General features: G+C 35.3%; 4 protein-coding genes and 1 long non-coding RNA gene across 6 annotated transcripts in view; 4 read left to right on the plus strand and 1 right to left on the minus strand.

Annotated features, from left to right (window-relative positions):
• LOC136813398 (thioredoxin domain-containing protein 5-like) overlaps positions 1-3265 on the plus strand; it is an 11469-nt gene extending 8204 nt beyond the window's left edge. The window contains exons 9-12 of the mRNA XM_067069920.1: positions 303-379; positions 1408-1495; positions 2003-2044; positions 2959-3265. Coding sequence (XP_066926021.1) covers positions 303-379; positions 1408-1495; positions 2003-2044; positions 2959-3090 — 339 coding nt within the window. The 3' untranslated portion in view covers positions 3091-3265. The remainder of the gene's footprint in view (positions 1-302; positions 380-1407; positions 1496-2002; positions 2045-2958) is intronic.
• The window catches only part of LOC136813403 (uncharacterized), a 96156-nt gene extending 92354 nt beyond the window's left edge, over positions 1-3802 (plus strand). Inside the window, exon 2 of the long non-coding RNA XR_010847467.1 lies at positions 3750-3802. This is a non-coding gene — a long non-coding RNA (uncharacterized lncRNA). The remainder of the gene's footprint in view (positions 1-3749) is intronic.
• Positions 3803-7126: 3324 nt separating this feature from the next.
• Positions 7127-12992, plus strand: LOC136813404 (zinc finger protein 704-like). Its single transcript, XM_067069923.1, has 5 exons — positions 7127-7573; positions 8013-8140; positions 9094-9545; positions 11264-11370; positions 12299-12992. The coding sequence occupies exons 1-5, from the start codon at positions 7359-7361 to the stop codon at positions 12795-12797; spliced, it is 1401 nt and encodes a 466-aa protein (XP_066926024.1). The 5' UTR covers positions 7127-7358; the 3' UTR covers positions 12798-12992.
• Positions 12993-23043: 10051 nt separating this feature from the next.
• On the plus strand, positions 23044-32215 carry LOC136813405 (RING finger protein DG17-like). The gene is made up of 9 exons (XM_067069924.1): positions 23044-23346; positions 24302-24359; positions 25172-25273; positions 26558-26725; positions 27646-27726; positions 28723-28800; positions 30511-31467; positions 31664-31822; positions 32095-32215. Exons 1-7 carry the CDS (start codon positions 23063-23065, stop codon positions 31333-31335), a joined length of 1596 nt encoding a protein of 531 aa, XP_066926025.1. The 5' UTR covers positions 23044-23062; the 3' UTR covers positions 31336-31467; positions 31664-31822; positions 32095-32215.
• Positions 32216-38201: 5986 nt separating this feature from the next.
• On the minus strand, positions 38202-59340 carry LOC136813392 (regulating synaptic membrane exocytosis protein 1-like). 2 transcript variants are annotated; one of them, XM_067069912.1, is made up of 21 exons: positions 58889-59106; positions 57737-57929; positions 56145-56645; positions 55622-55724; positions 54686-54811; positions 53195-53315; positions 52599-52729; positions 51718-51797; positions 50846-51018; positions 49442-49532; positions 48586-48723; positions 47589-47811; positions 46700-46819; positions 45690-46320; positions 43898-44256; positions 43263-43382; positions 42467-42797; positions 41748-41851; positions 40823-40939; positions 40099-40238; positions 38702-39010 (listed from the first exon to the last, which is right to left on the minus strand). In XM_067069912.1, the coding sequence occupies exons 1-21, from the start codon at positions 59029-59031 to the stop codon at positions 38789-38791; spliced, it is 4167 nt and encodes a 1388-aa protein (XP_066926013.1). In that variant the 5' UTR covers positions 59032-59106; the 3' UTR covers positions 38702-38788. The 2 variants fall into 2 exon arrangements, with proteins under 2 accessions (XP_066926014.1, XP_066926013.1); XM_067069913.1 differs by lacking the exon at positions 48586-48723 and having other exon boundaries at positions 38202-39010; positions 58889-59340.
• Between the last annotated feature and the right edge of the window lie 12149 nt (positions 59341-71489).

Consider the following 71489-nt stretch of genomic DNA (forward strand, 5'->3'; position numbering starts at 1 on the left):
TCTACCCAAAGGTAAAGGAGGGCGCCATTCTTTCTCCCTGGATTGCTCCACTTACCCTTGATCCTTCTCTTAATTGCTGAGTATCAAGCAGAGAGGCATCAAGTACAATTTTGAGATTCTTTGGTATGACCTGGCCGGGGGTTGAACCCACAACCTTGCAAACCGTAGCCAGATGCTCTACCGCTGCACTACGGTCGCTAAAAGACAGAGTAGGATAAGTTTTGATTAGTGTATATTAGTGTAAGAAGTTTGCTACATTATAACGTCAATGATTCTTTATGCCTATGGATATTTTTTCATAGGTGAAATGGTTGGATCGCTTTCAAATAGATGAAGAATTGACACAAAAACCATTGGTGGTTTACCTTCATGATCCATGGTACCTTTTTATAACTGTTTTTTTTTTTTACCGTTGGGATTTATGTAAAGGTTTACATTAGGTCAGTTGAAAAATGAATGACATTGCAAAAGGCCAATTCAGATAAATTATTTGCAGTAAAAGCATGGAAATCGTACATTAAAAAAAATAATGAATTATTAAAATCTGAGTCGTCCCGAAGACTACTCTTTCTATAGCTATCTACTCGGTGAAGAGAGGGGAGATCGCAATTCTTTCTCCTGGATTGCTCAACTTACACTTGACCATTCTCTTAATTGCTGAGCATCAAGCAGAGAGGCGTCAAGTATAATCTTTTTGTACTAAATACAAATTCTTTGGTAGGTTACGACCCCTGGAGTACGGAGGGGGGGTAACACCTAAAAAAAGGTGGTTGCTTGAGGTGTTTGAAATATTTAGGGGACCTTCTATATTAACAAAAAAGGCAGAAAGCTTTTTTCTCTTGAATATCACAATGATAAAATTATTCAGCAATTTACCGGGACGGGGAGCTGCCCTTGAATCCTCAAATATTTTGGGGGACCTAAAGGCTCTTTTTTACCCGGGGTCTGAACCAGGACTCACGCTATGACCCGACCGGGGATTGAACCTAAGACCTTGCGCACCGTAACCAGATGCTTTGCCTTTGCACTACGATCGCTAGAAAAGTCATTATCATCGTCCTGTCATTTAATATCAAAATAAAATACTCTGATAAAAACTTCAATTTTCAAGAGCAGTTCATTTGGATTATACATATCCTGTACCCTCTCTTGAACCATTTAAAGGTTTTATTTTTACATAAGTGTTCCCGTTTCATATCAGACACATATTTCGTATCAGGACAGTGTCTGCCTATTGTTACATTATGCTGGTATAAGCAAATAGTTTTGTTTTCTTCCTCATTCTGGCCAATCTTGCTCCACACGCGTGTCAATCCAATGTGAAAAGGTTGTGAATTAAAATTGATGATTAAGCAAACTCTTATTTAAAAACAAAATCTTTAAAACTTTTCGTCCTTTCAATTTTAGGCAACCAGAATCAGTAAAAGGTCTAGCAGAGTTTGAAGAATTGGGTCGTATCATGGATAAAGTGGATATGAAAATCACCCCAGTATTTGTGAGTCATAATTTTTCAAGTATTCAAGAGGTGAATATAGTAGAGAGTCTCTATCCCTTAACCCTTAACACAGCCATGAATTGGTCCCTTCCAGAAAGTTTTTGTACATGGAGGGTGGAGGATATATTGGATATTTTGTCCGGGGGGTAGTGAAAAATCTGCAAAATTAGCCTTGTTTTTTGGGCAAACTTGCTCTGTTTAGGGGTAATTTGGAATATCCGGGGGGAGGTCAAGGGCCGGGGGGACATCTGTTGTCTGGGGGGGTCAAAATTCACAATGTTTGAGGGTAAATTTCCAAAAAATGTTATATCATCCAACCCCCCTCATGTACAAAACTTTTCTGGAAGAGCCCATTGCTTAGAATTCGAACACAGTCCATTGCGGTGCGTCGTGATAGAGACCATCGCATTACCAATAGACAGAGTATTTATGTATAAGGTCCTTAGAGAACTTGGAAAATTATACGGGAATGGATTTATTGAAGATATTTTCTCTTTCTTGTTTTAGTTTTCATGCACCACAGATAAAGCGTACTGTCAAAAATTCACGGTATAATAGTTTTTGTATTTACCCATAGCAAAACGAAATTGAATACAGTAGGTTCTCAGTTTCACCAGAGAGATGCAATTAGGTAGAGTGATTTCTTTCCTTAAAGCTGTGTCTTTATCCAATCGAATTTCCCTTGTGGAAAGTGATTATAGTTCGTAAAAAAAGTTTAAGTTGTGTGTCTAAAAAATCTCATGAAACGGATATGTTTACATTGATATTTTCTTAATAGAAACAGTTTTTTTCTGAAAACTATTGATATTTTACTATGTATTTTAGCTTCTTTTTTAGAAACTTTGGGAGTTTTTTAATATATAATTAAAAACGATTAAGACAAAATGATAAAAATGGTTAAATTAAGAACATGTTAAGAACATTTTTAGGCTTAAAACTCAAGAAATTAAGAGCACCCGAAGGCTAAATTGGGTCGAAGGTCGAAATTGACGTAACGGATGGAAAAAGTAGAACTTCCTTCAACTTTTTTTTTGTTCGCGCGAAACTTTTTTATGACATAATCTTTTCTTCAGACAAAAAAAGGTTGAGAAAAAAATGTCGCACACTTCGTGCGAAAGTGGAGTCCGGCCTTAAGGAATGGACCCATCACAGATACGCATCTTTTTGAGGAGAGACATTTGAACTTATTCCATCTGATAACTAACAGTGCACTAATTTCCAAAAATGTTACGAGTCCGAGTTACGGAAAAACACAGAAACATACCCCTGAATTACTTAATTATTCCCGCTCATTCCAAGTTCAATTCAGCTCATAGATAAGTATGCCTGCTGAAGATTGCCTCCGTGAAAACAATCAAATGACGTCATGTGTGTCCACGTTGAATATCTACTCTATTTATAATCTGTGATTTGAATTATTGGGGTCAGGTGCTATAATTTGTTTTCTTTTTATGTTATTTTAGGATAAAAGTCCAACCGTTGTGTTTTTCCATTCTTCCGATGACTACATTTTATATACAAGGAAAATGGTCCCGTCAGCACTTCTTGCTTTCATTAAGGAAGCGTCAACGGTACATACCAAACAAGAGCTGTAAGGCGTACCATTTCAATTTCTTTTTCACTAAAATTTCAATTAGAATGACTATGCACACCATTTCTTATGTGCTTGTTCAGTTTATAGATATTTTAATTGGGACAAAGCTTTTTTTGACCCCTTTATTATGTACAATAGACTCTCGCTAATTCGAATCTTTCTATAATTTTTTCCCCTAGAAATAAAATTGCGAGACAATAAGTCAAAATATTTTTGGTTTTGGAAATGCGAAATCTTTAGTTATTGCAATTTAAATGGCTCTTTGCACCGTGATAACGAGAGACCTGGATTTTGTAAAAAAATAAGCATATCATAAAGTATATCACTGATCATGGTCATTAAGTCATGGGTTGTGTGCTTGGGAAGATTCAGTTTTCTTTTCAATTTTAAATGAACCTTGGAAAAATTTAGTGAATGAAGAGCTCAATCTCATTTTTTTCCTCCGAAAAATAAGCACTTTACAAGTAAAATTTGAGCTTGATTCCAAAATAATAGCTAAGCATAACTGAGCCTGTTTTTCAATAAAAACATGCTTACAAAAAAAACATCTGTCCTGAGTTGTACTTGTAAGTTTTGTAGCCTTATTTTTAATCCAAAACCTACAAAACCGAACATTTTTATTTATTTATGTATGTATTTAAAAACAAATGAATTTTTTAGGTAGAATTTTTACAAGGTGATTGGGGAAAATATCAAATGTTGTTATTGAGAAATTATCTCGTGATAGTAATTGAATTGCAATTTTTAAGAACATAAGGCATCGTTGGTCAAAATATTAAGAACAAGTTAGGAACATTTTGAGGCTTTATTGACTCTGAAAGATTTAATTTCTTAGGAAATTGCACAACATTATTTACAAAACGGCGAAATTAAGAACATTTTTAGGCTTTGAACTCGAAAAATCCCAAGATGTTCTTAACTTGTTCTTCCATCGAAGCCTTTAAATGTTCTTATACAATTTGCTCTTAGAAAACATTATTTGATTGGTAAGAATTTTTACCGGTACTGAAAAACACCGATCATAGTTTTTCATGTTTATTGATTTTGAACCTCGTGGAACATTAATTACATCCTTCATCAAGGGTGGTATTTTCAAATAAACAAGATATATGTTCAATAGAATTCGATGGCCTTAGTAAATTTACATTTCAGTCACCAAGGAGCTTATTTAGCCTACTGATAGACGTTTTTTCATTTTATAAGAAAGGAATTTAAGAACATAAGGCTTTGGGTCAAAAAAATTAGGAACATTCTAAGAACATTCATGGCTTATTAGCTGGCTCAGGAACATGCATTTCTTTGAGAACAAATTTCATGCAAAATGCTGAAAATGAGAACCTTCAAGAACATCTGAAAAACTTTCAAAGCATCTCAAATGATTTAAAAACCTTGATATTCTTATGAGATAAAAAACGTTTAAACACTACAGCACCTTTTGATTATTTTATATGTGCTTTATTCTTTTATGTTATGTCCTTATATAAGGTACTAGTAGTGATTAAACGGTTTTCTACGCATAACCTTTGTAAAAATTTGTTTTAGAAATTATTTATCACTGATTCTGCATTCATTCATTCATTCATTCATTCATTCATTCATTCTTTCATTCTTTCTTTCTTTCATTCATTCGTTCATTCAAACATTCAAACATTCAAGGAGAAATAAAAAAAAAGGTAAGGAAATGAGAATTGTCCTTTTTACAACTAAGGTTCATTCATTTTTTGCATTCATTCGCTCATTCATTCATTCATTCATTCATTCATTCGTTCATTCATACATTCGTTCATTCATTCATTCATTCATTCATTCATTCATTCATTCATTCATTCATTCATTCATTCATTCATTCATTCATTCATTCATTCATTCATTCATTCATTCATTCATTCATTCATTCATTCATTCATTCATTCATTCATTCATTCATTCATTCATTCATTCATTCATTCAAGGAGAAATGAAGAGCAAAGGTAAGGAAACGAAAGTTAAATATTTTTTTTTTGAAACTGGTAAAAAATATACCTTATTAACCTCTAAAGTATGAGGGAACTGGGCTCGAGCGAGGGTTCGAGTTTACCAGGAAGAATGACGTCAAAATAGCTGAAGCCAAATTGCGTTAACATTCTCATAAAACAATGCATTTTGACGTCGATATTCCGCTTGCGGATTAGCGGTTGCCCACACTAAAGCTTTAAAGAAGCTGGTCAATTTTTCATCGGAGAGGAATGGGCTTTTCCAGAAAAAAAAATGTATACCCCCTGTTGAGGAGGTCTATCCCTCTGTGGCTTGAAATGCTATAACCCCCTGGAATTCCAGGCATTTTCAGGTTTAAACCCCTCTGGAATTCTGAATTTTAGTATGATTTAAAAAGCTAACCCCATGGAATTCCAGTTATTTTTGACAGATTTTTGTATGTCCCTATGGAATTCCGCCACACATCAAACCTTGCCCCCTGGAACGGAAATGGATCTCCTCAACAGGGGTATACGTTTTTTTTTGAAAATGTCCAATGATAGTCGGTCTATGATGTGCCGCATCCCCCTTGCGCGTAAACCTTGAAATAATTCGGTTGCACCCCCCCCCCAAAACAAGGGCTGGGTTACCAGGCATTGCCGCTGCAAAATCCTTGACGCGGTCTCCCAAAATTCCGTAACCTAAACCTTCCAGATGTTGAGAATTTCCCGACTTTCAGAGCTTTAGTGTGTCGGTTAAAAATTTCTGCATCTGGGTGTTAGATATTGCTGGACCCCTCAAAAGCCGACCGCGCCGTTAAGGGTTCATTAGACTAGTATAGTCGTTGAATGAAAAACATCACACCGGAAAATCTTACTAGAGTGGTAAAATCGGGAAACCGTATCTAGAACGATATTCTCAAATTTCAATGTTATTTTCCTTCTCTCTCGCGCGCTAATTCCCGTGTGAACGTTTTACCGATTATACCTAGCCAGTACCCGACTCCTAAATTTTGTTGCGCGAGGTAAATAACAGACTGTTTACAAGTCTAAGGGTTCATAAGTGTATTTGGAGGCAAGTCAGCGACTGCCTTTTACTTTCTACCGAATTATTTTCTGATCAATGAAATAAATGCGCCATTTTGAGAAAAGTTATACAGAAAGTGATGCGTTTAAGAAAATCTCTTTTTAATTTCGAACGTTCTTTGTCTTTCAAAACAAAACAAATAAAACCTTATTCGAATGTTATGTAATTAAAAAATCTAAATTAAAAAAAAATCTGATCAAATATACATACTTTCAAAAAAGGAGTTAAATTTTCAGTTGGAAACTAGGGCCAAAAATTTTCTCAAAATAAAGAAATTCTTTGCCTTCGCATATTCTTTAGAAACTTAAGCCGGTAAATTTTCTTGCTGCAAAAAGCAAAAAAGAAAAAGTCGAAAAACATGTAAACTTTGATTTAGCCGGTTTATTTACGTTTTTTACGTCTGGTTAACATCCATTCAACATACATATACTGTACGCTTCACTTGATTGACGTCATTATAGCGTTTCAAAAGCGTTCGAAAAAGAATGGTTGATCAAAAATATGAGAGAATGTGCAGCAAATATAAACATTATAGTAAAACGAGATAATATGCCGTTGTAGTTATAGTAGTATGGAAGAACTTTATCATTTTTCTCGAAACTCTTTATCGTAAACTCGTAAATTTATTTGCGAAACTATTTCTGATAATTAGACTATACATAGCGGTGAGGAATTATTCTTTTTGCGGCATTTTACATATGTTTTGTTGTTGCGCTTTTTTTCGAATCGTCGAATGTTAGTTACTTTTTAATTTTTGGCGGGAACTCCATGTAACTACTATGGGTACATTTTTATTCAAATTTTACAGCTTTTAAATCTTGATTTTAAGGTTACTCTTCCGAGCTTGGAAATCTATTTTGGAAATATCGTTAACACTCCCTAATTCGAAGTCCTAATATTCGGTACGCCACATCCAATTCCCCTTGCCTTATAGATATCAAATTTCAACTGTATTTAAATCTTTCCTTTTTATATAGGATCCATTAAAAGCTTCATTTAGCACTTGTATTAACACTGGTTAGATTTAGAAACTCTCACTGAATGAATGGATTTTGCTAAATTCACTGCGATATTGGACTTGATTTATATTTGAATTGAGAATCTTATTGGTTGGTTAGACTTGAGCTGATTTTTGGATTGCATTTTTGCTTCAAAGGCTATTGCATCGTGGTCTTAAATTGGAAATTAATGGAATGATCGAAAATTTTTAAAATAACTCAAACTTCGAAGATGTATACAAAACCTCACAACGAACTAGACTGGACTCAAACTGGAAAATCATCATTACTAAAAGATCCAGTCTACAAAGATGAACTTTCTTTGCGCTTAGAATCTTACAATTCAAAGATGCGAAATAGTTTAATACAACATCCAGTTATATCACCGACCTCAACTTTCCGCACTGACATCTCTGGACCGGTTGGACATACAGAAACAATACCGAGGTAAAATCTTTAAGATGTATTTATTAAACAAGTCTTAAAGGGATAATCAGATGGTTAGAGGTATTTGGCCTGTAGAAACCTTCTATGGTCCTGGGTAAAACCTCCAAATTTTTTTGTCCAACTATTTTTCTAAAGTATAGATATATTACAAAGTGAAATTTCTAAAAATGGTCTCTCACACAACAAGTCAGAAAATTCTAAATCTCAACTTTTGAAAAATAGTTAGGTAGAAATTTTTTGAGATTTTGCTCAGGGTAATAGAATGATTCCACGTGCTAAATATCTCAAACCATCTGATTATCCCTTTGATTGCCTGACCAGATAGATACGACCTTTTCTCTTGCCAATATTATCTAGATTTATAATCTAGTCTGCCAACAAGTGATATGAGTACCCCTCGTATAGTATAGAATAATTTTAACCAATGTGTATTTTACAGACTGGTCATTACGTCACCAACAAAACCCATTCCGGTTCAAAGTCCAATTGATGACGTCAGGAGTGCAGCCATAGCGTTAACTTCACTGTCTCTATCACCGGCAAGTCTTCCATCAACTTATGAAGAAGGTTGGTTCATATTTACTGTAAGAACACCCTCTTCTCACAGACCCGGTAGGATTTGTTCGGCCAGTGGGGATAAAAATAATGGAGTGAAACTCGATGGGGATTGAATTTCCCATATTTTTATGGCTAGGGATTTCAATTTTTTTGTTTTCAAGTCGGAAAATTCAGTGGGGACTGGTGGGGATGGGAAAAATATCATAATATTTTGCAATGAGGATTGGTTTATTTGATTAGCTACAGTGGGGACAAACATTAGAGTATAATTTTCCATCGGGGACGATGTTTTGGCCAATTTTTCCAGTGGGAAGGGCTCCCAGTGGGTCTGTGAGAAGAGGATGTGTAAAAGTACAAAATTTCAAGGTTAGGACATTATCAGTGGCCTAAAATGACCAAAATGACCAGAAACAGCAAAAAAGCAAAAAAGTCTGATGTCGTGATTTTTTACACTGAAGAAGAAATCTTCATTCTGTTCGTCTCCATTTTTCTTCCTCATCTTTCAAGTTTTCAAAAGTCTTTAATCTATTAAATTATTCTCCTTGGAAATATCTTTCCAACCGTGCAAGGATTTTTAGTATAGCATTAATAGATATTGATAAAATTCAAAATTAAAATGTCCACATAATTTTAAGAAAGCCTTTAGGAAACTATATCACCAAATTTTACCTTTTTCACACTTTCACCTAGCTTTATCTTTCTTCTGGCATGTTGACAAGACTAAATAAGAAAGGATACGGCAAAGAAAATCAAACTTGTAGTTACAATGAACGTCTCACTGTGCAAATTTAATATTATTGAATCAACGTTGGGCTCAATCTCAGGAAAATTTCATTTTCAATGTAATAATCTGCATTTTGTGCAATTCATGTATCGAACGTAACTTCTAAATCCTTTGTTGTGAGCTTTACATTTGTGATTTGTGACGTAAACTACAAGTTCATCACACGTTTATTTTCAAGTTTCAGCACGTCATAAATTTGCTTTCCCACCTCAAAACACGCCCACAGAAGAACCCATCATCCCGTTCTACGCCACGCAAGAAAGGGGCGGAAATTCACCTCGCCCTACTCCACCATCAACTACGCCCCGATATCGAAATCGTGCTTACAGTCATATCTCAACTAATGAAAGGCTCTTAGAAATCTTACCACCCAAACCTAGAAGCTACTCAACAACTCGTGATTGCTTCAAAGAAATCGGTTACCCACCCTATGAGCGGCTCACCAAACAGCGGAGTCACTCTTTCGATGCGGTTGGCCGATCACATAATTACTACAAAGGAGAAGAACACCCAACGTATTATTCACCTCCATCGCAGAGGAAAATCTCCATCGATGAGGGAATAGGGACGTCCGATGGAGGGAGTATCGAATCACTTGAAATACCGGTCAGCTCGACTACCAAACGAAAGGTATGATCTACTTTTTGAACCAACTTTGTCCCTGTGTGTCCCAGGTTTTATTTATACTACTAATGGACGCCAGAGAATTATCTGGCGCTATCAGTAAGCATCGCAAAGTTTAACTACCGGGTGCGCCACAAAAAAGTTTCTCTCTTTGAAACTAATTTTCTCGAAATCTAAAAATTTTAAAAGAACCATTCCTATTTCATTGGAAAGAAGAAAGATAAACTTAAATTTTGTTGGGTCATTTATTAGATTCGATTCATTAGAACAAAAGTTATACTCGATTGAATGAAAAAGTTACTTTCAGAAAGTGCTCGAAATCGTTAAAAATCGACCTATCAAATTTTTATTTTAAAATTGGCAATCACAATAGCCTTTTCATGATTAAGAGCATTTTTCAGTAACTAAACACATAAATTTTGAAACTGAAGGGTTGAAAGGGTTTAAAATCTTCATCAAAATCACTTTAATTTACTTTTACCAAAATTGTCCTCAGATTTTTGGTTCTAGACTGATAAAGTCTATGTAAGACTGGATCTACCTCGAAACCCGTATTTGATGTACTTTTATGAATTTTACCAGATTTTTTTGTCTTTTTCGACGAATTTTTCTTCATTTTATTGAAATTCAACCTTCCTTTATACAAAAAAGGTCATTTAGACAGCTAATTATCATTTTTAATGACTGAAACGAAAATACTGATGTATAATGTAATTATGCTTCTGTTTGATTTGATAGGTCGATTTTTAACGTTTTTCAGCACTTTCTGAAAGTAACTTTTCTATTCAATTGAGCATAACTTTTGATCTAATGAATCAAATTTAATAAATGACCCATCAAAATTTAAGTCTATCTTTCTTCTTTCCAATGAAATAGGAATCGTTCTTTTAATATTTTTAGATTTCGAGAAAATTAGTTTCAAAGAGAGAAACTTTTTTGTGGCGCACCCGGTACAAAACAAAAGGTAAGAAGCGATGATGGCCGAACGGTCTAAGGCCTAAAAACTAGGGGTTTCCAGCTCACGGTTAGCTGAGACGGCTGGCCGTGGACCCCGCGAAAGAAAATCGAAGGACTGTTTTCAGTCCTATATGTCCTACATTTCTGGGCATCCACATTAAATATCGACTCTATCCATCTATAAATGCTACTACTTTTTGGACCATATGCCTGGAGCTCTTCTGAATCAGCTGAATGATGTTGATCAAAATGATCAAAAATACTCACAAAATAGTCAAATAAGAACATGTTTAGAACATTTTTAGGTTTAAAACTCAAAAAGTTAAGAACATCCGAAGGCTGAAAAAAATTTGGATGTTCTTATGAAAAAGATGTATATCATAAATAAAATGTTCAACTTAAAGGTACTTTAGTTCGAATTGTAGAGAATAAGAAAGCCTTGGACTACTTTTCACAGTTCCTCTATTTCAGACGGGTTTCCGTCTCAGTGAGGTATGAAAAGAACTCCCCCCTTAAATTTGCAAAAAGTTAAGCTAAAATATTGAAAGATCTGATCTGGGCTTGTTTGTCATGTTGATTATATTTTCTGTCTGAAATGAAAAATTTCGCTTAGACCACGGACTGTAATACGGGGCACTACTACTTTTCTAGAAAGGGTTTAAGGTTTAGGGTTCTTCCGTCAAGAAGATATAATAGCGCCCCCCACCTTCGGGCCGCCCTCCGACTGTGGTCGCAAACTTACTTTATTACTTTTACTTTACCATCAGATTAAACAACACCAAAGAAATGGTTTTCGTTGTATGTGGCGTGGTTGTGATAAAGAATTTACGACATTAAACGGTATCATTCTACACGTTCGGCATTCTCATATTGGGTAAGTTCGATATCGTTTGACGGCTAAACTTTGTCATTCCCGGGGCAAACTGGCTGCTACTGCTGGCGTAGTTTACATCCAGACAAGGCCCACGCCACCACAAAATAAAAATCTTTGGTGGCGCCTCATTAGACTCTATATCTATTGCTCCCTTACGATTTCATGGCGTGGCCCCTACCAGAGACTTGTTTTTTTTTCCGTTGCGAAGTGGCAATAGAAAAGTTTTCCCGAAATGAGAAAGTTTAGACGTTTTACAGTATTATATAAGATTGACACGCAATAGACAGCTTTAGGATTTCCAGTCTTACTCTTTGTATATAGGGAGTCCTTAAGGTATGTCTCAAAAGTATGTGACCACTTTACTTTTTTCTCAGCATGTATTAATGCTCTGTCAAAAAGCTATATACCATTGGAAAGAAATTTACAAGAAGAATAATCTAAAGATTAAAAGATTTTCGTAAAATTGAAAATTGAAAAAATAAAAGATATTTTCTTCCATTTTAAAAGTCATGAAATGAGATTTTTTAGAATATTTGATGATTTCAAATCTGTGTTCATATTTCTGTATCTTTCTTAGTAGAAATTTCAGTGCTGTGAAGTTAGCCGCATTTGCTGTTTTTGGTCATGTCATTATTTTTAAAACAAAAAAAAATTTCTCTCTTTACTCTTAGGTTCCAAATAACCCCCCCCCCCCCCCGTTTATTAATTCTTAAGAATATTTTCAGCTTCAAAAAGAAAAATCCCTTATTCTGCTCTAAGTAGCCTGATTTTAGCCTATATTTATTTTAAGAAGAATTTCCAACCCCCTGGCAATTAGGTCCCCCGTTTGTTCTGCCCCCCCCCCCCCCCCCCTCCCAGCCGTATGTTTGGAATCTAAGAGTAATAACCGTAAGTAGATCCGAATCAAAAATCATCATTAACATTTCAGGGTTGAACGGGCTGGAGAAGAAGAGTTCTATTTTGACGACATCGAAACTCAAAATGTCATTATGACGTCACCGCCTAAAGAAAGTGGACACCAGTCCCATCACGCCCCTATAATCGTATCAGCCAATCAAACCAAAGCATTCAAATTCTCAGAAGCAATTTCAATCCCGAGGAATCCGGAACCGATCAATATTCCGTATCGGGACCAAGTCAGGATACCTGAGACATCCATAAGTGGCAATACTGGGGAAACTTCTAAGCCTGTATCTGTCATCCAGCCGGTGATTGCGGCTTTGAAACCTATGGAGTTCCAATTTAATGATGAAGTCAAATTTCCATACATGCAGAATTCTATGCAAGGGCTTAGTCCGGAGACTAAACATAGACGCCGGAAACATGCAGTCGGTAAAAAGAAATGTCGGAAAGTATACGGAATGAGTAATAAAGACTTGTGGTGTACTCAATGTCGTTGGAAGAAAGCTTGTGCAAGATTCTCATGAATTGCGCTTTAGTAAAATGCCATGGTTCAGGTCAATGAAATATAAGCCCGAAGGCTAGAATTGAATCTCATTGGTAGGATTTGAAGCCAACAAATCCTACCAAAGTTGCGCGGCCTTGAGCGATCTGCCTGGTTTTTACACAAATGACAGATTGAAACTAATAATTACCGCTTAATTTCAAAAAAAATATCTCACAAAAACAAAGGAATTGCTAGATTCAATCCGTCATCGAAAATACGGCATATATTTCAAGGCTTCACTTTTTCTTGCCTCAGAAAGGTTAAAGATTCTCCTCTAGCCCTTCGGGCTTTAAACTCAATGATTACGCTTTAGTAAAATGCCATGGTTCAGGTAGACGATGCTATCGTCCGTTTAGAGGTCAGTAAACGCGGGAAAGAATTAGGGCGCCAGGGCGGTTTAAGGGAAAAAAGTGGCGGTTGAGTTTGGAACACTGTAAACATCTCCGCCACTGCTTACTCCACCCGAATTTATTACGCCTCTTCTAAACTATTCCCTTTTTTAGTGATCTTGTGTAGATGATAGGATCGTCTATGATTCAAGTTGCTGTTATGAGACTCAAAAGTACATGCTTGATGATACATAACAGATTCTTGATTATTAAAACTTTTCTTTTATTCGAATCTTTCTATAATTCGAACTTATTCCCAGTCCCCGTCAAGGAGAAACTCTCTTGATTATATTCTCTATAATTCGAACTCTGTTCGAGTTTCACGCGGGTTGAGCGTTTCGGATTGGAAACAAGTGGCTTCATTTCCAATGCAAGTGTTCCATGTTCGAAATGTCTTATCCCTTCAGGGCTTTAAACTGAATGCCACAAAATTGTGTCATCTTGAAACACGATATTTGAACAACCAAACTGAAAATGTTGAAGGTTGAAGGTAGTCTTACATACTTAAGAAATCACTTAACTACCTCTTAACAATTTCTTAAGTGCTGTGGTGCAAATAGACGATATCCGCTTCACATGAAAACTCAGATTTGACCCCCGAGAATTTCCCACAATGCGGAAAGTTCACGGTGAAATTTTTCCGCACAAAGCATTGTGGGGAATTCTCGGGGGGTCAAATCTGAGTTTTCAGGTTAAGCCGGTACAGTCTATTATTCACAAACGTATTCGATTTTAATTAATTGAGTATTGTAAATAATAGACGATTGTAAATAATTTTTAAATCCGTTTTATGGATAAACATTTTAGTTAAATACACAAACTGTCTAAATTAGTTTCAGGAGCCTACTTTTCTCAGGATTGAATCATAGAAATCTTTTGATTTTTGGTACAAAGGTGCAAAATGGTGGTGGCCAAAATGTGACGGAGCTCGATTTTCGAAAAAAAAAATTTTTGGGCAAATTTGGGCTAAAAAACGGGTTTTTTGGACTTTGTGAAAAATTGGATCATTAATTTTTTCTGATTTTTTGCATGAAAGTAGGGTACCATCATAGGTAAAAGATGGCTCAAGCAGATTTTTGCAAAAAAATTTTGTTGGCTCAAAAAACACATGTTTATCTATAAGAATCACTATTAATAAGCATACATCAATGTTCTTAGCCATATTATTATTATTTTTATTAGTTTTTTTTTAAGATGAAAATGTCACGGTGGACCGCAATGGTTTGAGTTTTCTGGAAACACTTATTTTTTTTTTGGCTGAAAAACGAATCTTTATCTATAAGAATCACTATTTATAAGCATAGATCAATGTTCTTAGCCAAATTATTATTTTAATATTATTTTTTCTAAACAAAGAAAATGTCACCTTAGAGTGCGATGGTTTGATTTTTCTAGAAACACTTATTTATTAAGCTGTGTGTGCATTTTTTTGAAAGTGGATTGTTTTTATAAAGAAAGCTTTTAATAGTTTTTTTATTTCTTTTTCAAAAATCTTTTTCAATAGTGTTGATAGTTTCTCTCAATAGATACGCTTTCATTTTCTTTATTTTTTTGTATTTTGACCAGTTATAGTAGGGGGAAATTTGTAAAATCGCTCGATTTTTTAGTCGAAGCGCTTGTTATAAATTTTTGGAAAGTACAACTATAGAGGAGTCCGAATTTCAATGTTTCCAACTTTTTTTCGGACACTTTGGTGTGATTTTCGGACAAATATGACGGTCTCAGGCAAAAATCATAGGGTTAAAAATTAATGAAAATTTTAGCTTGAGAAAACGGAGACCTGTTGTATGTTTTTGGAAAGTCCTCAAAAAATTAGGATTAGAGATATATTGCAAGTATAGGTGATTTCAGTACCTAACTCGAGATATTGAGCTTCAAAAAGCGCAAAAACTGGACAAAACAGCTGTTTCTGGCTGAAAAACACGGTTTTCAAGGCTGAAAAACACGGTTTTCAAGGGTTAATATCTCGAGTTAGGTACAGAAATCACCTATACTTGCAATATATCTCTAATCTTAATTTTTTGAGAGCTTTCCAAAAATATACACCAGGTTTCCGTTTTCTCAAGCTAAAATTTTCATTAATTTTTAACCCTATGATTTTTGCCTGAGACCGTCATATTTGTCCGAAAATCACACCAAAGTGTCCGAAAAAAAATTGCTTTGACCAAAATAATCGAGCGACCTCAAAAAAACGAACAAATTCCCCCCTCCTATTATGTCTTATGTGTTTCATTGTTTCAATGTTCATTGATTAGTTTGATAACCAGGTAGGTCCATAAAAGTATCACTTGTTTGTAGATGTAATTTATATATCCACAATAACAATTTTGTAAAATATTATTACTAAGGCAAGATCAATTTAATTTGTTGTTTTACGGGCCAAGCTACCCGAAAAAATAAAAATGAAAGTAGAATTTTATCTATAGAATCTCCTAATAAGGCAGCAAAAACTACTACATCTTGACAAAAATACGAATTTTTTTACAAATTTGGCAGTCTGTAAAGAAATGAAATCAATTTTATTTTTAATTCGATTTTTGAAGTTTCAGGTTCCGTCGGGCCCATAAAACAACTAATCAAATTGGTCTCGCGCCTAATAACTAGGAACTTTATTATTTAGTGATCATTAGCTTGATGTTAACGGTCAGCGCTAGTCGTTTTTTTTTTATATTGGAAAAAATTAATGAATTTTGTCAAGCACATTAAAGTTTATTTCTTCGCTTTTCGGGTTTTTTGTGGAAAATGAAAAACAACTTTTACTCGAATAGTGGTGCAAGTGGTTCTGTGTGCGAGATTTGCTGCGTATGAGATTTACCTTTAAGGTGGGAGTCACATGAAGCTTTGAGATTTGGTGAAAAAATTATCGATTTCGGGATTTTGCGCGTTTAATGACCCTATACCCTTTCTGAATACACCCTGAAAATTTTAAGGCCGTAGCATTTATATTTCTTGAGATATAAGGTTTTTTATAGACCCTGATCTAAAATATTTTCCTTAGCAACGAAAAGTTATACCCGTTGCTAGGGCCCGATTTCTTTATGGCTGATCTAAACATAGGATCATGACATACCAAACGAAAGGTCTTTTTACGCCCTTTTCGGGCGTCTAAGTCAATACCGCCTTTTTTTCGCGGGATTTCCTAATATCAAAGATGGTAACCACAGAAGTGATATTTTTAAAAACATACAAATTTTGGAGGCTGTCCAGCCAGTCAGCAGTATTTTTGACTATGAAAACTGCTATTGAAAACTGACTATGAAAACTGTCATTCTTCTCAACTAAGAAAGCTTGAGCTAGGTGAAGCCAAAGACTTGATTCTCAACTCAACGTTTCCGATATGAACTTAGTTTGATGACGACACCTACCGAAAAACTTTGAAGGACAAAGAGACGAAAGGCAGTGAAGTCAAGTTTGAAGATATTCTTTATTAGAAAAACAGTTAAAAGCAGTCAAAACGCAATTTACCTTACCTCCTGAGTTTGTCTTTGTTATGCTAAAATATAACAAACCTTTGTCATGCTGTCTAACATCTAATTACAAAAACCTCCAATCACTACTTCTCCGCCATCTTGTTTCACTTTAAATGCCGTGTTTTAAAATTCCTTAGCTACATTATATGTACGGAAAAGGTTTTCTCCAGGTTTTTTCAATCCCGGTATTAAACTATGAGGGTGGTTCCGCCCGCTTATTTCCCTTGAGCCCCGGGAATACTTAACAATAAAAGAGATTTTAAAATTAATGTTGAAATGCGTATTTTTTCGATAAATTAAGGCGATACTCAACAAAAAATAAGGTGGTTTTAAACAAATCTTTGACAAATTGGCGTTTCTTTCTGTTCTAATATATGCAAATCACGTCGAAAAAAGAATATATTTCCGCCTTTACTTTCACTTTCGCTTTCGTGTTACGCGATTCCAATTGGATGAATACTGCTCGCTAACAAATTCTGATTGGCTGTAAGTCTTTAGCTTCAGGATTCTGATTGGATCATTTCCCGCGTCACGGTTGAATTTTGATTGGTTGAAAGTTTCTGAGCGTGAATTCTGATTGGATGAATACCTGAAAAGTAAACAATAGTATGTAAGTATTTTGCTCATCAAAACCTAAAGATTTCCAGGGGGTTTTATTTACTTTGCAAGACGATAATTAAGCCTACAAAACACCGAGAAAAAAACCCAACATAGAACAGGTGTATTTTGTAATGTAGAATATGATAGCGTGAATCTTTTTGAAATTCTATGTCAGGATTTTTTCTCAATGCCCCGTAACTATGCCCGGGGTACCCTTTGCTAAGACTTTATCTTAAAAACGAAAGCGATTACGGCAAAAAGTAGCAATTTTCGTAATACCTCAAATATTGATACTTGACTGTACTGGAAGGCATATTCAATGATGTATCTATTTAAAGGTCCAAGTGTTTAGGGAATTGAAAGCCTGGAGGCTGGTTTAACAGTTGTGTGTAATGATTTATTAAAGGTCTGCGAAACTCCCTTCGCGCCCTGGTCCTGATGGATTATTTACATTCACGAGAAATCGTGCACGGCTAGATGTCCAAGTGGATTCTTGTATCACAACAGATCAACTTTGAATTAACTTATGACTGACAGAATCAGTGAGGAAAATATACTAGGATGATCTATTACATTGAAAATATGGTATTTGTTGTGAAAACACACTTAAATTGACTTAAATCGATGTTGACGTGGAGTTTGGCGCAAAATTTTAAGGATTGGCGCACATCACGTGAGAGTGATAATTTGGAATTTCTGGACTATTTTGATATTTGAAAGCCTTTTATAAAGTATATAAAGTAGAACTTTATTCGATTTTTGTCAAACAGAGAAAGAATTTTGTAAAACGGTCGATTTATTACAGAGAAATAGAGAGATATATCTATTTCTGACTTTACGGACCGTTTTCTCAAAATAGGTTTCAGGGGGTTTTCGCACACCTTGACAACGTTTTCTCAGGATTGGAAAGAGCTATGATCATGAAATTTTCAGGAGTTGTTCCATTTATGGTTTGCTATGGAATGAATGGATTAGATTTTTAAAAAAATCTAGAAAAATCAATTTTCAACTTTAAAACTCTAATTTTCCATTTTTTAGGTTCCAGACCCCCTGGAATGAAATTTTGAAAAAATTATCCATTCATTCCACAGCTTATCCAAATACTAACAACCTCCAAAAAGAATTTTTGGAATAGCTTTTATAGATTTTTCTGAAACGCTGCCAAAGTATTTTGATAGTGTATTACCCCCTGGCTGATATTACCCCCGTCTTGGCTATTTTTAGAATTTTTTTTTAATTTTTCACATTGTCTATTGTTATATTACATTTCTGGAAAGTTTCATTTAGAAATCTTTTCTGCTTCAAAAGTTATGATGGAAAATGTAAAATTTCAATTTTCTCCATTCTTCATGTGACTCCCACCAAGGGAACTTTTTTTGGCGGGAACTAATTTTGGCGGGCAGCAAATACCCTAAAAAAATTTAATTTTGGCGGGAACTTATTTTGGCGAATAGTAGACTGGAGTCGTTTATAATGCGTGTAATACTAATAATACCAATTCTAATAATAATACGGGATTTATTTTGTATAAACGACTGGAAGAATCCGGTGTTCCAGCCTTATAGATACCCCGACTAGCTACGCAGAAACTTGCGTAGCGAGAAAACAATTTTTCAAGCAACAACAAACTCTCAAAACGAAATCAACTCAAATGAAAAACTTTCAATACACAAATCCACACACATTTTTTTTCTCAAGAATTATTTTGAGCGGGAAAAAATTATAATTGCAATATTGACACTTTTCTTTTGTTTGGAGTTAGTGCACAAGGTTTCTAGACGACTAAAATTGTTCCCTTCATTACTTTTTGCTTTATTTCTACTATGTATGAATTAGTCGTCTAGCTTGCTAGACTAGGCGAATAGTGATTTTTTTTTAATTCTGGCGGTAACTAATTTGGGCGAATGACAGCGTAAATCTGTTCTATTTTGCCTTATTTTGAGCAATTTTGATGAATTTCAGGGGTTATTTAGGCAAGGAAACCAAAAATTTAATTTTGGCGGGAACTAATTTTGGCGAATTTCGTCTAAATTAAATCCGCCAAAATAAGTTCACTCTATCATTTCCCTGCCTTAAGCATGAAGGTATAAAGAAACAGGACATACTTCTTGTAACCATGCTTGCCCTACGATTAAAAAGATTACGAGGTATGCATGCTCATAATCTCATATATCGTGCATTTTTAATGAGTTCTTTTGTTGATAGGTGAAATCTTATTGGCTAACTCAAGTGTCGGAAATAAGATGAGACGAGATTCATTGTTTCTGACATCGGCGTAAGAAAATATTTGGACTAAAAAAGGGCCTGTAAACTTTGCAATCATCATCAAATGACAAGATTGTTCGATCAACATTTTCTTCAAGGTGAACTCTATTGCTTAATACTTTCCTCCAAAATTCTCCAGCGACTTTTTGTCTACAAGTTGGGTCTGAAATTGTGTGTGCTTATAAAGAACTTTTTATTTTCTGGCTGGAGAAAATATCTTTTCAAAACAAAATTTAATGGATGACAAAATTGAACGCAAACTTATTTCGTGGAGCTAAATTTTATTTTATTCTCGTATATTAGAAGGCTAGAAATCTTCGATGCTGATAGTAAGAATGTTCAGAGCAAACTTGAGTTCTACTAAAAAGTCGTATTTCATCGGGCGAGCCTAGAATTTCTTTTGATTTATTACATAAAAGGAATCAAAAGACTTTAACGACCAATTACCGACAAATTCATCTCCTGTCTATCGTTATACCTCTATGCCTTAAGGTACTGCAATCATAAGGTTTGTTTTTATTTGGAAAATACACATAATTATTGCTATCCTTTTACCTCCGGCAATCAAACTTTTCTCATCAAACATTATGTTTTGATTATAAATAATCTAGTTTTGACGGTTGAAAAAAATTCCAATATTTTCAAACGTAAGCATATTCTGCTTCTAAGTGGATGCACTTAAAATATTTAGCCTCAAGATTTCAGTCAGTGATTTTTCTAATCTCAAAATAGATTATCCATTCTGTGCACGCCACGCTCTGCTCTAAAGGGATGTGGCGAATGTAACGATCTGACCTGGTTGCCAAGCCAAAACAATCAAAACCGCGTTGCTTATTGCTAAACGAAAGCGACTGAGTTCTAATATTTATATGTTTACGAAAAATGAAAGGGGCAATCTATGTAATACTATACAAAATTTTTTTGAGACCCCCCCCCCTTGTACGCAGAGAACAATAGAAATAAAATCATTCAAACAATAGACGTACGATTTTGTAAAACCACTCTCAACCAAATTCATTGCCTGCGCAAAACATATATGAATGGCAAACAAAGCGACTGGGTTCTAACGTTTATTTTCATGATTGACGTCATAGTTTTCATTGCGATTGTTTTGTTTTAGCCAATCATCGCGCTCTAAAGCTCATTTGATATTCATCCAAAAACTGGATAAAAAAGATCAGCCAAACCGATGCAGGTTCTATTACAGAGCCATGGGCTTAAAATTGAATACTCATTTACTTCTAAACCCGAAAGGCTAGTCTCGAGACTCCTGGATGGGAAATGAAGCTACTTATTTCCCATCCAGAACGCTCGCGCGTTGGTTTTTACTCAAACGCTTGATTAAACGTAAAATATATCGCAAAATTTCAAAAATTGCAGTCCTCCATAACAAAAAACCCACTAGATAGAATCCGTCGTCCTGATTGCGGCGCGTTTTGGATGGGAAATAATTGGCTTCACTTTCCCTTGCCTTGGAAATATTAAAGAATCTACTCTAGGCCCTTCAGGCTTTGTCAACTCAATGGGAATATTTGCCATGTGCGGAGTAATTATAAAATTAATAGGCCCTGGGTTGTTTTTTTATAATCCTGATAACGTTCACGAAAGGTCTGAGAAAATTAACTAAAGTTCTGAACTCGAACATAGTCCCTCAGTGCGCAATTTTATTATTTTGATAGCGCTCACAATTGTATCACGTCCATCAGTAAAATCAACAGTGGTGCAAGTGGCTCTGGGTAAGAGATTGCAAGGAGAGATAAGCAAATTGTTACTTTTTCAAATGTCCCGTGTGCAAAAAGACGGGTTTCTAATTACCATTTAGAAGCCAGAAAACTGGGTTAATTTGAAGTTTATACAAGCTCTTATTTGATTTGGTTGGTCGTTAATATGTACAAATAAAACAATTAATTTTGAAATTTTTTTCTAAAGATCGCGTCAATTCTATTACTTCAAATAACCAATTAGTTAAGTATCTTATAAAAACTTCAGCTGATCCCAAAAAGACTTTAAATACGAACACTCCCTCTCTCGATAGTAATCTTTAATTCATTGGGTTACTTTGTTTGTGTTGTTCGTGTGTGAACGAGTAAATAAATATATTGCTGTGTTGTATCTTTAAGGATTGAGGACACAAGAAGTTTTTTTCGCGTTGATGCAATGCAACATGCTCCATGCCACTAACCTGAAACGCTTTCTCGCGTCTCCACCCTATTTTTCTTTCTACAAATAAAAGTGAAATCAGAAACACTTTTTTAATAACATTTGTGTGTCTCTCACTTTTAATTTATTGGTAGAAAGAAAGATGGGGTGGTGACAATTGCACCAACACAAGAAAAAGGTGCGTGTCTCATGGTTTCTTTTTTTGTTTCATGGCACAAAAAGTGAGGGAAATACCCAAAAAAAAGACACAATAGTGAGTTTAAGTAAATCGGTAAAATCACGACGACGAACGAAAATTTAACAGGCTAGTGAGTTTCAACAATTTCGTATTTCCACTAGCCCATTACATTTTTCGCCCGTCGTCGTGATTACCCCAGTATACTTAACCTCACTAATGATTTTGTCCCTGGGACAATGGAGCAAAAGTGATTCGAATCATTGCTCCGTTGTCCCAAGGACAAAAGTGAGATTTAACTTTTATTGGCAGATTTATCTACTTTATTATACGATTAGAGTTTTTTTACGCCCTTTGTAGATAATTCCAGCAGGGGTGACTAGGTTTGCGAATTGGCGTACCTTAAAGGAAGAAATTTTGGCGGGAATTTAATTTGGCGGATGGTCGAAAAAGTTTTTTCAGAGGGAATTTAATTTGGCGGTGAACTTGAAAAATTAAATTTTGCGGGAATTTAGTTTTGCAGATGAAGGATATTTTTGTCCAAAAAACACCATTAAAAAAAGAAAAATCTGTTTTAAGGCCTGATATGGCACACATTCGGGGGAATAAAGGCGAATTTTGACCAAATCTGCCAAATTAAGTTCCCGCCAAAATGTCTCTCCTTAAGTGCGTGTCAAAATTAGTCTGGATATCCATACTCTATATTCAAACTTACACCACGCAAGCAAAAATCCCATTAGAAGCTACTCATTGAGAAGTGTGGTATTTTTGACCCAGTTTAATTTGTTTACATTTCGTTTGAATTTGTGCCAAAAAAGCCGTTGATAAGGTTAGCCAATCAGATTCGCGCACTTCCAATCAAAACAATAATATCACGTGATTTCAACAATTGTTTAACAGCCAATAGTCTAGCATGCTAGACGACTTAACTCAGTAAAAAATAGGAAGTAGAAAACTTGACAGGAGCATCAATATAATTATTTTAACCATATCCCGACATAAAAATTTCCCGCTTTCAACATAAACGTTATAAACGACTGGATTCCCAGTCTAAACAGCCAATAGAATTTTGCGACTAGGATGACAGAAGTTTTCTGTAGGCTATTATCTCAAACCGTCTGATAATCCCTTCAATATAAATACTTTTCATTTAATGCATTCAAGTAAGAAAGAAAGAAAATTCGAAATGGAAAAATCATCTTCAGATCAATGGAAATGGGAACAAGGCTATGACTTCAAAAGAACGGTCGATCCATATCCAAGCGAGTATGAATGTGCAATTTGTCGATTTCTGATAAGAAATTGCGTCCAAGTACCATGCAAAGTTGGTCATTTTTTATGTAAAAGTTGTTTAGAGGGATGGCAAATGAGCGTTATTAGAATAGATGGAGAAGATAAATTCGTTTTGAAGGATTCGAAGAAATTAGAAAATTTTGACAACGAAACGAAAGATGAGGAAGACGAAGAAAGGTATCACTTATTTTAGTTTTGGGCGGTTTCATTTCCTCAATACACGCTTTTTTATAAGAATAGTGTACTTTGGTTGAGGGTGAATGTTATTCTTATTTTTCTATGTGCGATTATCTAGCACCCAAATGCAGAAATTTTTTCCGACCACGCTACAGGTTTTGAAGGTCGGAGAATTATTTGACATCTGCTCGGCCCGAGGGCCGTCTGACTTGGGATACTACACATCAAAAGACTGAAGGTGTTTATTCGACTTAGGTTGATTAATGTATGGTCAACAATATGAATATTCATTAGCTCCACATTCAAAAACTGTAGGTGTAGGTTTTTTGGCATTATTGACGCGGAAACAATTAGGCTGGGCTTAAAAAATTGTTGGTTTGCCGTCACCCGACCCTAGCTTTTGGAGTTGGGTCGGTCGGTCGGAATTTATTTTTATTTTGGCGATTTATGAAATTTTCGTCCATGGAAGGGTTAACGATTTGTTTACATTTAGGTAATTTTGAATAAAAAACAGAAGTGCTAGCAGGGAATTTACGATTCTTATGCTTGAGACAAACAAGATACTAGTTTTGATTTTTTATTGTTTGAAGTTTTTGAAGGAAAAAAAATCTTCTTTAGAATGGCAATAAAATTTTTTGGGTCGGCAGGTTTCGAGGTAGGGTTGGTCGGGTGACGGCAAACCAACAATTTTTTAAGTCCAGCCTTAGTTTAAACACATTCTCCGATAATCTTCATCATAGTACCCGTCATATTCATTAATTTGTTTGACCATTTATCACCGGCTAATGCCCTTCAAAAATTATGGTAATTTCCCAGTTTTTGGGACATGCCATAACTTACCTGAGTTACAAATTTCCAAGAGGAGGTCCAGGGAGGTCCAAATTTCCTAGGAAATAAGTACTCGGGAGTAAAAGAACCAAAATTAATTTTCTACATTTTCTTTGCTTCGTTATAGAGAGGACACTCGGATAAAATGTCCCATATGCTCGTTGGCTTATTATGACAAAGAAAAGGTATACAAAGTCTTTTATATATTTTAATATCAGAAGTTGAAGTATTACCCATAGATTTAAGAAGCCAGAAGGGAATCCTACCTAAGTCACGTGATACGACGTGATATTACAATAGAATTTCAGCGCTTGACCAATCAGAAGCTTCATGGGTTTTCACAAACAATAGCAGCAATATTTTTTCAGATATTCAATTGTTTTTGCTTGCAATGGCTTAAAGCACGACATCTAGCCCTTCGGGTTTTATAAATCTATGGTATTACCAGGTCACCGTAGTTTCACTGTCTTATGATTCTGATTGTCTTTCAAATTCTTTTATCCGTCAAATTATTCACCTTGGAAATATCTTTCCAACGATGTATGACTTTATAACATACAGTAGCATGAATGGGTGGTGAGAAAATGCTACATACTTTTGAGATAGACTTTAGATCGGCTAAACACATATTAGGGACGAGATGACGTTTTTACAAGCTCTTATTTGATTTGGTTGGTCGTTAACCAGTAATAGACCAGAAATTAAATATTCATGATGTTGTGTCTTTTTGGCACCAAATTATACATACTGGTTGTTGAAATACACATTATTAGCGCTTTTTCCATGCCAGTTTAACATTTTAAAAGTAATAATCTGACATTTTTTGAGGTTTCTCCGATAAGACGTTTCAAAATTTCCATTGGGACTTCGTTTCGCGGATGACACCCAAATCTGCGAAATTAACTCCCTGGCGAAAATTTATCCCCTTAAGGTAGTAAAACAAAGGACAACAACCTATTTCTTTTTGTAATTTCTTGTTTATATTGTACATTATTAGGTAGTACCAGTTCCTCCTATTGACCGGGCTATTTCAAATTTATCAGTGTATTGCCAAGAAAATGATGATTGTCTTTGGAAAGGCCCAATCAATAAATATGAAGTAAGCAAGCCTATTTTGAATATTATTTTTATTTCATTCTGTACCCAGCTGGCACACAACGTTATTTCAACGTTTATCAACGTCCATATAACGTTAGATGAACGTTGAAACAGCGTTGTGTGCCAGCCGAGTTGTTCTCAATTCATTCAAGATACCAAGCGAATACCCCTTAAAACCTGCAAAAAATAGAGGTACCATCTATCTGAAAATTTAGTTGGAATTTGAGGCTGAAACTTTTTGCGGTGTCGACATACGCTGTCTATGGTTTTCTTCCCTAGCAGTGATGTTTTGTAGAAACCAGTTTTCAGTTTTTCACGAGGAAGTGAAAAATAAATGCGCCCTTTTTAGCTATTTACTCCTTAAAACCTTCAAATTGCTTTTTCTTGGATAGCTTTTTATAAAATAGTCGTCTCAAATTTTGAACACTCACTGTAAAGTTACTATCCCAACTGTCACACAGCGTTGTTTCAACGTTCATCTGGACGTTGTGAACATTAGTGGACGTTAAAACAACGTTGTGTGCCAGCTGGGATGTTACAATTAGATCATTGGTACCTAAATATTTTCAAAACAGTATTTTAAAATCAAATTACACCTTAAAAAACCTACAATAGTACACCTTAAAACCTACAAACATTGACCCCTTGCATACAACCCTATACAACTTACTTACTGAAACTGTGAAATTGCAATTCAGGCGCTGAACCGTGATTTAATTGATCAAATACTTGCTAGAAATCCATATAGGATTTCATACCCATAATTCAATTGCGCCTATTTTTGTCAAAAAACGACTGTTTGATGAAGGGTCAAAACTTTTATTGACTTCATTTTTGACGTATGGTACTATTGTTTTTCTAATTTTCCATCAAATTTGTGACATTTTGGTATGTAATATGACCATGTTTTGAGAAAGTTCATCTTCAGATTTAGAACTTTGATGGCTTAACGATATCTTTATCAATCTTTTGTCTAACCATTAAGAAGAGAATTGTTTCATACTTACATGTATAGGTACCTAAAAAGTATAGGTTTTATAACATTAAATTTAACTGTGTAATCTCTAGGCCCGAAAAAACTTGATTTTTGGAAGAGATTAAAAAAAAAAGCGAATGGACTTTATTTAGAGTACAGTATATGGCCCCCAAAACGAAGACGGCCCCCAAAACGGAGGTCGTCATTAAAATGAGGATTCTGACTTGTAAAAAAGCGAATGGCCTTTATTTAGAGTAGAAACTTTTACAAAAGTTGACCAAAATTGACTGTTCTCTTTTTGTCATCTAGGAACACGTTGAAAATGAATGCGGTTACAAAACAATCCAGTGCGAGTTGACAGGATGTAGTGCTACTTTTCCAAGAAAAGATCAGAAAGAACACGAAAAAGATTGCCCTTATCGTTTTGAAGACTGCAAATTTTGTAACACAGCGTTTCAATTCATCGAGTTAAACGAGGTAAAGCCGACTCTTGTATCTTACTTATATTACCCTGAGTATCAGAGGTTAAGTTTTCAAAGAAAATAGTAACCTCTGAAGACAAATAATAGAAATTTTATCGCGCATGTGTCAATCTAATCACTGTAGAAAAAATCAAAGATGAAGAGCAAATATTACCATATTAATGTCTAGCAGACTGTATCAGTATGCAGTTTACTATTTACGAATTCCCCAGAAACCTCCAAGTGTAGTTGAAATGAGTTTATTTCGAAAGAAATCTTTTACATGATCCCCAAATGTATAACAGTAATTACTAAACTTTTAATTATGGAAATGTCACTTTAATTGAATCGAAATAATAGACAGACTTTATGTTATGATTCTCTATCACTGACTCTTTTTACAAAGCATTGATGACTTTTTGTAAGTTGTGTTTTCAACGACGGGAATAAAAATATCGACTATGACGCTCATCCAAGATCTTGGATGGTCGTCATGGTTACTTTTGTCTTCGCTGATTGCGCGATGAATAGAATCTCGATTCGTCGGCACAGCGTAAATACATGATTTTGAGCTGTGCTTTTCACGGTATACTTATATCGCTTAGTTGTATACTCTGTGCGAATTATCTGTTTGAAAAAAAATTCTGCGATGAAGTTGTGGGGGATCAACTTTTGTCCTGGAGGGGGAAGTGAGTATTTTCACCTTGAGGGGGACTAAAATGCAAAATATGGGGGATTTCCATCCACAACTAAATGTTTGACTTGAACAATCGAATTCAAATCCCCAGCCATAAAAAAAAACGTACATTCCCATCGAGCTTTAGCTCGTAATTTTTACCCCCACTTGCTGAAAGACCCTACCGGGTCTGTGAGAGGGGGATGTGACTAGGACTAGGAGAAAAGACTGTTTCATTTAACTTTTGTTTATACTTTCAGGATAAGCACTATGCTGAATGTGATTTGAGACCCATTGACTGCACAAATGAAGGCTGTCAAGAGAGACTTTCAAGAAAAGAGGTGAGACCTTCCTTTTTAGACATTTCCAGCTTGTACACAACGTTGTTTTGACGTTTACCACCCACCCAAAACCTTGCTACGGGAGAAGATCAAAATAAACGAAAATGATTGCTACCATCTGTTAGTGATCGTACTGACGTCGGTATAATTTTTCTAACTTCAAGCGGCAGTACCAATCATTTTCGTTAATTTTGACTTGATTGAAGGGACTACAATAATTGTTCGAATTGATGAGACAGAGGTTCGAGTTAAAGGGAATTCACTGTTATGTTGAAAATTACCGTCAAGGGGCCGTCCACATAGTACGTACGCACTAAGGGGGAGGGGGTCTTATTCTAAAAAGCGTATGCTTGCGTACATGGGGAGGGGAGGGGTCAAAGGAAAATGTAAGTACGCAGAGAAAAAATTTTTCATAGCTCTTTTTTGCTTGTTTTTTTTGTCGACTTTTACGCTTCTTATACACATCAAGAGGAAAAGAAAAAGTTTCTTAATTAACATTGGGTTTCATGTATGAAATAAAGGTCCGAACCAAACGATTTGAATTCGAAATTTTCTTCAACCGAGGGCCCCCCCCCCCCGCTTAATGAAAAAGTACGTATTTACCAGAGGGGTATAGCCATTTGCTAACGCTTGCGTACAGGGGGGGGGGGTACTCGATTTTTGACATTTTAGTGCGTACGTACTATGTGGACGGCCCCCAACAAGAAACTCGATTTAGAAGAAGAAAAAAAAAGCATTTTATTTGTAACTGTGGTCTGAGTAATCATTTTACCTAAATTTTATTCCCATAAGGGGGGGGGCACTTGGTCCATACTACTATAAACGTTACTATAATTCAAAATTTCCTCGAACAAATTTTTTTTACCCGTGCGTGCTCGAATTTTGGAGTCTTTACTGTATCAAATAATAGAGCGTATCGAATAGTAGAACGTCGAGTTAGAGACAGTCAACTGTGTATGAACTCTCTTCAGATTTTCTTTTTTTTGTTTTCTTCAGATGCGAAGTGTTCACTTGGAGAAATGTTTATTTAAGAGGATCAAATGTGATTTTGTTGAATTTGGATGTCAAGAAGAAGTATATTTATTATTTTGCGGCATGACATTTTTTGAAAATCCTAAAGTAATAAGTTGGAGATATTTCACAGAAAAGTGCTACCAAGGGGTATTTCGGGTCCCATATCTTCCGAAGGACTTTTCTGTTTGCCTTGAAAGTTAACAAACTTCTTAACCTAAGGTTGAACTACCACTGATGTAAAAATGAACGTTATAGCATAAGTAGAAAAAAAGCTCAATTTTTTGCTGTCGCAAATTTAACCACTAAAAATCGCGAATTTTTCAACCAAAAATACATTCAAATATAGCGCTTTTGATTCTCTAAAACAAGCAAAAAAAAATTCCATAATTATGTTTGACTATCAAAAGTTACAGGCATTTTTGTTTCCACTGCCAGTTATATCTGGACAGACTTTAAGTCGTGTCAGCCTTATACCCTCGGGTACCTAATGTAAAACGGGGGATTTGGAATAGGGGGGAATTGGGAAAATTGTTAAAACTTAAGGGCTCTGACCATAGTCGAAAAATTGATTTTAGTATATGAACATAAAAATTTTGTTTTAGGTTCTTTAACACTTTTAACAAATAATTGCCTTTATAAATTGCTTTTTAATCAAATCCCCTAAGAGTAATTAAGAATTTAATTGCAAAAATGACGTTATGACTTATGAGCTTTAAAAAGACGTTAGTATGTTGCATCACCTTCTTTTATAAAAAGTGCTAAGTTTTAATGGGTGATTAACCTTTTTGTTTCGAAATTTTTTCAAACTGTCCGCAAAGAATTGAGCTGTTATAAATTTTTCGGAAAAATTTTCTAACTTATATAATGCATCAAAAGTTATAGCTGTTTTTCTATGAAAAATTGGTCAAAAAGCACTATTTTCAATATTTTTAGACAAATAAGCTTTTACAAAAATTTTCCGAATCTATTGGTAGTTTGGTTAAAGATACACCATCTAGTGCCAAAATCTTTTCCAAATGTTTTTTTTTCGCCGAAACTAAGGTCCTCAAAGTTAAAATAGTTAGTCTTCGCAAATGTCTTTATTTCTTTTTCATCAAATTTTTTCAATGCATTTTTTGAATTTTTAGATTTAGGAATAGTTGGCCTAACAGAAAAAGTACAACATGCCATAGTTTTGTTGGTTACATCAGTCAGAAAAACACAATTTATACACGACAATTATGAAAAATTCACTATGGACAGAGTTCTTAATAAGCGGGGGAGGGTTGGGATAAAAATGGAAATTTTTTGAAACATTAATTAGTGGGGGAACGCTTATTAGGTACCTAGAGTAATTTTGAGCGTTTATGCAAAAAAAAAACACAATATAATGTTATTCAATTTTGGGAATTCTAAGCAAAGTTTCAAACATTTTGGTTGAAAATTGGGAATTTAGGACTTCACTGGGTCGAAAAACTGTCAAAGAAGGTGCATAATTTTTTAAATTTAGTCTTTCTCGCAGTGTCGATCTTCGTACTTTGTCACGGGTGCCCTCATGTCGTAAAACCTTAAGCTTTGGCGATTTTCACGAAAGAAAATGCATTTGAAAATTCTTAACAAGGTGATTCGCGAAAGTTTATTTTTTCTTCGAACTCGCGAAAGTAAAAGCAAAATTTCGCGAATTTTCGACCTCGCGAAAGTTTCTGTCGCGAAAGTTTGTACGTCAAACCTAGTACTCCCCAGAACACACCACGAGCATGATTTTAATAAATGTTCTTTTTTTCTCTGCAGATGTTGAAATCAGAGCAAGATGGTCATGACAAAAAATTTGATTCAAAACATACCAAGTGGATGCTTCTCTCTTTGACAAGAGAACTCTCGGAAATCAGGAAGGATAAAATCAGCATTAAACAAGATTTAGAGGGAATAAAAGAGGAGTTGAAAAAAACAAAACAAACTCTTTTAGCTAAACTTGTTGATGAAGAGGAGTACAAAAAAGAGCAGAAAAATGTCATCCGAAAACTCATTACTGTTGAAGAACAAAGACTAATGCTTGATGATCCTAAGGAGTTATTTCTTCAGCTGGGGAAAGAGCAAAAGGATATCGACCCAAATCTACTTGAACCGTTCTCATACGAAGGCAAAGAATATGACTTTGGTAATCAACTTTGTCGCTTCTTGACAATCGGTTATGAGCAACGAATGAAAATGCTTCTTTCAAAAATGGAGATCGGTGAAATTTATCAAATCGAAGATGGAAAAAAAGTGATCTTCAAACTTCAGTTGGTGGAACAAAGAAGTAATTTGACTGTATCACAATACAGCAATATTCCTTACTATCATGATTATTACAGAGCAAGAAAAATCTCTGGGTATCCGAATGATCTGATTTTCGGAAATGTTTATTTTGCTGTTTTTTATAATACCAGTGATAGTCAATACGTAGCTTTCAACATCCAATCATACAATAACAACAACTCCATCATGTTTTTGCATAATGTGAAAAAAAATGATCAACGATGTCAACTGATTTATGGTGGTTACAACACAGGTATCAATTGGGGTGAATATAAGACTGACGATAAACACGTTCTCTTTGAGTTGGCCATGAAATAATATGCTGATAAATATTTTGATGGCAACCAGCATTGATGAGAATGTACAAAACTAACCGTTGAAAACGTTGTCTATCTAAGAATCAACCATGAAAAGAATATGGTTATAAATAGACAATTAATACAAACATTTGTAGATACCTTAAAGGAAGAAATTTTGGCGGGAAGAAAATTTGGCGGATTTGGCGGATTTGGCCAGAATCCGCCAAATTAAGTTCCCGCCAAAATTTATTTTTTTCGCCAACCGCCAAATTAAATTCCCGCCAAATTAAACTCTTTTCTTTGTATACCATAAAATGAAAATATATGGACTACATGCTTTGACGTAGACAGGAGAACCGTCCATAGAATAAGAAATCATAGCATGAATCTCCAGGCTAACTTTGACGGCGCCGATGGAGTCTTATTGACTTAAAAGTTCAATAACTTTTCACTATAATTTTTTTGCAATAGATTATGAACAATCTTAGAAAAATTTGCACTCTGAGGCGAAACGAAAAAAAATTCTTGTTTCCGGAAACCGGCCGGGTGAAAAAATTTTTTTTTCCGACCCGGCCGCAAACTTGCGGCCGTACTTGTTGTAATTTAGGGCATAATTTATGCTGTGTTTATACATAAAAGTTATTCTTAAACTCTATTTCAATGAGCCATAAATTATCAAAAATAGCAAAAAAAAATTATTTTCCGTCCGGCCGCATGATAACTTTTTTCCTTCACCCGCATTCCGGAAACAAAACATTTTTTATCATTCGCCTGATAGATAAAATTTGCCAGATTTTGAGGATAATAAAAAGAATTTCGTACACTTTTCATAATGATAAATAAATAAAGTAAAGCAAAATAAGGTACATCAAATTGTGATGAGTGATTTACCCCTCATCAACTTCAAGTTCAATGTTAATTTGACTTTTTTCCCGAAACGAAATTCTTGTGTACTTTTTGTTTACGATGACAGACTTTGTACTTTAATGGGATAAACTTTCGCGGGTTGCACTTTTGGGTGGAAATATTTTCACGATTTTGTGACTTTTACTGTCAAATCATGCATGTCGGTTGTTGAAATACACATTATTTGCGCCTATTTGATGCAAGTAACCATTAAATAGTATTTATTTGACATGTTTTGAATTTTGTTTAGAAATATATCCGGATGAGCCCTTCCAAATTTCCATTGGGACTTATAATTTCGCGGAAAATCCACGAAATCCGAAATCCGAAATTTAATCCCTGCAAAAGTTTATCCCATTAAAGTATTTTATTTCTTTTACTTCATGAGGGAGAGGTAAGGAAGTATTCTACTAAGGGGGGTGGGGGGGTGTCAAAAAATTTCTGCCTGATGAAGCCTGCGAAACTTTGGCGAGGTATACATTATCTGTTAGGATTGTTAAATCAAAAAAAATTGCTGAAGAAAAAAATGAAGACTTTTGCGATCTCTCAACTTTGAAGTTTTAATTTTCAGCAAAGAAAAAACATTTTGAAAATATTTATGCGGTAGACAGCGTATCTTTTACCTAACGGATTTCAAAATCTTGACAAATTTTCATCCCAGTTTCATAGCTTAAACTTTAAATACTTTAGCAGTAAGAAAATGAGGTTAAAGGTTTTTTTTTTAAATAAGAGTGATATCGTTTGCTTACTCATCAATTTTAATTCATAAGCTTTTTCACATTGGATTGACACGGATGTGGAGCAAGATTGGCCAGAAATATATACTTATATCAGCATAATATAACAATAGTAAGACACTGTCCTGATATGAAACGGGTACACTTATGGAAAAATAAAACCTTTAAGTCAAAGAAAATATCATTTTGAAATAATTTGGAAATCTTTAAAGAAATTTGCTAATATTTTTATGCATAGAATTTCTATATGTACATTAAAGACGTTTATCAAAAACTCTTCTACCCTTCAAGATAAATGCCATAGCTAGCTAGTTACTTTAAGGGAACTAATTTTTGCTTTTTTCGCGGTTTCTCGGCGAAAATTAGAGCCCGCATATAACAATAAATTTCAAAAATCGCTAGGAGAATGAAGGGCAAAAACCACGAAGATTAATTCTTGCAAAATTCAATTTTTTGAAATTTTCTTTTTCCGCCGCGTAAAATCAGTTCCGCTAAAATTAGTTCTCTTTAAGTTCATAATATTTTTAATTCGATCCAAAAAAATTTCTTCTCTTAAGGTTAGCAGAATTTCTCATAAACGCCTAATGAAAATTTCTAATAAATTAATAACTCACGCGTTTTATATACTAAAATTAAAAAAAAAGTAATACCAATTTTCAAAAACCAAAAACAAAAATGTTGTTGTCATTTACTTACAAATAAATAAAAACAAAACTGAAATATAAAAATTAAAAATCCAGATTCTTTTAGAGTGAATTCAAATTTGTATAAAATTAAAAAAAAGAAGAACTTAAAGTTAAGGCTTGGGGACACGAGAGGTTTTTTTTTCGCGTTGGTGCAATGCAACATGCTCCATCCCATTAACATAAGAAAAAAGTACGTATCTCATGTTTTTTTTGTTTGTTTCATGGGACAAAAAGTGAGGGAAATACCAAAAGCATTGAAATCATGGTGATTTTATCCCTGGGACAAAAGTGAGAGAAGCACAAATATCATTAAAAGAAAACTGGGGTGGCACATTTAATGCTTGGGGACACGAGAAGTTTATTTCGCGTTGGTGTAATGCAACATGCTCCATCCCTCCCACCAACCTCGAACGCTTTCTCGTGTCGCCACCCCATTTGTCTTTCTATGTACCAATAAAAGTGAAATCTCACTTTTGTCCCTGGGGCAAAATAAAGAATAAACAAAATAAATAAAATAAAATTCGTAGGGTATTTTGTGGCGATGAAATCATGGCCAAATTCTCCAGTGAGGTCCCAGCGGGTCTATGACACAGGAAGGTTAAAAAGTACGTTTTACTGCTACACATTTCCTATTTTTTTGACAAGCTACTTTTTAGGCGTACAAACTTTCGCGAGCATCTGCAACATTTACTTTCGCAAATTTGAGGAAAAAATGTTTTTCGCGAGCATAAACTTTCGCGAATCGTTGGATAAAAATGAGAATTTTTGAATAAAAATTGCCTTAAAAGCGAAAAATATCCGCTAAAGACGGTTGCTCTTCGACTTAAGGGCTCTGACCATAGTGAATTTTTCATAATTGATGTGTTTAAAATGTGTTTTCTGACTGATGTAACCAACAAAACTATGACATGTTATACATTTTTTGTTAGACAAACTACTCCTGAATCTGAAAATTCAAAAATTGCATTGGAAAAATTTGATGAAGAAGAAAATGAAAACTTTTTCGAGGAAGAGTATTTCAACTTTGAAGAGTTTAGTTTCGGAGAAGAAAAAAGATTTTGAAAATTTTTTCGCAGTAGATGGTGTATTAGCCTGTCAGACGAAAACCGCTTTTTTATCGCGATTTAACGTCTGTTACTTTTTGCCGTGGAATCGAATGTTCTTGGACGGGAAAGTCCGTCCAAGATTTTCTTTTCGGCGCGGCGCATTTTGCCGTGACTTTGGACAAGTTGCACTCCATCGCATGTGCCTTTTTCTGATTTTCAAGAAGTGATTGCATTGCTTCGAGCGGTAAAGTTCAAATAGATTTTCGAACTTTCGAATTTTGTGATTCGAATGTTGAAAATTGTTTGAGTGATTTTTTTTTGTTTTGAAAAGTGAATGGCTCTTTCTTGAAAAGAAACAAAAATCTGCGGAAGGATGAGAGAGAAGATGGAAATTTTATCATTGCATCAACAGCAGCAGAGTCGCTGGGTTATTCCCATGAAAGTTTAATCTCTCGGCTTCTACAATCCTGTTATGGTGAATGAAAATTATCAAATCATTTCTTTGCTTTGGTTTGGATCCTAGCCATAATAGTGCTGATGATATACGAACTTGGTATGGACTTTTTGTATGTTTTGGGATGGCAACGAATATCTTTTGGATATGACTTGAAACCTAGAAGAATTTATCCCTCGCTTATTCCAGTGGAAATGAGAACTGTTTGTTTGTTATTGTTTTTATTGGCGGTTCGACGTGGTTTGTGATCGCTTGTTTGAAAATGTGACATAAATTGAATTGTAGAATGTAAATTGACATACGATTGAAAGTAAACTGAAATTTGATTGTATTCGATTCGAAAGAATTTATAATGAATGTTGCTGGGTGTGGAAATGATTTTCTTCAGCTCTCAGCACCAGTGACCATTGTCAGTGGCAAATCTTGACATATCAAAACTTGACACAATTTTTTTGATTTTGATTTAAAACTTATGCGCTGAAGACCTGAAGTTGATACAATGACAGATTTTTTTATATTTTTATGTGAAAAGTTTTGTTCTGTATAATTAGAGTTTAAAGGTTTACTACCAATTAATTTTGAGTGAAGATTAAAAACTTTCAAATTCCTCAACTTTGGAAACTAGATAGCCAGTAAAATTTGGAGGTTTTGCTTCGAACTGTGGGAGGAATCTACCTAAATTTTGTTATTTTACAGTCATGGTTATAATTTTATTACAACTTTTATAAAAACTTTGATAATTTTTCAAGTAAATAATGATGTAACAAATATTTATTTTTATTATTCTGTTTCAAAGACTGGCTATTATGGCTAGTGCTGAGAGTTTTTTGATTTTGGTTGTTTCTCTGCAAGGAAGAAAACCTTTTGAAGAAGGGGGGTTTCATTTTTTATTGAATTAAGAGCCTATTGACAATACCATTAATTGGAGCTGCTTGGAGACTTTTTTGCTTCTATAGTCTTTCGTTATAAAGCGGTGTATCAAAATATTCTCGTTTTGAAAAACAAGCATTTTTAGCTCACCAAAAACTTTACCCCGATCCCGAGGATTCTTTTGTTTTGATTTTATGCACGGAACTCTAAAATTAAGACTAGATTTGACATCGCGCGCAACCTCTCCACCAAGAAATTCTATTCGGTCGTCCATTCCAGTCTTTGCTTTCGAGTTCCGTGTTTTTCCCGCCTTTATGCACTCCACACGGAATCGACGTCACCCTCCACCACAGTGCGATAACTTTCGACAAACGCTTCAAAGAGTAACTGACCATAAAACAAAGAAAAAATTTGGTTTGTGGGAAGGTACTGGCTAATGGTGTATCTTTTACCGAATAATCAAAATTTTTGCGGAAAATTTTTGTAAATGCTTCTTTGTCTCAAAATCTTCAAAATAGTGGTTTTTCATCAATTTTTCATCTGGATTTTGCTTAAAAAAACAGTCATAACTTTTGACACATCTTTTTAGAAAAATTTTCCGCAAAATTTACAATAGTTCAATTCTTTGCGGACAGTTTGAAAAAAGTTCGAAACAAAAAGGTTAATTGCCCATTAAAACTTAGCACTTTTTATAAAAGAAGGTGATGCAACATATTATTAACGTCTTTTTAAAGTTCATAACGTCATTTCTGCAATTAAGTTCTTAATTACTCTTAAGGGGTTTGATTAAAAAGCAATTTATAAAGGCAATTCTTTGTTAAAAGTGTTTAAAAAATCTAAAACATAACTTTTATGCTCAGATACTAAAATCAATTTTCTGACTATGGTCAGAGCCCTTAAAAAGGCATTAGAGGATGATAATATGCCGACAATTTGATATCTATCTATTACGATTTCGAGGTTTTATAGATTTTTTTGAGATTTTTTCGCGAGCAGAAACTTTCGCGATTTTCGCGAAATTTTGCCCCTTTTGCGAAAGTAAATGTCTTTAAAAATTCTAAACAAAGTTTGTACGCCTAAAGTACAGTGTGTCCCAAAAAAGCGGACAATTTTTATATAAAGTAAAATCCTCGAAATTAATCATCCTAGCGGGCTTAAAATGATTGGAATAAAATTAAAATTCTCTGTTCAAAACAATAGATTCCCAAGACGATTGAGTAGGTTTTTGAGATTGAAATTTCGCGAGCGAAAAAAAGATTTTGTGTTTGATTTAATTTCACGAGTCAGGAATCTCACGCGTTTTCGCGATTTTCAAAATCGCTGGATCGAAAGTACTATTTACTAGCAGCAAAGTCCGTATAAAAAACCCCAGTCTGGAAGCCTTTTGTTTCTTTTGTTTCTTTTTACTTTACGCGTACAAACTTTCGCGAGCAGAAACTTTCGCGATTTTCGCGAATTTTGGCCCTTTTCGCGAAAGTAAATGTCTTTAAAAATTGTAGGAAGGGCCATTCGCGAAAGTTTATGCTCGCGAAAAATTCTTGACAAAATAGAAAATCTGTAAAACTTCAAACTTTGAATAAAATGTAACTTTTATGGCACTTTTTATCCTGCTAAAAGACTAATAAGTCAAAGAACAAATGTTTCAAGCCAATCCAAGAAGTATTTGTTCCTCTAAGCCATTTTTTTCATGTGAAAATTCTAAATTTTACGTCTTGATTCGCGAAAGTTTATGCTCGCGAAAAATATTTTTCTGTTAAATTCGCGAAAGTAAATGTCGTGAATTTCGCGATTTTTCGTCCTCGCGAAAGTTTCTGCTCGCGGAAGTTTGTACGCCTAAAGTATTGTTTCTCACTTTTTGATCATGTGATTAAATCTTAAACCAATCCCACGAGGAATACTTGGTAACGTGATCAAAAACTGAGCAAATCGATTTTTATCTTTTGATATTAACAAAGGAAAAAGTGACCAAAAAGTTAAAACAATAAGCTTCCAGACCAGAGTTTTTTAATATGCTTGCAGAGTCCGAAAGATATGCCTTGCAAAAAAAGTAGGCGCTAGATTCAATTCGGCTAAATGCAGCGCCAATCAAAAGGCACCACTTTCTCTTACACGGGAAAGGTTGAAGATTCCTATCTAGCCTCTAGGCTATATCGAATTAGTGTTAAATCAAAAATAAATCACGGTATAGTTATTTGAACATCAATATACCCAGTCTGGTTATTTTTAGTAGGTAGGATTTCCTACCTAACCACGACACATTTTTCAGCTAAAGCACAAAATCTAGCCTCTTCGGGCTTTATAAATCTATGTCTATACCCAGTCTGGTTATTTTTCCTATTAATGCATTTGATAAGACCATTGTTATTGTTCTGTGTTCATGGAAAGCATGTCGAATCTCAATCATGCCCACAAATTCGAATCATACAAAAGAAAACATGTGTTGGTAGGTTGTACACTAGCCTCACCGTATTATTGTATTCCCTGCATTTATTTCATAAAATGTATTCATTTCAAAATCGAAGAAATTTTCAGCATCTTTAATTTTCTTGTGCAATTCCCGTAAGGCCGCTCTCTCTCTCTCCATTGAGTGAATTTGTTGACGTTGTCATAATCGTTCGATTATTTTGGCGGGAAAACATTCAACTCGCGATCTATCTTTGTTAGCACGTGACCAAAACATTCGAATGAATTCTTCCTAATGCCTCTGTGACCCAAATAAATACTTATTTCATGTCTCGCTCACCCAAACAACAACAATAATAATGACAATAGCTCAGAAGCCACGTGATCCACTTGAACTGTTTGACCCATAAGGCATTGAACTAGAAGTTTGGGTAGACGAGGCAGGAGATGGAGGTTGAACAATCGAGGCCGTTGAGAACAATTTGTACCATCCCATGACCAGATGGCTGAGATCAAGATCGTCCAGTAAAATTTGACAAACTCCCATAAAAACTTTCCGGTCGACACGACTGTAATCACCCCAGACCATCACCTGAAAAATGCAATAAAATTTCTTGTAAATAAATTCAGTCTTTAACAGTTAATTCAGCAGAGGCTCCATAACTCGAACCTCTATAACTCGAACCTCTATAACTCGAACAAGTTTTCTATTTCCTTCAGGTAACAAACCCTTTTAAGGGCTCTGACCATAGTGAATTTTCAATATTTGCCACTACAAAATATAAAGTTCTACTTGATGTAGCACACAAAACTGTGGCATGTTATACATTTTCTGTTAGGCCAATTATCCGCGAGTCTGAAAATTTAAGAATCGCAATGAAAAAAATTGATGAAGAAGAAAATGAAAACTTTCGCAAAGAAGAGTATTTCAACTTTGAAGAGCTTAGTTTCGGCGAAGAAAAAACATTTTGAAAATTTTTTTGCAGTAGATGGTGTATCTTTTTATCTAACTAGAATTATTTTTTCGGAAAATTTTTCTAAAAGCTTATTTGCTTCAAAATCATGAAAATAGTGCTTTTTGACCAATTTTCCATCCCAATTTTTCATTTTCGTTCTGGACAAAAGTTTTTGTTAGCTGGATAAACTCAAACCCTTTGATCAAAATAAGTTTGTGTTTATCGACCCAATGATATTCATATTGGAAGTTTATCGTGGCTTGGATCACGAGATTTACGTTTGGTTACGCTTCGAGATTAGTGAGGGAAACATCCTCCACATTGCCCGATGATGGGAGAAGAATCTCTCGAAACGTAGCCAAACGTAAGTCTCATGATCCAAGCCACGATAAACTTCCAATATAAAACCCTTAAACCCCATAACTCGGTCACGCAGGGAAACACAAATTTGTTCGAATCTTTGACATTTCGAGATATGGAATAAGGTGTATAAGGCATTGCTAACTGAAGGGACCAGAAAGCTTGTTCGAGTTATAGAGGTTCGAATTAAAGAGAAACCCAGTAGAACCCCATTCGATTACCCTCTCATCCTGATTATTTCTAAATCTCAAAATAAAGAATCTCAACAGAATAATTTCGTGAAGTCATTGCAGCGGTGGATATCATGAATAGACGTTAATTGCACAGAAAAAACGCGGGTGACGTCTAGTATAGGCTACTGTACCTGCAGTACTTTCCCTTTGTAATCCTGAGGGAATTCCAACATTTGCGAGTATAAAGGATCTGTCGTTCGACGAGCTGTCTTGGTTTTCTTTTTGACAATGCATTTCTTGCCTTGCAGTAAATACACTTTCACGTAAGGTGCTGAAAAGGAAACAAGGAGAAATAAGGTTTAGATATTCTATTAGCGCAGTAAATATACTTTCACGTAAGGTGTTGAATAGTGGAATAAGGATAAAGGCCGGTCTCCACTTTTGCGCAAAATGGGCGACAGTTTTTTTCTCAACTTATTTTGCCTGAAGAAAAGATTACGTCATAAAAAAGTTGCGTGCGAACAAAAAAAAAGTTGAATGGAAGTTCTACTTTTTTCATCCGTTACGTCAATTTCGACCAATGGAATTGCTTCATTTTTCAACCGACCAATCACCTTACAAAACCGTCAAAAAGTTTTCGCTCATGTCGCGCGAAAGTCGAGTCCGGCCTTATAAGCATTTGTTGATTTTTTTTTTAGAACCCGAAAAAAACTCTCGGTAAATGAGATATCGGGCTCATTACATACACATTACATAAAAAGGGGAAAATAGAGAAACGTATGGAATCTAAGGAATTGCTATAAGGATTTATTAAGGTAACTAATAGATCTTATCATTCTGAGTCTTGTGTAGACAGACAGACAGACAGACAGACGTTACAGGGTTACAAATACAATCTCAGTTTGAACGTATTACCTGGTAGTGTTTTAGCCCCAGATTTCATTAATAATCCTTTAGCCCGAATGATTTCAACTTCTAGCGCACCGCGTCTTTCGTATAAACTCAACTGGATGTCACCCATCAGAGGCGAGCCTAAAATTTAAAAAAAAAGTTGTTTTCGAAATACAATTAATACACGATCTTAAGCACATAATTGATATAAGTTAAAAGAACAATTGCCGAGAGGTCGATGGACTCCAGGGGATTAAGGCAGGGTCTAAATGCTTGCAACGTTTTACGTTTTTCACAAGCTCATTTTGAGCTCAAAAGAAGCGTATAACTAAGTAGAATAAGATTCAATCTAGGCAGATGTTTTATGATTTAGAAATTTAACGTAATTCGCAAAAAACCTTTATTTTGCGTAGATTATTGCTATTTTGATGACGTCATAAAAACAGAAATTCTTATAACTTTTGATATTATTATCGGAATAAATTGAAATTTTGACCAAGAATGCACAATTTTTTTTAAAAATTTGATGACATCATCATTTTTTGGCTGAAAAACTGAAAACGTCATGCATCTTTGTTCAAAATATGAAATTATTTTGATGATTCTTTCAAAAGTTATTGGAATTTCAATTTTTATAACGTCATCAAAATTTGAATCTTATTCTACTTAATAGTTATACGCTCCTTTTGAGCCCAAAATGAGCTTGTGAGAATGATTTGTAACATGTATATAAGTATAGAAACACAAGTACATTCGAATCAATTTATTGGATCTTCAGAAAAAAGCGTGTATTCTAAAATTCGTATTTGTGACGTAATGTTTTATACGGAAGCGTCCAAAATAGCCCAGGCGTTTGCCACTAGTTTTATTGTTAAAATTCAAAACTAGTAGCAAACACCCGGTCTTTTTGGGGTGTTTCCGTATAAAAAATTTTTGTTGAGTTATGTACCTAACACTTGTCGTCCGACCATTTGAGCTGGTCCCAATCCTTCCACGAAATCGATCAATTGAGTGTCGCCCGATAAACGAAGGCTTGGTGTGATCCATGACATACTATAAAAAAATAATCAAACAAACAATTTGAGATAATAACGAAAATTAAGAAAACAATCAGATAAAAAGCACTAAAATGTCTTATCGGCCCTTTTTACGCCGGCCTTTATTACGCCAAAGCTGATTTTTTTCCATTTGTAGCCCGACCCTAATTTGATTCCAACCCCTTACATTTTAAAGATTTGTTTTTAAAACTGCAATGGTCTTGCAAAGTCAGCTTTTTTGCATAGTGATTCAGACCTCACTTTGTATACTGTAAACCTGGCTTTAAACTGAATGAAGAGCACTTACAAAGAAATATCCCAAATATACATTATTGACTTCTCTGAAGTGTTAGAGAATAAAATCAAAGAAAGTCTGCGACCGCAGTAGGAGGCGACCCGAAGGCTCCTCTTTCGATAGAGCCGAAGGTAGGGGAGGGCGCCACTCTTTCCTCTTGCGTTGCTCTACTACCCTTGATTCTTCTCTTAATTGCTGATCATCAAGCAGAGAGGCATCAAGTATCATTTTGGAAATCTTTGGTATGACCCGGCTGAGGGTTGAACCCACAACCTTGCGCACCGTAGCCGGATGCTCTTCCACTGCACTACGGTCGCTAGAGAATATATAACCTACCTACTATCAGCACTTGTCAATGTTACCATTGAAGAAGCCAAGCTTGACGAGCTTCCACTTCTCGCGCTTGCACTCTCTAAGGAGGAGGTCGGGCTAGAGCGTCCGCTACCAAAACTCTCTCTTCTTGGTCTCCTACGCGGTGGCCCGACACTTGACGTGTCATAGGGGTCGTACTCTGAGTCATACATTTGGCGTGACGATGGAGGGTACCCCATGCCCATATAAGGATCATGTGGGTGACCTCCCGCTGGGTTTCTATGGAAACCACGTAGGTATTTTATCTGTTTGAAATCGTTCTCGTTGAAACTGCCACCACGTTGAGGACGGTTATCTGAAAATGAAATCGGTAAAGATGATATTTTTCTTACATTGTTCATTGTTCATTTTTAGAAGTAGAGATTCCATTTTCCAGCAAAATTCAGTGTTGCAATATTTCTATGTGAATCTGGAATATCTAAAACTAAAGCCCATTCGCTTTAAGTGTCTTTGTTTTGATTACCATTTTCAAATAATACTTCAATCCTACCATATTATATATATCGTTGAAAAGATAATTCAGAGCACAATGATTTGAAAAATAATTCAAATTATTTTAAGTCCCTGGAAATTTGCTCCTGAGAAAGTTGACAAAATTCTCCCTCCGAAACGTTGAACTTTGTTTAAGGACTATTTAACTCCTACAAGGTGTTATTGCAATAACTTTGGTAATGTCTATATTGGTCAAATTTAATTGAAGGGGTGCAATTTCCTAAGGGCAAATTTGGAGATTATGATTTGAAAATCGCTTTATGCTTACCATAAAAAGAGGAGGTTTTGGGCGAGCTTCCAGGTAGGCTGCGTGTCTCAAAGTGTGGTTTCTGTTGAGGTGGGTTCTGTTGGATGGGTATATAACGTCGGGTGGTGTCTGGGCTTCCTCCTAGTGAGAATGGTGAAGTCAGGTGGTGGAGTCAAGGGTTTGGTACGTAAAGGGGGAGGGTTCAAAATGGGTCGAGAAAAGATATCTTATCAATTACATAAGTTTATATGAAGGAGGAAGGTAAACTTTGAGGATGTTCTTATGTAAAGCAAACTATATTATCTCGTAGTTTCCATCGATTTATTGCCAGTGATATATCACATTGAATTGAATACTGCGAGACAGCGAGAGAGACAATAATTAAAAGTCTATCTTTGAAAGGTTAGAAAAATTGTACGTTAAAAAAGCTCTAACCTTAAATTGGCAATTACCTTATTACACGAATATTACTAGGCAAGTATTCAACGGCCTTGAAATGAACACCCAAAAATTAACACGAATTTCATTTGAGGGGGTTTTAATTAACACAAAATTTTTCAATTCGTATAAAATAAAATTATAGTTATAAAATGACTAGTAATATTCGTGTAATAAGGAAACGACATCCCTAAACCCAAGTAAATAAGTCATCTCACCTAGTGAAGAACCAGGGGAGTTTCCGGCTGAAAGGTATTGGTTTTGGTGCCGGTTCCGGGAAACTTCCGGCATCAAGCGATACGGACTTTTCTCGCGGTTAGTGATTTTTACCATCTTCTCCGGAATAACGTGACGGGCGTTAGGTGGCGGCAGACTGTGGGCGCGATGTAATGAGGTGTTCGTCGTGTCGGTTTCAAACGACGTCAAATGACATTGATCACTGTCGGTGTTTGTGACGTCAGTTAGTTTATCATCATCTGACGGAATATTGGACGTTGTTGATGAGGTCATTGTTGACGTCACTGACGAGGTTGACGTCTGTGAGGAAGCAGTAATGCCGTTCTCTTTTGACATCAATCTGAAAATGTGAGCAAAACAAAATTAGTTTCATTTGGAAGAAAGTAAAATACCTTAAGGGCTCTGACCATAGTGAATTTTTCATAATTGCCGTGTTTAAAATGTGTTTTCTGACTGATGTAACCAACAAAACTATGGCATGTTATACATTTTCTGTTAGACAAACTATTCCTTAATCTGAAAATTGCATTGAAAAAATTTGACGAGGAAGAAAATGAAGACTTTCGCCAGGAAGAGTATTTCAACTTTGAAGAGCTTAGTTTCGGCGAAGAAAAATCATTTTTGAAAATCTTTTCGCAGTAGATGGTGTATCTTTTACCGAACAATAAAAAATTTTTTAAAGTTCATAACGTCATTTTTGCAATTAAATTCTTAATTACTCTTAAGGGATTCGATTAAAAAGCAATTTATAAAGGCAATTCTTTGTTAAAAGTGTTAAGGAACCTGAAATATAACTTTTATGTTCAAATACCAAAATCAATTTTGGACTATGGTCAGAGCCCTTAAGGGAACTAATTTTCTCGGAACTTATTTTCGCGGTGCGAGGGTACTAAGTTGATCATTTTGCGAAACTAAATTTTCGTGGTTAACACCCACTTTTTTTTGAGGAATTTTAGTAAAAAATTGCATTTCGCAGAACTAATTTTAGCGGTAGATACCTAAAAACGCGAAAATTAGTTTCCGTGAAAACTAGTCCCCTTAGTAATCAAAAACTGAAAAAGATACTACTGATTGGAGTGTTACGAAAACTAGGACGAAATTGGCAAATAAGTTTAGGTCTTTGGATAATCTTTCTATAAAATGGATCAAAAAGATATTTATTTATTTATCAGAAACTGGCCGTGTCAGAAAAAACTTGAAGTTTACGTAGCTGAATAGCTAAGATTTTCTTCAAATTTTGAAACAGAGAAGCCTTCTTGTATACCACTACCACCTTACTAGTGGACAAAAAACAATAAAGACTGTGGGTTATTGATTTTCGGAAAGTTAGGCAGTTTCCTTTATCAATACAAGATTTTCTCGTGTATTTAGAAAAAAAAACCTTTCCAAACTTATGCCGAAAATCCCGGAAAAAAAAGCGGAAATTTCCCGGAAAAGTCAGTCCGGAGAGAAGAATCTTACCCCAAAGGACGGTAATTCGTTGAGATGAAAATTTGTCCGAGAAGGAAGAATTTTAAAAGTTTTGTTTCTAAGCTTGATAAGTTGATATCGTTTGCTTACTCATCAATTTTAAATGACAATCTTTTCCACATTGAATTGACACGGATGTGGAGCAAGATTGGTCAGAGAGAAGGAAAAGCATTTTTTTGTGTCTATTTAGCACGGAGTCAAATACAACACAACAATAGGTAGACACCGGCCTGATATAAAACATGTGTCTGATATGAAACGGAAACACTTATGTAAATAAAGTAAAACTTTCAAATAACTAACCTTGCCGACGATGTGGTAGTTGTGTTACTCGTCGTCGAAGCAGCGCTCGAATGTGTCAAAGAATCCAATTGCTTTTGAAAGAAAAGTTGAGCTCTGGCTAAAAGCGATGGCCGTGCTTCAGAAACGATGGACGGGGACGACGCTGCTCGCGTCACGGTAGGTTTCATACGTGGCGGTGGCATCTCGTCAGGTTGCGTGTGTCGTACAAAAATATCAACCGGAACAATAGTCGATTCTTGGCTTGTACCCGTGACGCTATCAGTTTCGTCGCACGTGGAGAGAACATCTCCGTTGTTGTGGAAACGGAAATCCGACATAGACGGTGACGGGACAGGCGTTTTATCTTCGCCGGACGTCGCCGTGTCTGCGGTTAATTCCAGAGTGTTGTTATTACCTCTAATAGAGATGTTATGTTTATTTAGCGTAGAGTTATGATTATGCAAACTATCATTTAATTGTTGTGATGAACAGCTGGATGAGAAAGAAGAATTTGCCGGCACCGACGAATTTGACGACGATGAGAAAGATGACATAATGCTTGTATCAGCGTCATGTTGTGCTGTTGTTGTTTTTGCGATGGGGAATGCTGGGTAATGATGGCTTGGTGAAATGTCTGGACTGGAACCAAGATCTAATTGAAGAGTATAAAAGACAATAGAAAACTACAGTTGACGCTCTCTAATTCGATTTTCAAGGGGAATTGGAATTTCATTGGATAAGGGAGCGTATAGAATAGTAGAGGGTCGTTCCCAAGGTCATTTTGAGACTTTTTTATTGACGGTGACTTCCAATATTATCGGGTAATGGAAGCGTATCGCATAGTCATCGACTTCGAGAAAGTTAACTGTATTTAAATTGATAGTTAGCAAGTTTATATCTACCCTTCTGAGGATGGTAACAACCCGCAGTTCTGACCAGAAAAAAAATGGATGTCGGGTATATGCGATCCAAAAGGGTCTCATTGCTTTTGAAGTGAAAAATATTCCTTAAATCCGCTAAAGTACACTTACTGTTAATACTGTTCAACAACCTTTTAGCGTCCACCTCTTTTTCCTCCAAACTCTCACTCGTGGTGTTGGGCGAATTCCTTTCTGACCCTGATTGAGAAGGCGAAGGTGACTGGTATTTCCCTAATGAATTGTAAATTAAAGTTATTTGAAATAATCATGTAATATCAGCATTTTTCAGAGGGAACAAGCCCGGGATAGGGGCAAGTCAAGGGTATATACCCTTGACCCCGTATACGGGTACGGGTATGTGCCGCCCTTAAGGGTGCCTTTTTTGGGACCTGAAAGTCCCTGTAAGGGTTAGAAAAAACAGAAAATCAAATTTCAATCCAACTAAGGGTCGGAAAAATAGGAAAATTTCAACTTTTTGCTCCTTGAAAGATCAAAATTTGGTCAAGTTAGTCCCAATAAGGATCGTAAAAATTAGTTTTCCTATTTTTTTCTCCTTTTTCGTCCCGCTAAGGGTCCGAGGGTCAAAAGTCGGGAGGCACATACCCGTCAGCTCGCAACTCACAGGGGTACAAGAGGAAATTAATTACTTCACAATGTAAATGTAAGAAAAAAGGGGAACCATGATGGCGCCCTCGGTTGCGAGATATTTCCCGATACTCAACCACAGATTTCTGTTGTAAAGCCCGAAGGGCTAGATGTCGTGCTTTAAGCTCTTCCAAGCAAAAAAAGTGAATATCGCAAAAATATTGTTGATATTGTTTTCGAAAACCTGCGAAGCTTCATATTGGTCAAATTCCGTTGTAATGTCACGTGACCTAGGTAGAATTTCCTACCTAGCCTCAGTTCACTTTTCATCCAAAGCACAACATCTAGCCCTTCGGGATTTATAAATCTATGTACTCAACCACACTTATCAAGGAAATGTCAAGAAAAAGCTTACCCGAATAACGTTGTATTGTTGCCGGATCATAATTCTGTGGCGACAACATGGGCGTGGGTGTAGGTAAGGGTGTAGCCTGGTAATTATGAAGATGCAAAGGGTACCAGTGTGGCATGTTATCTAAGAGAGCTTCACTGAGGTCGATGAGCACCTCCCCTATGAATTGATTGTTGTCAGTCCGATCATAATCCCATAATGTGATTTCCAACGATCGGCCTTGAAACTATTTGGGAAAAGAGTAAGATTTGGTCAGTATTTGAGTCCTATTTTCATGAGGCTACCAGAATCCTTCTCAAATGATTTGTCACAAGAGATACGAATCAGCCCGAAAAACCACACCCGCAAGCAAAGTTCTTTTACTTGAGTCTTTTACGGCATTACGATTGCAAAGAGGGAGGATTTTACGGTACACAATGTCACAAACCTATTTTTTTCACTCAATTTTGGTAACAAAATTTAAATGAAAAGGATCACATCACAAGACAAATTGCAGAGCAAAAATTTGCTAAGCGGAAGAAATTTTCTCAATCCTTTCCAATAACAACAAAAACTATTTTCATTTGTAATCAAGCAGTGCAAGGGCAGCAAAATTAATTCTACAGGTTTATATACGTTGACCCATGGTCGGTAATTTCTTTAAAAGTTTTATCTCCTATGTTTTTTTGGTTTAAAGGGACATTAAAGTAGTAAAATGTAAACATTGCGCAAACCACGTGTCATTAAAGAGAACAATTAAAATCACGTGTCCAAAACAAACTTGAACAATCAAAATTAGCCATATTTGGTTTGATTTTTTATTTTGACTTGTGACATTTGTTTTGATTTTGTATCCACTGCATACAGTTTGTTTACAAATTTTGCAAGTACTGTTATGTCCCTTTAATCACAAGTGTGAATTTGATTTACCTTTTATGGCCTGGCTTATTACGATAATTTAAGTTAAATTATTTTATCTTTTTAAATGTTTAAAATTTTTAACTGTTACAATTAAAATTACCGTTAATTTCGTGTTTAGTTTACTTGGAGACATGGTCACGTGATCATTGAAAGTTTGCCGGATGACGAAACCATCTTGTTTTGGTAGGTATGGCAACATATCCAAAATGGTACCATCGAAGTAGGCTGCATTATTTTGCTGTTTATCAAAAGCATTTTAAGTTTATTTACTTTAAATATTTGACAAATCTTCATTAACTATCATTACATTGTATTGAAGGGATGATCAGATATTTGGCATGTGGGTTCCTTCTATTGTCCTGACCAAAATCTCAAAATATTTTTGCCGACACAGTTACAAGTTTTGTTTTTTACTTTTTGTAAGAATCACAACGAAAGAACCGTGTAAAAACCCATTTTCAGAAATTTCAAATTGTGATATCTCGACTTTGGAAAATAGTTAGACCAAAATACTTAGGTTTCATTCAGGACTGTAGAAGGTTAATATAAATATCTCAAACCACCTAATTATAGGAATTAGCTTATTAGGAATAATGGTTTTTTTTGTTTATCTTGCATATTATGGTGGCCTAAGTTATCAAATTTCTAACAACAGGATTCAGAAAGAAGCCTATGGGGAAATCATAGCAAGTAAGTTTGGCAAATTTGGCGAATATTCGCCAAGATTTAAAAAATTTCAGATTTTGCCAAAGAAATTCTTCATTTTCTAAAATAACCCCTAATTTATGCATTACTGAAATACTCACTTTTTTAAGCAAAGAAAAACAAAACAATTTACCCTGTCATTTGCCAAACTTCCTGCTCGCCAAAGTTAGTTCCCTTAAGGTAATTATTTAAGAAAGTACTTCGAGCAGTGGATTGTAGGTATTCTGAACATAATAAAAAGTTAAACATACCTTTTGATTTTTGACGACGTACATAAAAGTTTGGTTCCAACATGGCGCAATGCTTCGAAGTACCGTTTTTGTTCGTCTCTTGCTTTGTAAACTAAAAAGGAAAGCAGACGACCTTAGCAAAGAAAATCGACCTTACACAAAGTTATTGGTTTCAGCCCCAGCCGCGTCATACAAAGACAGTAGCATAGCCAAGAGGGGCGCAAAATTTGTGTAGGAGAGCAGATTTTTATGCCATTATAATAATCTTTCAATATCATGAATAGATAATTACAGTGTCATAAAAATCTGCTCTCCTACACAAATCTTGCGCTCCTCTTGGCTACGCTACTGAAAGACTTACATAATAAGATAGTATTTGACGCCTCCCTGTTTGATGCCCTCCCCTACCTTCGGATAGGAAATTGAAGAAAAGGAAATCTACGGATCTCCTTCAAATGCGGCCGCAAACTTACATAAAAAGGAAAATTGTATGAAAATGTTACTTTTTTCTCCTACAGTGTACTAACTCATGAAATGAAACGGAAGCAACACAGTAATGTACTGAGCAGGGACTTTCTAAGCACTCTGAACTAGGGCCGTTTTTTTGTAAATTTAGATTGACTTTCTAATGCCTGAAAGGGCTTCATTGATGAAGCTGGGGTCTAAGGGCGTTTTGAAGCCCCCAACTAGGGTTCTTAGGGCTAAGCTCTCAAAAAAATTTGCGTATGTAGATTGTATTAGTTACTTTTGCGTATGTAGATTGTATTAGTTACTTTTGCGTGTAAACAACAAAAAGGTTAAATTTTGCTTGAAAATATTTTTTCTATTATGGATCGAGTTTCAAGAACTCAATCTTGGATCGAGTATTTTGACCGGTATAATACGGGCATAAAAAAGTGCTTAGAAAAGTCCCTGCTGAGAAGATACTGAATAGGCTAATTCAAACACAGAAGCAAATTATTAAGGTAAATGCAATTGTGCATTCAACTTAATAGAGTAAAATAAAAAAGCGTCGAGTTTTTTAAGACAACAAGACGCCAGACAATACGGACGTAAAAATTGAAAAAATATAGTAGACTCTCTTTAACTCGAACTTCTATAACTCGAATGTCATCCGAACAAATTTTCCCGTTCCTTCAGTGAACAATGCCTTGTAAACCTCCATGACTTAAAATGTTTCCTTAACCTGTACAAATTTGTGTCCCCAGTGCGGGTTCGAGTTACGGAGACTCGACTGCAAAATTCAACTTGAATTCTATGTCAATTACACAAATCAATCCTTACAACGCGGTCTGCTTTTTGACGGGACTGCTAGTCTCCCCAAAAGCTGACCGCGCCGTTAAGGGTTGAGAAGTGAACCATAGGAATGTAACCATTCAAATCATAAAAAAATACACAAACAGTAGAGATGAATTAAATACAAACCTTCTATCAGGCAAAAAGTACAATTTAACATAAGCATTTCTTGGTTGCATATTGGAACGATAGGACAACGCCCTGGCTTCAGCAATGGTGACGTATAGACTGCCAGTTTCGATTTCGTAATTCAATTTGATCTGTAGTTGACCGTTAATGTGTTGCGTGTTGATGAGAGAATGCTGAAAAAAACAATAATAATATGAAGGTCGTTACTCTAGGGATAGATCTCCAAAGATGAGAACCAGAACCCTTCAGTATTTCACAGAAAATCTCTAACGGCTTTGGACATAAGTTACTTTCGTATCGTCGATCAAGAAGAAATTTTGGCGAAGTCAAAAAACCGCGAAATTTACGACATTTACTTTCACGAAAAATATTTTCGCAAACTTGAACTTTCGCGGATCGATGAATAAAATTAAGAGTTTTAAAGAGTAAATTGGCTTGAAAGTTTCAAGTATTCCTTGAAACGCAGAGAAGAAATGTTGTTCTTTACTCGTATCCGTAATATAGTGTTAGACGCTGCAAGTATACTTTTTTAGAATTTTTCAAGAATTTTTTGCACGCGTAAAGTTTCGTGAATTGTTTTGTCAAGAATTGTTGAAGAAATTTTCTTGCCAAAACTCGCGAAATTCGCAAAAGTCACGATAGTTTCCGTTAGCGAATTTGGACGCCTGATATATCATATCAGCAGATGTCAGCTGCCAAATTTTAATCTTGATTTCAGACAGCGAATTTTTAAAAGCTAAAGTTTGATGAGAAAAACATGCCCGAGACAAAAAGCTTTGAAAAAAGGCAGTGAAAACAAACTGACTTGATGAGTGAAAAAAAATTTCCATTGACAGCAGATGGAACTAAAAGCTGAATAAAAATCAACATACCTTTTTAATTTTGGTTGGGTAACGAACTCTCGTCATCTCTTGTTCATCACTTGAAGCGAACGGACTCGAATTCATATCCACTAAAAGGAGGTAACGAAATTCATAAGCCTATAATTACATTAGTATAATAAAGGATTTTTCGTTCATAAGAATGAAACAAGCTTCATAAGCATTAATACTTAGCATTTACTGAGGAAATAGCAGTCAATCAATCAATCAATCGATCGATCAATCAATCAATCAATCAATCGATCAATCAATCAATCAATCAATCAATCAATCAATCAATCAATAATATGTGCATTTATGTGCATTATATGTGTTGGTTGGTTAAAAAGAACGCGGTAATATTTTATTTTTTCCCGAAATGTATCGCATTCGGTCCGTTCTCAAGGGCTCCTTGGCAAATATAAGAAACTCTTTTCGTTAGAGAATGAGCAGAAGCCTAGAAATTTACCCAATGCTTGTGAGAAAAACGTTGTACACCACTTTCGTAAATTTGTCTGGGGACGGGCTTTTATTTTGCATCTTTGTGCCAAAAATCAGAAAAAACTAATAAGCCAATCCTGAGAAAAGCTGGTAACGAACGAACGAACGAACGAACGAACGAACGAACGAACGAACGAACGAACGAACGAACGAACGAACGAACGAACGAACGAACGAACGAACGAACGAACGAACGAACGAACGAACGAACGAACGAACGAACGAACGAACGAACGAACGAACGAACGAACGAACGAACGAACGAACGAACAAACGAACAAACGAACAAACGAACAAACGAACAAACGAACAAACGAACGAACGAACGAACGAACGAACGAACGAACGAGCGAACGAACGAACGAACGAACGAACGAACGAACCATACTTACTGGTAGGTGATTGGGTTGAAGGACTTGAAGATTCAGGACTTTTCAAAATACCAGGAGACATTCGTTTCAGAGATGCATGCTGCTTATTTGGTTCCAAAGGTGTTGCACTGTCACTAGAGTCGTTCAATGAACTGAAACAACAAAATATATAATTTACTAAAGAGATCATATCGGGTTATACAAAAATTTGGTCTCTGAATGTATCTTACACTAGAGAGGGGCGGTACTCAAGGTGCCACCCTAAGTATATGCTTTTAGACTTCCTATAAAGTAAGTGCGCTGTAAGGATGTAAGGGCCGCAATTGTGATGAAGGTATAAAGAATGAGAAAAATAAAGTATTTTGAGCAAAAATCCGAAAAATCCTCAAAAAATTACGCACTATATGACGAAAGGGTCGATAAATTTTATGAGACCCAAATTTTTGTTTGCATATACGATAGTTTTCAGAATAAGGCAGAATCTCATAAATAACATGCTAACAGATTAACTTTAAAATCAGAGGAACTTTCGGTAAGTTAAATCTGGTTGGAAACTATTCTTTTCAAAGGAGCTAATTAACTTAATATAATAAGTTAGTTTAAAACTTTTCTCTCACCATAACCGACTGAGCACAATATGAAGATCCAAAGAATCATCATCCATACTCAAAATTTGTTGAACTTCATCGGCCGTACAATCCACCAACGATTGCTCGTTCCACTCAATAATTTCATCATCTGTGTAAAGAAAATAAACAGAATTAGACATTGTAAGAAAACAGAAAATTTGGCTGAAGAAAACATGGCTGAGACTGAAATCCGGCTGAGACGAAAAACTTTGATAAATTTGTCAAGGCAATGAAAACAAACTGAGCTGAAAAGTGAATTTTACAGGTCCACAGATCTGCACAGATAGCAATTGGAACTAAAAATGACCCTTCTGGAAGAACGAGGTATGATTAAGCATGATGCTATACCACGCGAAATTTGTGCAGGCTATTTGTGAAGTTACGGGCTAAAGGCAAGAATTCTATCGTCATAGAAATCGATTAGAAACTAGTGTCAGCGCGAACTGGGCTGATACAATTAGACCGTAAAACAAAACTGACGTCGTAAAATTTCACGTTATAATATATATCCACGCTAATATAAGATTTTTCTAAAATCCACGGCAAGAAGAGCTCCCTCTACCTACCCTTCAGTTCCAATGTTAAAAATATTGTTCACTGAAATATTGCTTGCTTACACCTCGATTTAAGAAGGAAAAGGGAGCTCTGCAACCTTTTTATAATATCAAGAGTAGAAATACAAAAACATTGGAAATAATTATAAAAAAACATCAGAAAATAAAAACGTCTCTCAACTTCTGAAAAGTATTGCGCAGAGAAAAAAATTGTTTTTATTTGGATTAATTTCATCGAGCAACAAAAATCTGTTTCTTATTTTTTAGAGGCTTTCAACCATAGCATTATGGAAACTCTTTTTATTTAGAAAACTACCAGATTAAAAAGGCTGCAGATTCAAATATAATCAAGGAAAACAGCTCAAGATTTTGTTTGTACAGTTTTATACTGGTTCGCTATCATATTAGACTGAGGTTGTTCCGCACAAGCCGCAAATATGATAGCAAACCGGTATAAAGGTAGAGCATCCAAATACGGTGCGCATATATTTGTTAGCTATTTCTTTCGCTATCCTTGGGGATATGCATTTTTAAAGGTTGGGGGATGCCAAGAAGGGGGATCAGACCCCTTTCCGTACTATATACTGGCTTGATATCATATTAGACTGAGGTTGTTCCTGCAAGCCACAAACATGACTGCGATCTACGATAAAGGTAGAGCATCCGACTACGGTGCGCAAGGTCGCACGTTCAATCCCTATCTATGTAATACCAAAGACTTCGCACTTAATACAAATAAATGGTACTTGATGCCTACCTGATTGGTGCTCAATAAATTAAAGAAAAGGATCATGGGTAAGTGGAAAATTTCAGGGAAAAGAGTAGCACCATTCCCTATTTTCTAGATAGCTAGTGAAAGAGGAGATATCGGGTCGTCTCCAACAAGAAAAAATATGATTGAAGGATTAAATTAAATGGAATTTACCTCTTTTGACAAGACCCAGAGTGTCAGCGATACCACCTTCAGTGACCGACTTGATAACAGTTTTCAACTTCCCGTCTTCTGCAGGAACACCAAGTGATAATTCGATGCCGAAAGCTGTGCAGAAATCTGAAGATACAAAAGTCATGAACGTACTTCAGTGAAGCATCTTTAACTCGAACCACTGTAACTGGAACAAGTTTTCTCGCCCCTTTAATTAAAATTGCCTTAAAATTTCCTCAAATCGAACAAACTTTTGTTCCCCGTGCGTGTGGGAGACCTACTGTACATTAAATTCTAATTCACGAGACTTATATCGTTGAATAGACGTTGAAAGTCAATTTTTCTCTTTCAGTAATTTTGCAGTTACTTTGGTAGAAGTAAAAGTTCGCAGACGTACAAAATCAATATGATAAGTTGATATGGATCCAGGCGAAAATAACTTTCAGTGTTTAAAGTGTTTTAAATACGGGCTATACATCGTTTGTTTCCCAGCTAGCACACAACGTTGTTTCAACGTTTATGTAACGTTCACAACGTCCTTTTAACGTTAGGTGAACGTTGAAACAACGTTGTGTACCAGCTGGGGTTGGTTTAAAAAATATAAAAACACTATTTCGAGTGGTGGAATTTTGGAACTTTGTATTATTATCTAAAAGGGAGCACGTAACAAGTCAACAAATTTATGTGAACTTATATTTCTCGTTTCATAATTGTAGTCTGGGGCTCGAAGAAAATTATAAGGGAAGTGAAAATGCTATCTTAGTCAATCCTTTTGGAATACTGACACAAAAACAACCCTAATTTGGTCTTTTCAGGACAAATTTCGTATGCTAGGGACCATTCTTCTCAAAAATATTGATTTTAGTAAAAATTATGCAGAATTTTGAGACGGAAAAGCTTTGTCATGTCTATAAGCAACCTCTATGTATGGTTTACCTTTGAACTGTTCAGTGTTATCCGGATCAATGGAAAGCAAGATGTCTCCCAGTTGTTTATTTTCGTCGTCAGGTGGCAACCAACGCACGTGGTGGCTACTCAACTGTAAAAAAGAAGAAAGCTGACGATGGCTCAGTGGTCTAAACCACTGAAGGCGTTAAACCTACAACTCAGGGATTCCCAGTTCGAATCCTTCCATTACTCCGTTCAATGCATAGATATCCGATCCGGCGACAAAGTTGTCTAAAAGTCATCTAAATTACTTAGATCGATTCTATTTTATATCTATAAAGGACAATGCAAGTGAAGCTTGACTCAAAGCTTCCTGCTTCTGGGTATAAAAAGAAGTAAGACCACGTGTTCTAAAATTGAAATTGGTGGAATATAGAGCTTTTAGTTGAGTCAGCATTTTTCATTTTTCATTTTTCTTCGATCGACATGAAATTTGTATAAAGCTTGATACGTCCCTTTTAATGTTCTGCCAGGCTCCGCAATAATTCATACTTTTAAGAAATCAACATACCTTTACCCCAGCATCCGACCCATCAGTAGTATTTGCTGAAGATGTAATTTCATTATTATTATTATTGTTATTATCACTTTCACTTTCGGTTGCAGAATGATGATCAATATGTTCAAAAGTCACGTGTTTTTTATTCCCACTATTCAAATGTCTATGCGGTAGTAAACTACTTGTGGTGTCTGACTCATCGCTTGACGCACTGGCTGTCCTTACTACGTGCGCATTTTCTTTGTTTTCGTTATTAGCTGCCCTTTGTTGTTTACGCCTTTCTTCCGCCTGTTCGCCCAGTTGCGCCTTTGTTATGGAGCTAGCTGGGAATCCGGTTTTAACAATTTTAGGACTTGTTTTGATGGGTACTGACGCGTTATTTGGTGTGGTTAGAAGATGGAATTCAATTTCCTTTGTTGGGTTATGTTTTTTCGTTTCCTTGCCGTGAAACCATTTACCAGTTTTCAATAACAAATCTTGTTTCTTCTTGCAGAGTGGACAAAGCCACGAAGCCTGTATCAAAGATACAAAAAAGATGATGTCAAGATATCAACAGAATGAACTTTATGCCACAGCCTTGCTGAATTAAATTTATATCTAGTGGGTAGAATCTCCTATCTGGGTATTACCCAAATGAAGTAGCAAAAACTGCACAATACCTTTTGTTTCACACAATTGCAAAAGGAGTGTAGATTTTTTAATTTATCATAAAAAAGTAAATAAAATATGCATATGTATAACCAAAGATTTCTTAAAAATATTTACAGGTTTAGAACAAGAAGAATCGTAGAAATACCTTTGATTTTTAATATTTCTGTTTGGCATAGCAGTCTTTACAGTATTATGTCAGCAGTATTCAGTCAGTCAGTAGCAGTACATTGTCAATAATATAACGTAAGGGGTAAATGTGTCTAATGAAAAAGAAAGAAAATGAAATTAAAAACAAATAAACAAAAAATAAACAAGAAAACAAACAAACAAACAAAGACAACACAATTAAGAATTATGAAAACATTATGAAAGAAACAAAAACTAATAAACGAATGCAAGTATTTTTATAAGAACAACAATATTATATTATAACAATTTTGTAAGGCTTTGAAGACTCTCAATTACATGCTATTCTTAGAAAAATACACTAAAGTACTCTCAGAATTCTGAAAAAATGAGCTTAAAACTCAAAACGCTAAGAACACCTGACAGTTTTAAGATTTTTGATGTTCTTATAAAAATGCTCGTGAAAAATAAAGTTCAAAACAAATGGAATTGACTAAAATGTGTATCATCAATACTCGGTGAAATCAGAGCCTAGATTTATGTAGATTGGTTGCAAAAAGTTTTGCTTTGATGGAAAAGTTTTTAGTGGTCCCACTTCAAAAGTCTAGACAGAAACTGTTGCAGAAAACTTTAGCCACTTTTTGTTGCTGATACATAAAATCATATTCATTGCTTTTCATTAAATGTGGTGGTCCACTTGAAACAAAGTTTATCGATTAAAACTGCAACTTGATCATGTTTTATTTTGACGAAAAATGTTTCAGGTGGCCAGACCTTTAAGTTATGTCGTGTAAGAGTGAAACTTTTTAATTAAAGTAAATTATTACCTGTTTTCCAGAACCTGTCGGGAAACTGCAATTGTTACAAAGTCGATTCCGACAAAACTTGCAAAGACGGTTGCTTATGTATTTGTTTTTGTGACAAAGTTCACAAAGGTCTGATGGCCTTATCGGCTCTTCATTGAAATTAGTTTTGAGTTCATATTGTACTTGGTAAGTTGCCAATTCTTTGACCAGCGAACTGAAAGTAAAATAATGACAAAAGTACATATTTATTCCTCACTTTTTTAGCAAAAAAGCTGTGAAATGTGACTGTGAAAAAGCTCTTTATTTTTCTTTTTAATTCTTAATAATTCATATTTGAATTTGATTTATCAATTAAGTTGCATTAATTCGAGCTTTAAAATAAGTCTACATTATTGTACCAAATTTAAGAGGTAACCCTAATTTTTGAAGTTCAGCCTTTTTTTACAAAATTATGTGTCATTATGTATTTAGTTATTATAAAAAAAATTAAATCAAAAGAGATTTATTAAGAGGTGAAACATGACATTTTCATTGATCAAAGTTTTTGAAAAGTGTTACCAGCAAAGAAGTCATTGGAGCAATGTCAAAAATTAACGTCTAACAACTCTACGAAATATGAGGAAAAATAGATCTAGCGCTCTCAGTGCATTTACACCGCTATTTTCATGTGGCTAGCTGTAGAATGCCTTCTTTTTACTTTTGAACAGAAAAAAATGACAACTTGAAAAATATTCTACTTGAATCATATACCAATTTGAAAAATATTTCAGGTTGGTGTATATGCTTATGTTATGTTTAGGAAATCTGCAACTCTGAGTCTACTAAAAAAGAAAAACATGTATTAATGGACACAATTAGCCGCAAAACCCTAATTTTATTTTTGTGAGTCATCTTGTATGCTTACACGCTTTTTTTATAAGAATAGTGTTTTTTCATTTTATCATGGATATTCTTAATTAACTTTTTGGCGAAAATCATCCAGAAATATTCTTACGGTATTCTTAGGTTAAGATCGAAATTTGCAATCTACAGGTAAAATGCATTTAAAATGACATTCTTAAAAAAAAACGTGTACATAGTTTATATTCCCCAAAAATTATGAATAATTCATGAAAGAATTTCAAATCAAAAGACATTTATTATGAGGTGTTACATGACATTGAATATAATTACCTTTGAATGGAGGCAGTCTCTGTTTCCATTTTTCTCTGTCGCTCTAACACTTCTTTTATTTTGGCTCTCTCGTCTTCCGTTAGATGTGATATGTCAATGGGTGGGGGTGGGACTGGCTTTCCTTCTTGACGATTTTGAAACATTTTATCATACTTTTCCACGTATCTCTTTCACCAGCAAAAACCCAACCAACCAATACCAAATTAAAAAAAATTGCTTGCTATAGCTGTAAAAATTAATTCTAAGATGTAGCACAATTTAAATATTTTTCCAATTATTTTAAAATCCCAGTCCAAGTGCTTATCAATCAATCCACATATATATATATCAAATCGTATAAAATCTGGGCAGAAAAGTTTATGAATGAAAGACTATACAATGGACAAAATGTGTCAGTTTATTCAATTCTGTAAAAAAATGTCAATCCATTTAATTTTGTTTGAGTCTGATCTAAATAGAAAAATTGAGAGATTGGATTTTCTGCTTTATTATAACACTAATCAACATATATATCACTGATGTGAGATTGCTGGCTGTTATTTTAGGGGTCAACCAGCAACCACAAATCAAGCATAAATTATCTTTGTTTGGACCTGTTTTACCATGCTGGAAAGATGTTTAAAATTGGTACAGTGGTTCTTAAGTTATAAGCTTTTGAAGTTGAAATTTACTTTTGAAACAGTCCACAAACACATCAAAAAAGGGGGATCAATTTTTAAAGCATTTTTTATCGTTTTCCACTAAAACTTTTTGGTAAAATCTATCAGAATTACTGTTTTTCTATTTTTTGTCATAACTTTTGTTAGATAAGTGATACAAATCAGCAGAGTTCATTAATTGAGTTGTAAAAGCCTTTAAAATAGTGAACAGGGCCTGAAATAACAATATTTTGATGGTGGGACATGATGTCTGAAGCAAATCGATTCGGGTCGCAGGGCCCGCGCCACCGGGGGGGCCGGGGGGCCATGGCCCCTCCACTTTTTTGCAAAGCAAAATAAAAAATTTCTCTTCACTTAATAATCTTTTTCTTTTCTGTGCGCGTGCACATAAAAACGTTAGAACCTTTCTAAGAGGGGACAGATGGACACTTAAATAAGTCTAATTATACTATTTTGTTTAAAAAAAAAAAACTTTACAGTTTTCTTTCAGAAAATCAGAACAAAAAGGAAGCTGTTTTAGCCAAATAAGACAGGTCAAAATCGAAAAATTTTCCGGCCCGTCGGCGCAAACCATGGTTGCGCCTCCTCAGTCACTATATTTTTGTTGGCCCCCTCACATTCAAAATCGTGGCGCGGGCCCTGGGTCGGACATGTCCGAATGAATTTTTAGCTAATAATTGGTCGGATTGTCCAACGTGATAGTTGGACAAAAAATTAGACCAGCTAGAAATTTAGAAAGACATTCATGGACGGCATTTTTTGCACTACTATGATTTTGACTTGAAGCAAGCTTGAAAAAGGATGAATTTATTGTTTGCTTTCACACACAATAAATAGAGGACATTTTTAACTGCAGAGAGTTTCTCTGTGTAATAAGAAGGTTGCTAATTTCAAATTTACTTAAAAATAATCTTTTAATTTGTTTGAACTTTAAAGGGACTGAAAATATGTCCGATCAGAATCTATTTTGGTCGGACAGTTCATCCGATGTCTGAATGTTATTTCAGGCCCTGGTGAGAATATGAGGTTTTCTGCATAGAATTGTGTTAATTTGATAATTTGATGAAGTGTCTCTGAACTTTTTCAGAGGCAAATTTTGACTTCAAAAGCTTATAACTTGAGAACCACCCAACCAAATTTAAAAAGTTAAATACCAAATTTTAAGTTTCCCTTTCTTCTTTACAATGACAAAAAAATTCATTAAAATAAAAGTTCACATAATTTTGGACACAGTTAGCCATCAAACCCTTATTTCAGGAAATTGGAATTGGAGATCTCCTAAAAATGCTATTACTATTATTATTATAGAGAGTTTTACAGTCGTCTTGGAGACACAACGGCCTATTGACTCAATTCCATAAATCAAATTACTCCATCCATTCGAGTCTGTGATTATCTGCTCCAAAACCCTAATACTTTATAGGATGTTGCGCGGGAATATTTGTAGCATTAATTTGGGAGAATGTTAGTGTGCCAAGTTAGCAAAACTTATTATAAATAATATATAATTTTCCACTTGTTTTACTTAAATCCACTGAAGTGTGGAGTGATTAGTTATGCAATAGACTGTCTTGTTTGCCTAAAGGAGTATGGGGGTCTGGCTTCACATTATGATCTGACAAAGTAAGTAAAATTGCATTGTGTCAAAAATGGGCTGAATACATACTGTAAGTTGATCTAATGTCAACAGCCCCCCATCTTATTTGCTCAAAAAAATTCTGAAAAAAATTCTGATAAAATCGTATTTCACAGAAATATTTCCCCGATTTTCTGATTTTGAAAAATTGGAATATTAGCAAAAATTTCTCGACTTAAAGCTCTCCTGCATTTTGGTGAAGCAAAGTTGACAGCTATGCGATAAGGTGTACATTGATTCTGGGAATCAATAGACAATCAAGCCAATCCTAAAATCCTTTAAGTATTGAGTGATCATTGATTGGGTTTTTTCATCAATCAAAACTATCGATGAGCGTTTAGGAGAACACAACGGTTTATTGAATAACAATTTATTCCAGCATACATTACCTTTCCTTCGGCCTGTACAAACAGTATATAAATTACCTTATTCCTAGGCAACAGATGTAGTGTAAAAGTTAGGGGTCACTGTCTCAATCAATATAATTTGCAGCGGAGACAAAAAGACTATAACTTTTGATAGAATTTGAATTAGATACTTAGCAGTATTTTGCTTGTTGAAAAGACAAACAGGAATGGAATATTATCATGAAGAAAAAACCTTAATAAAAATATTGGAAAATTAAGATTGAAAAAGACAGAAGAAGAAAATCAACTTCTTCAATAATCGTCCTATAATTATCATTTTTACATGAGTGATTCTTTGATCTTAGAACGTCATTAATGTGAAAAAATTGTTCAAAGAAATTTGTTCCAACGAAAGATACAGTTTAAAATTTATTACTGATTGACTTCAAAAAACCATCAAAAAACAATTTTTTTTCGCATTTATGACATCCTAAGATTAAAGAATTTCTGATATAAAAATGAAGATCATAGCATTGTTCTACCAGAAGCTGCCAGAAGTTGAATTTCTTCTTCATTTTTCATCTTCGTTTTTTAATTTATTTTCTTTTTTGACAACATTCCACTCCGGATTATCTTTTGAACAAGCACAAAACTGACATCTAATTCACATTCTATCAAAAGTTAAAGCCTTTTTTTGTCTCCACTGCAAATTATATTGAGACAGACTTTAACAAATCGATTTTTGGTTAGAACAACGTCAATTGACTTTAGTGGGTGGAGGGTTAAAGGTCCTCAACATTTTTTTTCAAATCCAGAAACATCCATTTTTCATTCTATGCCAAATGTTACTTCTTGCCATGTTTCTTTTTGATTGCTACGTCTATCTACTAAAGAGATAATGAAGTACAGGGCTTTTGTGAACAAGTTTAGAAATTATCTTCGTTATTTTTCAAATGTAAGCTTGCATAGCCTTAGCAAAAAATCAAGATTGCTGACGAAGCAGAGATGAAGGCAGTTTTTCATAGATTTTCAGGGATTACGGGTATTTGACGTTTTGGGGTGTGGTTGGGTGGGTCAGCTTTTAAAAGTCAATTAACATTTTTTTAACCTAAAAACCGATTTTTGAGTGACCCCTTAAATCAAATGTATTACACTATCAAAATTAAAAAATTATGCTGGAGTATTAGCAGTGAGGATCTTATCACGATTCTCAGATTTACGGAAAACACAGCTTTTTGCTGATTTTTGCCTCAATTGCCCAAAACCCTAACCTTTTTAGCTTTAGCGTTGAGGGAAAAACAAAATTAGAGTTTATGGGTTGGCCGTAAAAAAACGCATTGTCAAAATCTTTTCATCACACACAGGACCTATTCCCAATCTCAAAAGATATTTTTGTCAATGGGTTTGTTTGGCAAGTTTTCTTAAAAAATACTTAAAAAATTGACTTAAAAAATTATTGGTTTGCCGTCACTCGACCAACCAGGGATTTTTTCAAGCACTTTGAGCTACTACCGTTTATGTATAATTAGATTGAGTTTCAGATGCGTGACAAAACGCGAGCAAAGCAATCGCGATTTAGAGCTGTAAGAAAATTTTTTACTCCAAATTTGGCCCTGGATTGCTTTAAACAAGAACAAAACGTGAATACATTAACGCCGCTTAAGTAAAAATAGAAAGATTTTGGCCCATTTTACAGCGGTCCTTTTAACGCCGGCCCTTAATCACGCCACGCACGAGCCCAAAAATAACACCAATAAGGGCCGGCGTAAAAAGGGCCGATTAGGTAAATAGAAAGAGTTGTGGCAAAAGCGAAGTAAGAAATAATAACAAATCTGTTTTTTTTTAGGAAAAAATCTACAAAAGTAAGTAATAATGTAATAATAAGTAATAATGAGGATTCTCTTAAAAATTCATTTCATCAAGAACAAATCTCACATACACCCCTGTCTCTTACTCTATTCTTTATCAAATTATGCGTGTTTCAAAGATCACTTTTATCAAATCGCTTTCTTCGTAACTTTTAAGAGTGTTTCAAAGATCACTTTTATCGAATCGCTTTTTTCGAAACTTTTAAGAGTGTTTCTAAGATCACTTTTATCAAAGCGCTTTTTTCGAAACTTTTAAGAGTGTTTCTAAGATCACTTTTATCAAATCGCTTTATTTGCTTCTTCGCTTTCTTTTTTCGCTTTTTTCGAAACTTTTAAGAGTGTTTCTAAGATCGATCTTATCAAATCGCTTTTTTGTAACTTTTATGAGTGTTTCAAATATCACTTTTATCAAATCGCTTTATTCTTTGTAACTTTTAAGAGTGTTTCTAAGTTCACTTTTACCAAACTAACCACTTTCTCTATTACTGCAGCGAGTATTGTCCCAAGGTCACTTTATCTATAGCTTTACGTGTAACTTTCAAAAGCTAGCTTCTTATAAACGAGGTTAGAAAATATATTCTGCTAGTTGAAAAATTCCGACGAATGAATGACCGAGAAGATTTTAAGTTTTATCGACTGGATTTGATTTCAGTCGGACATAATGTCCGATTGCAGTCCTGCATTGTCGAAAATAATAATAAAGAATTTCAATGAGTGGGACAGAGGTATACCAAACTTCATTTTTTATTAGGTTATTCTAATACAGGTTTTCTCTAAAAGATTATTCGTGGTAGGACAGGGGTATCTTCAAAGTTTTTCTTTTAACTTTAAATAGTCTGATTTTGTTTTTCAAATGTTGATTTGATTTGAAAAGAAAAGTTCCTAAAGCTTCCTTATACCTCATCGACCCCGAATAGTTTTTTAAAGCAATTTTGCTGTAAATCTGTAATGACTTTTATTTCAATTTTGACCCCTTCTATAAAGTTATCCTTTTGAAAAAAACTTTAATGAAAGAAGTAACTCCAGTAAATTCATTCCCCTTTCCAAAAATCCAAGTAAATGCGAAATAAATTTTCTTAGAAATCTTTTCCCATTAAAATCTATTTGTTGCGTATGTTAAACCGTTTGTGACAAACGGTTTTTTGAATGATTCTTTAAAAGCATTCGCGGCAAACGGAAAAGCATACTTCGCGTACGGTTTCATATCTCAAGTTTTCGTAAGCGTTCTTCACGAACGGTTTTCTTTTTAGGCCGTTCGTCACAAACGGGTTAAAAAGCATAAGCGAACGGTTAACCCGTTCGTCACGAATAGAAAAGCGTTCGTGTCCAAATCGAACGGTTTCTGACCCAGTAGTGTTGTCTTTACTCTATACTGATTAAAAACAAACAATTGAATTGGCGTTTCTGAGAAAACTGCTTTGAAACTTTTTTCTTGTAAATTTTTTTTTATATTTCGGATTGAGTTTCATAACCCAATCTTGGATTGAGTATTTTTGCCGGTATACGGTAGTAAAAAAGTGCTTAGAAAAATCCCTGCTGACCCTACCTCGAAACCTGCTGACCGAAAAAATTTTATTGCCATTTTAAAGAAGATTTTTTTTCCTTCAGAAACTTCAAACAATAAAAAAGATTAAAACTCATATCTTGTTTGTCTCAAGCATAAGAATTGTAAATTCCCTGCTAGCACTTCTGTTTTCTATTCAAAATTACCTACATGTAAACAAACTGTTAACCCTTCCATGGACGAAAATTTCATAAATTGCAAAAAAAAAAAAAAAATCTGACCGACCGACCCACCTCCAAAATCTGGGGTCGGGTGAAGGCGAAACCAACAATTTTTTAAGCCCAGCATCACCTTATCTTCTATCCTGATTTTCTGACTTTCCAAAGTGTTTCTAGCTGTTTTCTACTGTAATTATTTTTCTGAAATTTGCATGTACCGGTCCATTGAAATAAGTCTCCTATATACCTCCTAGGGTAAAAACAACCACCAAGTAAGCAACCTTGGGTTTACAAACCCAATGTCTAACCGATTAAGTGTCAATGAGACACCGCAGAATGCTGTTATTAACAAATAATTATAGCATGTAATGTAATTTACAGACCTTAACTAACAAAGCTCCTTACCCTACCGGTGCCCCAATCCCTGCAGACAGGACACTAAAAGTTAAGTTTCAGGGTCAGCCGAATGCCGCTCCGAATGCCCCTTACAGTATAGACCTAACTCTTCATACAAAAATTATGGGAAACGCATGTTTGGACTTTGTACCCTATGTTGCACGCCAGCGCTTACGCCAAAGTCCCGCAAAGGGGGGACAAAAATCAGTTTTTTGAAGTTTGCAAAAAAACGCCACATAGAAGATCTTTCAAATTTAGTATGTGAATAGAGCAGTAAAAAATACAACTTTTCTATTTTTCCTTTTTTTTGCAAAAGTTCTAGGAATGAAAATAAAGGGATAATGATAATTGAATACTATCCATAGATGATCCGCGGCACTATCGTAAAGCTAGAATAGCTTCGCGTACTCTTCGCTTGAGAAAATGATTGACAGATTGAAGTTTTTCACCCGCGGGAGCTCGCAGGTGTTCTGCGAGCGTTCTCAGCCCAATACTCGGACCGCACTAAAAATGGTAGACTGAGCTATGATAGATCATTTCGATGGAAGTTGTTGGAATGTTTACAAGGCTCTGACAGAAAATCGTTTGTTTTATTGTCAATGATGACAGTGCGGTTATTACTTTTGTTAGATCTGACAAATTTATGTTTGTAAGTGCACTTTTTAGTTTTGATTCCCATTGAAGAATCATATTCAGTCAGGACCTCACTTCACTTTATCAATATTACGCAAACGGCAGTTTGCGCTAAATCATTTTGGTTTCACTTTTGATTTCAAGCAAAGGTCTTAGCAAAAGGGCGCGCGTACATAGCAACGGGGCTGGGTAGAAAAATCTAAACATAGAATTCAAAATAAATACCGATCATCGTATAGAGCACTAAAAAATACCCCCTTTCTATACTATGTTTAGTTTGTTCTACCTTGGATTATAACTGAAAATATCTTCAAATAACCTTTGCCCGCTATCAGCCTGCGCTGTAATCTTTGCCCGCTCAAATTCTTAGATAATGAATAAGTAAGGTGCGCTTAGCTAACTCGTGCTCGCGGGCAATAAATTTATGTTTACTTTTCTTTTATATTTTAGTGGTATTTATCCAATGAAAAGGATGTTGACATAATATGCACGGCGCTGACAAAATATGCACGGCATTGATTATGACATCATTAAATATGTCAATATCGATTCAACGCCCGTTAAAGAAAATAATTTGTAAATAGTTCTTTTTATTGTAAAATTTAGAAATACGAGCAAAAAAGAGTCAAATTTAATATTTGTTTCCTATCTTGATTATATTAGCGTTAGAATACGGTAAATTTTCACGAAAAATATTTTGCGATAGCGGTACGCCCAATCGCGCCCACTGGAAAGTTCCAATTTTTAATTATCGGGAAATCTCTTTTTCGCACCGAGTAGGCTTTTACTGTATAGTAAATCGAAATCTGAAAAAAAATCTGTAGTGGATGGAACACACGAAGAAGACTAAATTAGTGGCAAAACGATGAAGCGTTTGACGTCACTCGCGCGGCAAGTTACACACTCGTTATTTGTCAACCCATCGGGCGATAGGCGGTTAGGCGGCGGGCGTTCTTTAATTCTGCAATCGGCGTCGTCCGGTCATTTTGAATGAAAACAAAAAAGTTAAAAAAGGCGCACTGTCAGAGAAAGTTATCGTGTTATGACAGAAAATATGATTGATGAACTTGGTGGAGTTGTCAAAAAAAATCTGTTGTCAGTTACATCAAAATGCCTCGAAAATGTCAATATGAAAATTGCGTAATCAGAGAACGTATGTCTCGCTCATTATAAGAAGGCCGAGACAAACTTTCAATAATTTGATTGTAACATCGAGTTAAGTCTCTTTTGTTAAGTCACCAGGGGGGTAAATAAAACAGACCTTGATACATTTATTGTTCGTTTCAACTTGACCATTTGTTTAAAACTCAGCCTCCTAAATATTTGGGGTAGGTAAAATATGTACAAAGAAATTCATACTTTTCCAACCCGGCCAATCTTTAAAAAAGAAGCGAACAATAAAATATAATTACCCTTTCCAAATAAACCTCTTCGGTGGCGAGCGTAGTCTACTCTGACGTAATTGTAAAATTTATGTGATGGGAGTTTGACATAGTAATGTAATGTTGTTTGGGGAATTATGAAGTTCTCTGGGATTTCGATTGCATTTATTCAGGTTGATTTTTTATGACTTCTAATGGTACTTTTTCTAACGAGTTTGATTACTCTGTTCTCACACTTATGTCTTTTTTTTTCGCGTCCTTTTCCGTGATTACTTTTATTTATATTTTTAAAGACAGGTAAGAAGGCATATTGATGTAACTGGTTGTGAAAGAGATTTAACAGTAAGTGAAAATACAGGCCAGATATCAAACAGTCCCATGTTTCGACCAATCGTCCCAAGGCAAGTTAGAGCAGTTGACTGTAACCGAGCCCATGGCCAGATCCGCAGATTGAAAAATTTGCATCCTGCTGGAGTATCGTGAAGTCGGGTAACTTGCATCAGTGGAGGCTAACATGCATAGCACCCTCAAATAAATGACCAATCAAAGCAGCAAAATTTCAAAACAAATGAACTACTACCGTGAGATTGGGTAACTTGCATCAGTGGAGGCTAACTTGCATAGCCCTCAAATGAATGACCTGGCTGGTCATCATTAAAATACAAAGTTAAATCAAAACAAAAATGGTAGAGTAGAGCTGCGAGCAGAGCTGCGTAGTTGTATTTTAATGACCAGCCAGGTCATTCATTCGAGGGCTATGCATGTTAGCCTCCACTGATGCAAGTTACCCAATTTCACGGTACGCAGCTCCGCTCACAGCTCTACTCTACCATTTTTGTTTTGATTTAACTTTGTATTTTAAGGACCAGACAGGTCATTCATTTGAGGGCTATGCATGTTAGCCTCCGTTGATGCAAGTTTACCCAACTTCACGGTATGATATCGTTTTTCATCCTAAAATCAAAATATTATGATGGAATCATTATCATCCCCATTGCCAGTCAGAGGAAAAAAACAGAGTAAAAAAGGTATAACAAGATAACAAACTAAGAACGAATAAATAAACAAATAAAATATACTTTCCCTGTTATGTAAAAGGTTGACTTTAAAATTCCAAATTACAAAAGCTCTTTATGGTTTACCGATATAAAAAAAGTTCCACACTTGCCGAGGATACAAAATAAAGAACAGATGTTATGGTAAAATGGTCACACTCAAAAAATAGTATAATTCAAAAAGCTTTAATTTTTCGACCGAAGCTTTAGCTTTGTAAGTGTGCCCACAACTTTGTTTATGAGGGATAAAAGATGGCAGCCAACTACTCTGTGATATCAAAAAGAGCAAGTTTTTAGACGCGCGGTCGCGCCGTGGTGAATAAGAGGAGAATAGAGAGGTTAGACTTCTCGCTATTTTGAATTTAACACCTTTTTCTTGTGAGTCACGTTCCTTTCCACCTTTCAATTAAAAAGGTTTCAAATGAATTCTTTTACTGTCTGGGACTATTGAGATGACTCAGTGCTCGAAAATGTTTGTGGCAAGAACACAGAGCCCATATAAATACGGTAAATGGACTGAAATCGCCGTGTAAAATGGACGCAACTGTAGCGCAAATTTAGGTTAAAGCCCTGGGGGAGTACATGAGCAAAAATAGGGTACGGGGATATCAGGGATATGCCGCTGGTCAGGGTACGCTCTTTTCACCTAATTGCAGGTAGGGTTGCAAAAACGTAAAGAAAAATCGTCCCCTCGTAGAAGGTGATTTTTTGTGGAAATTTCGGGAAAAAGAGGAAAATTTGAGTCCCATTTAGGGTCCATTACTTGGACCTCGCCGGCACACCCTCCGTCGGTCGGCAAGGGTAGCCCCCTCCCCCCAGGATCGAACCATTTAGGCTCATTTTTAATAAGAAAGAATTCTTTGTTTTATATACGTGTTTATAGTCGTCCTTTAAGATAAAATTTAATACTTCGACCCTAAGAGATTCTACTATTTAAAGATCGGCTCTTCCCTGATTTTAACAAAAAAGCGAAAAAATGAAAGAATTTTCAGTCTTCGAAGAATGTATGTAAATAAAATGGGGAGGGGATGGAAAAAGTTCTTACCCTTTTAACTTTACTACTGATGGGTGTTGGTGGTACAATCGTCCCTCTCGTGGACGACATAAAGTCATAAAAAAGTGAATTAAGGCACTGGGTTTGAGTTTGCCTTATTAAAATGTCAGAATTCTATTGATTATACAGCCCAGCAAGACACCCACTGAGGGATGGCAAACATTTCATTGTTTTCGCACTAAAGTTTTATTTTCCAAATATGGATGAACTATTTGTATATCATTTCTTATTGTGAGCGATTTTTGACTGATTTTTCCGGTAAGTAAGATGAGTGTCTATCTATCTATCTATTTAATTAAGTAGCATTAGGCGTGAGCCCATATTCGCCACATATGCAACTTGGTGATGCGGGTTACCTCGGATTGACCCCCCACTCCACTAGAGAGGCTTTAAGTTGGAGTTGCTCGATAACTAAATCATTAGATTGTTGTAATCTATATTGGAAGTTTATCGTGGCTTGGATCACGAAATTTACGTTATGCTACGTTTCGAGAGATTCTTCTCCCATCATCGAGCAATGACAGAAGCAGCCACCGACCTAAAATTTGCAAATATCTGTTCTGATTTGCCAGCTGGAAGGATTTCCACGAAATTAAGAACAGTTCCTCGTTTTCCAGGGGGGAAATTTTTACTTCAGAACAGTTATATTTTTCCAGCTAGGAGGTAAAAAAACTTTCAGAACAGATACGAAATTACCAGGCGATCGATTTTATGCGAGTTAACTGTTCTTATCTACCAGGCCTGACAAAATCTTATAAGAACAGATCGCTAAATTCCAGCTTGACATTGAAGGACTTTTAAGAACAGAAACTTAATTTCCAGCTAACAGTTCGAACAGATCCACAATTTCCAGATGTTTTGCGAGATGTTTTGTAGAACAAATGGAGAATTTTCAGTTGCCACTCCAGGCAACCTTCAGGACTTTATTGAAATTCCCTCACAGAACAGATAGGAAATTCTTAGACACCTTATTTATAAATATAAGATATCAAACTAATTTTTCATAAGAGCAGATCATATTTTTCCAGCTGGTCCCAATCTTCAGTAGAACAGATCATATTTTTCCAGCTGGTCCCAATCTTCAGTAGAACAGACCATATTTTTCCAGCTGGTCCCAATCTTCAGTAGAACAGACCACTTTTTTCCAGCAGACTTTTTTCTTTAGTTCGCTAAGAACAGGCCGCCATATCCAGCTGGAACGTGCCTTCAGAACAGATATTTTGAAGTCCCCCTTCGGTGGATGCTTTCGCAATGATGGGGATGATGTTTTCTCCACTATTTGTACTAATAGAACTTCTGATTATCCATAATTATCAAGTGTATTTCCATTTCCATACATTGCCCGATGATAGGAGAAGAATCAATCGAAACGTAGCCAAACGTAAATCTCGTGATCCAAGCCACGATAAACTTCCTATATGAATATCACTGAGTCGATAAACTCAAACTTCTATTTTACTATAAAATTTCGTATATTTTTCCATGCATACCATTGATTTTAAATTATTTATTTACAAAAATTATAATTACATCATCCAAAAGAAATTAAAAATGATAAATGGGTGTCTATTCATAATTACAAAAAAATAATAAATTTAGATAAGGTCGTTTAGGGTAAGATTCCATTTTCCGGACAAAGACACTGCCGATTTTTCTAGAAAGTTTGCTCTGATTTTTCGGGATAACTGGCTTAAAATAGTAGTAAGGGTTTGTCTGCAGATGTACGAACGATAAATTACGTCGAGTGAAAAGATTGGCTAACTTTATAGACCTTTTTGTAGGACGCGACGTCATGTTGAGTATAATTAAATACTCCAGCGATTCCAGCACATTATCAAAACAATGATAA

This window comes from Clytia hemisphaerica, unplaced genomic scaffold (assembly GCF_902728285.1).
Source record: "Clytia hemisphaerica strain Z4C2 unplaced genomic scaffold, Clytia hemisphaerica genome assembly, whole genome shotgun sequence".
NCBI classification, from domain to species: Eukaryota; Metazoa; Cnidaria; class Hydrozoa; order Leptothecata; family Clytiidae; genus Clytia; species Clytia hemisphaerica.

Bases quoted from the DNA above. Each gene is read 5' to 3' on its own strand.
- LOC136813404 (XM_067069923.1), top strand. From the start codon at position 7,359: ATGTATACAAAACCTCACAACGAACTAGACTGGACTCAAACTGGAAAA. The intron at 7,574-8,012 runs GTAAAATCTTTA...TGTATTTTACAG, and splicing joins CATACAGAAACAATACCGAG to ACTGGTCATTACGTCACCAA. The intron at 8,141-9,093 runs GTTGGTTCATAT...TTTATTTTCAAG, and splicing joins TCCATCAACTTATGAAGAAG to TTTCAGCACGTCATAAATTT.
- LOC136813405 (XM_067069924.1), top strand. From the start codon at position 23,063: ATGGAAAAATCATCTTCAGATCAATGGAAATGGGAACAAGGCTATGAC. The intron at 26,726-27,645 runs GTAAAGCCGACT...TTATACTTTCAG, and splicing joins AATTCATCGAGTTAAACGAG to GATAAGCACTATGCTGAATG. The intron at 28,801-30,510 runs GTATATTTATTA...TTTTCTCTGCAG, and splicing joins AATTTGGATGTCAAGAAGAA to ATGTTGAAATCAGAGCAAGA.
- LOC136813392 (XM_067069912.1), bottom strand. From the start codon at position 59,031: ATGTTTCAAAATCGTCAAGAAGGAAAGCCAGTCCCACCCCCACCCATT. The intron at 48,724-49,441 runs GTATGTTTAACT...TTTGATAAACAG, and splicing joins ACGTCGTCAAAAATCAAAAG to CAAAATAATGCAGCCTACTT. The intron at 42,798-43,262 runs GTAAGCATAAAG...TTTCATTTTCAG, and splicing joins CAAAACCTCCTCTTTTTATG to ATAACCGTCCTCAACGTGGT.